The 72089-nt window shown below is 32.3% G+C and overlaps 1 protein-coding gene and 1 non-coding gene across 14 annotated transcripts; one reads left to right on the top strand and one right to left on the bottom strand.

The window, feature by feature from the left end:
• Positions 1-33473: 33473 nt before the first annotated feature.
• LOC107900942 (abscisic acid receptor PYL9) lies at positions 33474-35112 on the bottom strand. 2 transcript variants are annotated; one of them, XM_041098263.1, is made up of 4 exons: positions 34969-35109; positions 34682-34868; positions 34068-34283; positions 33474-33993 (listed from the first exon to the last, which is right to left on the bottom strand). In XM_041098263.1, exons 2-4 carry the CDS (start codon positions 34805-34807, stop codon positions 33775-33777), a joined length of 561 nt encoding a protein of 186 aa, XP_040954197.1. In that variant the 5' UTR covers positions 34808-34868; positions 34969-35109; the 3' UTR covers positions 33474-33774. The 2 variants fall into 2 exon arrangements, with proteins under 2 accessions (XP_040954197.1, XP_016682224.1); XM_016826735.2 differs by having other exon boundaries at positions 34682-35112.
• A 16930-nt stretch (positions 35113-52042) lies between these two features.
• On the top strand, positions 52043-56208 carry LOC107900943 (uncharacterized). Of its 12 annotated transcripts, XR_005916774.1 has the most exons (8): positions 52087-52581; positions 52659-52782; positions 53018-53093; positions 53316-53538; positions 53654-53733; positions 54806-54960; positions 55042-55108; positions 55954-56208. It is a non-coding gene; the product is annotated as an uncharacterized protein (transcript). The 12 variants fall into 12 exon arrangements; XR_005916770.1 differs by lacking the exon at positions 53018-53093 and having other exon boundaries at positions 52076-52581; positions 55951-56208; XR_005916768.1 differs by lacking the exon at positions 53018-53093 and having other exon boundaries at positions 52089-52581; positions 52670-52782; positions 54800-54960.
• Positions 56209-72089: the final 15881 nt, after the last annotated feature.

Below are 72089 nucleotides of genomic sequence, written 5' to 3'. Positions count from 1 at the left end.
AGAAAATCCGCTACCCAATCATGGTTGACAATGGGGTGAATGCAATATATGAAGAGGTGTTGGGAAGTGTTCACATCAATGACATATATGAAGACGCAAATGAAAAGGGACCTTGTTAGATATCCACCCTTATAAATCAGGGAGTGTTCTAAGCAATTGGATTGCGGAAGAAATCCCTGTAGTCTTTAGAGCTTATTCAAAGTAATGTTCAGAACATTCTTTTTGTTTTTAGCCTAAAAATGATAGGAGTTCCTTTGTGAAATAGGCTCATGCCTGAACGTCATTATTCTAATAAAATACATCTTTGCATTCATTTTTTAAGCCAATATTCTTTCATTCTTTGCGAATAATTATTCTTTCATTCTTTTGGATTTTCTTCCACATCATTCTTTCATTCATAATTATATTGTACAAATAATTATTCATAAATTCACGCATTCTTTTCTAAATTCTTTGGTATTTACTATGAGACCCCGTATATCAATGACATGAGTGACACTGCTACATATTTTAAACCTCTTTTTGAGCGAGACATGTGTTTAGAGGGATCTCATGACTTTGAAAATGACATAGATTATAGCCTATTCTCAGACTTGTTGAGGATGGTAGAACAAGAGGATAAACAGATCCTGCCTCATAAGGAATCATTAGAAATTGTGAGCTTGGTGAAGATTGGAATTGACATGACCTTAAAGACGAAGTGAGACCTCATTGGGTTACTCCAAGAATTCAAGGATGTCTTAACAAGGTCATACTAGGATATGCCCAGGTTAAGCACTGACATTGTGGTACATCGTCTTCCTGTAAAAAAGATTGTAAGTCAGTTCAGCAGAAGCTCAAGAGAATGAGACCCTATATCGTGCCAAGGATAAAAGAAAAAGTCAAAAAGCACTTTGATGCTGGGTTCTTACAAGCGATCAAATATTCAGAATGGGTAGCCAACATCGTACAAGTCCTTAAAAAAGATGTGAAAGTACGAATGTATATGGATTGCAGGGATTTGAACAAAGCCAGTCCCGAAAGTAAATTTCTCATTGCTTCTCATTGACACTTTAGTAGATAATACAGTAGGCTATTCATTGTTTTCCTTCATGAAAGACTTCTCTAGATGCAATCAGATAAAGAGGCATCCCGAAGATATGGGAAAGACCATATTCATCACCTTATAGGGAACGTTTTGCTATAAAGTGAGGATATTCGGGTTAATACAGGGAACGCCTTTCTCTTTGACTTATCATAGCTTTTTCCATTGAAGTCGATTGCTCCGCACTTTTCTTGGATTTCATCCTAATTGAAAAGGAATATCCAAATTTTTTCGTCATAGTTAAGTATCGCCTCAGAAGGCTTCATGAAAGAAATTTGATACCAGAAGATTTTTCGCATACAAGATGAAAGTTTAAGATCTTATGTGGAAGACTTTAATTCAAAAAAAATCGTCAAAATCAAAAACAAAATGTAAGTGATAAAAAAAGAAAAAGAAGAGGCCAAGGTGAAAACCCGCAAATGGCGCTTTGTGACCAAAGGTGGATTTAAGTTGAAAACCCGAGAAGGGCGACTCAAATTTTGAGCAAAATAGGGCAAGGACGTCATCATCATCGAAGGCTTCTAATGGGCATTGCATCATTTTCGAGATCATTAATTACTTCATCAAATGGGTAGAGGTTGCTTTATACGTCAATGTCATCATATGCCGATATAGAATTCCAGAAAATATGGTATCGAAAAACGCGTTGAACTTGAATGACAGCACAATATCTGAGGTCTGTAATCAATTCAAAATCAGACACCATGATTCATCATGTATCTTCCAGAAATGAATATTAAGAAGATTGCGAAAAAATGACTGAGACTTACAGGGGTTGGCATCAGAAAATTACTATTTTCCCTCATTGATTGTCGAACATCTATCAATATTTCCACTGGGGCAACACCTTTCTCTTTGGTTTATGGGATGGAGGTAGTTTTACCCATTGAAGTAGAAATCTCTTATCTCCGGGTATTGGTTGATCCAATCTGATCCAATCTGATCAGAAGGAAAAAGGCTAAAAGCTATTTAGCAGAGTCAAATGTACTAAAGGCGAATGATTCGGGCTTACAACCAAAAGGTTCATTCTAGAGAATTCCATGAAGGGGACCTAATGTTGAAAAAGACCCTTCCTATACAAAAGGATTTTAGAGGAAAATGGATGCTAAATTGGGAAGGTCCTTATGTCGTAAAGAAGGTCTTTTCCGGAAGAACTTTGATCTTGAGTGAGATGGATGGTAAAAACTTGCCAAATCCTATAAACTCGGATTCGGTTAAGAAATACTTCACCTGAAGAAGGAGAAGGGACCAAAGTGAAAACTCGCAAAGGGCGCTTTGACTCCTAAAAAAAAAGAGACCAAGGTGAAAACCCGTAAAGGGTGCTTTGGGTCCAAAAAAATAAAAATAAAAATAATAAAGAAGAAAAAAGAAAAGAAAATAGAGAGGCCAAGGTTAAAACCCACAAAGGCCGCCTTGAGACCAAAGGGGATTTAAGTTGAAAACCCGAAAAGGGCGGCTCAAATATCGATTAGAATGGGACACGAGGTGATTAGAGAAACTCGAATTTTGACTAGATTGGGGCATGTGGTGATCTTGTTATACCTGAATCAACAGGAAGGAAAGGGTAGGCAACATCTTGGGGCATCGACAGAGTACTATAGATCTCCTAAACACATGTCAAACTCAGAATGGTCTTCAGAAAGTTTGTACAGAGAAGTTCAAGTTGCGATATCTGGGGCACCTAATCGCCATACTATTTATACTGAATTTGTTATTCTGGGAACACTGCATTCTTTTCCAAGATATGCATTCTCAATCAAATTCTTTGTTATCCTTCTTTACTATCTTTGATAAATTATTCATTTCAAGATACGCTCTCAAATCAATTCTATTTTATCCATTGTTACGATCTTTTTTGCAAGCATGTTGCATTGGAATAATGATTAATGGACTAATAATACTTTCACAAAGGAAGTTTTGCATATTACTCTAGAAGTTTCTAAATTATACAGTAACCTGAAGCAGGATTATTGTTTAGAACGCACCAGGTTTAAAGGTTGGAAATCTAAGAGGGAAAAGTTTAAATTGAGACTATCCCTTCAGATTTTGTTGTCAAATCATTGATTGAACAAAATGACAAGATGTCGTGTTGGTGATAAGGCTTCAATGAGCAAGCAGCAATGATCACCAAGCAATAGGAAGAGGTTTCCTCGGAGAAGAAAACTCTTCATTTATGCATGAGCATTTGATATGACACCTTGGGAATGGTGTAAAAGACCAAAGAGCTTCATATTCTGTACCCTTGAATCGTGATAGGAGAGGATTAAGAAAAGGTCAGATTTTTCTATCTTTGGGTTACAGCGGGAGAAAAATAGTACAAATTTTGCGTCCCAGTAGATTGAACCTTGAGGTTACAGTGGAGGCAATTTGATTAAGTGAGTGTTTCTTTGGAAATATTAGCCGAACAAGAACACGTCAATGATTGAGCCTTGATAAACTTCAAGCAATGACAACCTATGTGATAAAGAAGGATCATTCTAAAAAATAATAATAACACTCTGCATTCATGCAAACATCATTCATACACGTCTAGTTAGGAGCATTTGATTCATTCTGATCATGACATCCTAATCTCTAGGCATAATTAGGTTCATAAAATGAATTATACAGGTCATGTTCCCTAGAGAACAGATCGGTGAAATCACTTGTCTTGCCTCCCTAGGTTATAGTGGAGCAGACTGAAGATAGCAGATCTTGCCTTCCTGTACTGACAGCGAAGCAGATCGAAGACACCAGTCTTGCCTCCCTAGGTTGTAGCGGAGCAGGTTGAAAATAGCAGATCTTGTCTTCTTGTACCAGCAGTGAAGCAGATCGAAGACACAAGCCTTGCCTCCCTGGGTTGTAGTGGAGCAGACTAAAGATAGCAGATCTTGTCATCCTATACCGACAATGAAGCAGATCGAAGACACCAGCCTTGCCTCCCTGACTGTAGTGGAGCAAACTGAAGATAACAGATCTTGCCTTCTTGTGTAGGCAGCGAAGCATTTCGAAGACACCAGCCTTGCCTCCCTAGGTTGCAGCGGAACAGGTTGAGAATAGCAGATCTTGTCTTCCTGTACCGACAGCGAAGCAGATCGAAGACACCAGCCTTGTCTCTCTGGGTTGCAGTGGAGTAGACTGAAGATAGAAGATCTTGTCTTCCAGTACAAACAGCGAAGCAGATCGAAGACACAAGCCTTGCCTCCCTGGGTTACAGTAGAGCAGCCTAAAGATAGCAGATTTTGCCTTCCTGTACCAGCAGTGAAGCAGATCGAAGACACCGGCCTTGCCTCCCTGGGTTGCGACGGAACAGGTTGAAAATAGCAGATCTTGTCTTCCTGTACTAGCAGCGAAGCAGATCGAAGACACCAGCCTTGCCTGGGTTGCAGCGGAGCAGGTTGAAAATAGCAGATCTTGCCTTCCTATACTGGCATCGAAGCAGATCAAAGACACCAGCCTTGCCTCCCTGGGTCGCAGTGGAGCAGACTGAAAATAGTAGATCTTTCCTTCCTGTACTAGCAGCGAAGCAAATCGAAGACACCAGCCTTGCCTCCCTGGGTTGCAGCGGAACAGGTTGAAAATAGCAGATCTTGCCTTCCTGTACTAGCAACGAAGCAAATCGAAGACACCAGCCTTGCCTCCCTAGGTTGCAGCGGAGCAGGTTGAAAATAGCAGATCTTGCCTTCTTGTACTGGCATCGAAGCAGATCGAAGACACCAGCCTTGCCTCCCTGGGTTGCAGTGGAGTAGACTGAAGATAGCAGATCTTGCCTTCCTGTACTGGCAGCGAAGCAGATCAAAGACACCAGCCTTGCCTCCCTGGGTTGCAGCAGAGCAGGTTGAAAATAGCAGATCTTGCCTTCTTGTACTGACAGCGAAGCAGGTCGAAGACACCAGCCTTGCCTCTCTAGGTTTGCAGCGAAGCAGACTAAAAACAGCAAATCTTGCCTTCCTGTACTGGCAGCGCAGCAGAATGAAATAACCAGTCTTACTTCCCTGGTAGTGTATTGGAATAGATTGAAGCTACAACAGCGAATCTCACTCCCACGACATTGCAGTTAAACAGATTGAAGCTACAACAGCAAATCCTATCTCCCCGACCTTGCAGTGGAATGGATCGAAACACCAATTCCTACGCCTCTGAAGATGCAGTAGGATGGAATGAGCTACTTGAAGAAGAAGAAGAGCACCAAGATCCAGCGTGACCGGGCAAAAATTAGCCATTTAAGTGTTTACTTCTATACTATCAGAATTAACTCAATTGAAAAACATATCTGTCTCATCATGATAATTTTCGCCATAAAACAATACTAATGAGGGGGTGGTGTTGAGGTCATAAAGCTTTTAACTTGCTCTCATAGATACATATATATATGACTTTGCATTCATCATCAACGTAATACCATCATAACCACGTAATTCATACCAAGCAAATTAACACATCTATTTATTATGTGTAATACCCAATTTTTGCTCGGCCCGAACCTAAATATTAAAACCCAAATATAAAATATATGATAAAAGTCCAACAATACAACAATAGTCTCGTATTACAAAATTCAATAAAATGGGGACCAGATTTTACTAAACCAAACTAACCCAGCCCAATTCCTAACATATCCTAACCTAACCTAACCCAATTACAGTAGCCCAATTTAACAATTAAACATAAGATTCTATCATATGAACATATTGATTTCACTTATTCAAACAAATGTACATAAACACACATTCATTCTATTAAAAAAAATTCGCATACCATATTCACTTAATCAAATATATTGAGCACATAGTATCATATGATCACCAACATATTTAAATAAGCTTATCACAAAGTAAACATGTTTCTCCATCTTATGATCATCTCTTTTCACACATGATTACATGCATATTACGAATTTCTATTCTTACCTTTTCAAATTCCAACATAACCTAAGCATATTTCATTTATCTCAATACCATTTCAGCATTATCAAAAATTACTTGATGGAAAATCATCTCTGTCTTAACAAAACAATTTCATTAGAACCCGGAGACATCACACTATCACGAGTACCAATATGGTATATATATAGCTAAACTCACATATGCTACATTCGGTCCGAGAACCGACTAAACCGTAGCTCTGATACCACTAAATGTAACACCCTTTACCCGTATTCGACGCCGAAATAGGGTACGAAGCATTACTAAAACACATACACTTTTAACAGTAGTAAACCGAGTTGTAAAATTTCATCTAAATTAAAACTTTCAAATTGTTATTCTTAAGTCGTAAATTAGGGTTTACTTGGCTAAACATACTCACAAATTTTCACTTCCTTGTTGAATTCGTCCTGAGTACTTGAATTGATCTGTATCATTACATATTCTCATATCGACAAATTTTCTTTTTTTTAACTATTGTAATATATCAAATATTCACTATCTAGTAAGCTAATTGTCACATATATACATTATCCATTCATCTCCCATACAGCTAACAAAATTAGCCACAAAGATAGTACAAATTTTCTCTAGTCGATATAAACCAAAACTTGTTATTTATTTTCCAACAAACCTTAATAAATATACACTTTATACTAACCCAAGTGTTTAACCATTCACCCATGACATAAATATATTTTATCTATTATTGCCGAATATAGATACGCTTCACAACTCATAATTTACCTTACATTGTAAGCGAATTAATTTTTTATCATTTGTCAAAGAAATTATAAAATAAGTTATATGAAAAAATATAGATACATTTTAAACCACACAAATACACAAATTTTCATGGCATTACATGATCATCACATATCAAAGACAAATGTTCTTGACATTTCCATCACATAAACCGAATTAATCAAGGCAACTCAATAATATAATCATCAATACATCATTATTATCACACATATAAATATATCATGACTAAATTTCTTAAACATTTGATCATTTGCTTTTCGATACCGCAATAGCTCCTTTAGTACCAATACGTATTTACCATTCAATTTAACATTTACCGATTATAATCGGGCATATGACCATTTATACACAATTCATTCATACATTTTATTGTCCTCCTCCTCCTCTCCATCCCACATCCTTTATGTATATAACATGCTTAAATAGCACTATACATAATTTCACTATCCACTTATATTTAAATTTAAAGCTATCTAGTCAAGTTATAGTCACAAAATTATTTTTATATGGAGCTACAGAGCTCCAAATTAAGTTTCGTTAATTTTCCCCGAAACTAAACTCACATATCTTCTTACCATAAAATTTTTAGAATTTTTGGTTTATCCAATTAGTACAGTTTATTCATTAAACTTTTCCCTGTTTCACTGCTCGACAACTCTGACCTCCTTCACTACAATTTACTTAACTCTTTATACAGAATCCAAACGATGTTCTTGTTTGTTCCTCTTGAAAATATACTCATTGATAAGTTCAATCATGTAAATTACAAGCCATAATTAGTTTTGTACAATTTTTGGTGATTTTACAAAGTTGGAACAGGGGATTTCGAAATCAATTCAACCCTGTCTCACTAAAATTGAAATATTTCAAAATATATAACTCTTTTTCTTGCTCTGTTTCTTTCATGTGAAAATAAACTCATTCAGCTTCAATTTCATATAATATTCAACCTCTAATTCAATTTCCTCCATTTATGGTTATTTTTCAAAGTTGCACAACTGTTGTTGTTCAAAACTGTTTTATTTCTAAATTTACTCTTTTATTGTTTTGATATTTCATACCATCTTACACATGGGTCAATTAACTATCAAACCCAATATTCCTCACATAATCTTGTCCATTTCATATGTACATTCACTTTTCCAATTTCCCTGTTGAACAGTCGAAATATTATCCGTTACTTGGTGGATTCAACACTTAGCAACCACCTTAAATTCAGTGATACGGGGAATCAGCACATAGCAACCCCTTTCACAATTAAAGATACGGTGGAATCAGCACCTAGCAACAACCTTTATGTTCAGTGATACGGGGAATCAGCACATAGCAACCCCTTTCACAATCAAAGAAACGGTGGAATCAACACTTAGCAACCACCTTTAGAGTTAATAATTCAAAGAATCAGCACTTAGCAACCCCTCGGGGAATCTGCACTTAGCAATCCCTTTTTATCCAACGTATTCCGGTCTATTCCAAGTGTTCAATCGAAAACCTTATTTTTTTAACATTTTACCACCTTTCTCAAACTTAACCACATTTTTATAATCTACATCAAATATTTTATATATATTCACACAAATCTCAACAATATATTGAATAAAATTAAAACAATGCATTAACTCACATACAAACTTACTTTGGTGCAACAATATAGAAATTTAGCAATTTAGTCTTTAATCTTTTCTTTTCTCCGATCAAGGTCGATTCCACTTCTTTCTTGAACTATAATAACACATTTGACTTATTTAACATGCACATTCATGAAAACAGTCCTTAACTCAAACTTTGGCAAAATTATAATTTTACCCCTAAACTTTTCAATATTTACACTTTTGCCTCAAAGCTTGGAAATTAAACTTCATCTCTTATTCTTATGTTTTATGACTTACTGAACATTTTTCTCTTCTTTGACAACACCAAATTCCCACTCTAACACTAACTTATGAACATTAGGTATTTTTACCGATTATGTCGTTTTACTCGTTTTAACTTAAAATCGATTAGCAAAAATCGTTTAACATAATTTTAAGCTTCATATTCTATTAGGAAACATCAAAATTCACATTTTTCATCTATGGGTAATTTTTCAAACATAAATTCTAGCTCAAATTAATAGTAGAATTAGATTAAGCAAGCTACTGGGATTTTAAAAATATAAAGAAAAAGAAAAACGGGGCTAGAACGGACTTACCATGAAGCTTGGAAGATGAACAAACCCTAGCCATGGTGTTCCCTTGCTACATTCGGCCATGGAGAAAAGAATTGAAGAAGATGATAACTTATTTCATGTTATTTTGTCTTTATTCATTAATTAAGGCATTTTACCAAAATGCCCTTAAATAGCTTACATACTAACCATGTCTATTTTTTTCCATAACATAACCAATGGTCTAATTACCATTTAAGGACCTCCAATTTCAAATTTCATAGCAATTTAACACCTCTAGCTTCTAGAACTCAACTTTTGCTCTTTTTACAATTTAATCTTTTTAACTAAATTGAGTTCTCAAACGTCGAAATTTTCGAACGAAATTTTCATGAAATATTTTCGTGAAATTGTAGACCATAAAAATATAATAAGAAATAAATTTTTCCTCATCGGATTTGTGGTCCCGAAACCACTGTTCCGACTAGATCTAAAATCGGGCTGTTACATAGCAAATCACTCGATTGGAATAATGAAATAAAACAAGTTCAAATAAGAATATAAATTCAATACTTTAATTAAATAAAAAAAGTCCTTGAATCAAAACTGATTCAAGAAGAAAAACAAGAAAGTATCTAAAAGTCGAAAAGAAAATAATCTAAAACTAATTCTAAACTACGAGGGTTTTTTGAAGGCGTCTAAGGTCACTTGATTACATTCAACATCTAATGGTTTATTTATAAAGGTGTTGTCAGCCCAAATAAGGTCTTCAGCACTTCTTAGGTCTTCGTATAAGTTTGATTGTGCAGACAAAAATAACCTTAGATTATATGGGAAGGACGTCGACATGTGTCACTTTACACCAAGGCTATGGCACGACAAGAAACAAAATTCCAACCTTAGTCAATTGTTTGGTTCTTTGACGGCTCAAGAAGCTTGTAGATCACTCATCCCTTGCTTCCACGTCAATTGGGTCTTTATATCTTCATCCTACATACTCAATTAAACTATATAAACACAACCTAAAACCCATGTCAGCCTATTGGGTTACAACACCTACAAAATGTGTTGAAAAATACTTATTTTATTAACTTTTAATTCTAAGGCCTAATTACCGAAAACGAAATATAAAATCCTAATTTCCATAGAAGACAAGCTCTTTAAATGCGAAATTGATCGTAATTAACTACTATACTTGATGACAAGTCAAATACCCCTTCACTTAAGTCTTTACTTGTCTTCAAGCAAACTACCCAAAATAAAAACTAAACTAAACTAAACTAAACTAAAACTGAAAAATAATAAATAAACATGCGAAGAAAAAACATGTACTTGAGCCGGCTTAATACACAAGATTGGATCGAAGCATTGACACTAGGAAGATTTGCTTAAATATATAACTCTAACTAGAAATTTAAACAATTCAAAGTTATTTACACCTAAACAGACTAGTGAAATAAATTACAAAGTAAACAAGTTAAAGAAAATTAAATATATTTCCCTATCAAAATGTATATACGAATATAGGATTTATTTTTGTAAAGTATAGTCAGTTCAAATATTCTTTTCTCCACTCGATTTATTTTTATCCATTCTTTGAACTCTAATGCAGTAATATTTCAATGATAACCCTTATTACATTTTTTTTACGTGCCAACATACTAGAGATTTTTCTCGGGCACTTCTTATAAGGGTTATACTAGTCATACCGCACTTTTTTAATAACCATTGATTTTACCGAGTATTTTCTATTTAATTTGAGCCTCCTGTATTTCTACAAATATAATTACCTATGCATATCTACCTTTATCACTTGGTACATTTAATCTCTTTTACCTATTTACAGTGTAATAAAATGAACTAATTAGTCTAAATAAAAATAACCTAAACTATTTAATTAGTCTAAATTTACAATTTAAACAAACTACCTAGGTATATTCTCCTAACCAATCACTTGTATTTCTACAAATTTCAAGCACAAACATGCAATTAAAAGGAAAATTAAAAAATAAAAACAAGGAAAAGAAAATAACTAAAAAGAAACTTTTTAAAATCTTCTTACGTCACCCCCTACACTTTATTTGGTGTGAAACTAAAATTGTAAGAGAAAGATGTTACCCGATTCGTGTGGTAAGTGCATCGTAATTTGTAGCATTATTCCTCTTTTTAGTTTTAGCTCACAATTGTAGTGTCGACAAAATTTGTGGGGTTCCTACAAAGAGAAATAAATGCACAGAAACATATATATTGAAAATTCTAAGTCAGACTTAGAAACTGACTCCTCCATCATCTAATAAAAATATACAAAAATCCAAATATATAAATTTTCAACATTAGTCAGACTTAGATACTGACTCCTCTATCATCTGGCCCTTGCCTCTATCGCGTCTCGCTGATGCTTTCGTTGCCCACCTTCTCGAAGTTTAGGCTGGGCTATGTTGGCTCGGGTGGTGGATCACCATGCCTCTCATCGATGAGCGATCTAGGTGACATACCTGCTCATAGTTTGATGGTACGATAAGGATGTCCTCCATTTCGTCCTCATCTTCCTTATCATCATCGTCACCCTCTTGGGCTGGTGGTGGGAACCTCTCGAACATGCAGGGAGTGGCACTGCTGTGGGCCATCCATTCTGTTTCACAATACGGATCAAAATGTCTCTCATGTCCAACATCTAATAGGTCTGCCACTCTGATATCGGTATATCCGTGAGGTTTGTCTCTGATATCACGATTCTGCTTGCACTAAAGCTCAATAAACTGGTCGTATAAGTTATCCCCAATCACGCTCCAGGCGGGTCTTGTAAATAGCTTGATTGGTGACATGGGGACGTCAGCATGGCGACATATGAAACTGATCAGATGTGGGAAGTACATACTCTATTTTTGATGTCGCATGCAATTGAACATCTCATCGTATATCCAGTGGCCTATGTAAATTTCATCTCTATGCAAAATTGAGTAAAGCATAACCGCTCGATAGGTGGTAACATCAGGCACGTTATAAGTCGGCATGAGACTAGTGCAAATAAACTGCATCCACACCTTGGCCATCCGAAACATAATGACCTTGTTAAACTTAACGGCACCTTGAAGTTGGCTTGGTGAGTCACTCATCCCTTGCTTCCACATCAATTGGGTCTTTATATCTTCATCCTACATACTCAATTAAACAATATTAACACAACCTAAGGCCCATGTCGGCCTATTGGGTCACAACACCTACAAAATGTGTTGAAAAATACTTATTTTATTAACTTTTAATCCTAAGGCCTAATTACCGAAAACGAAATATAAAATCATAATTTCCATAGAAGACAAGCTCTTTAAGTGCGAAATTGACTGTAATTAACTACTATACTTGACGACAAGTCAAATACCCCTACACTTAAGTCTTAACTTGTCTTCAAGCAAACTACCCAAAATAAAAACTAAACTAAAATTGAAAAACAAGAACTAAACATGCAAAGAAAGAACACGCACTTGAGCCGGCTTAAGACACGAGATTGGATCGATGCATTGACACTAGGAAGATTTGCCTAAATATATAACTCTAACTAGAAATTTAAACAATTCAAAGTTATTTACACCTAAACAGATTAGTGAAATAAATTACAAAGTAAACAAGTTAAAGAAAATTAAATATATTTCCCTATCAAAATGTATATACGAATATAGTATTTATTTTTGTAAAGTATAGTCAGTTCGAATATTCTTTTCTCAACTCGATTTATTTTTATCCATGCTTTGAACTCTAATGCAATAATATTTCCCCAATAACCCTTATTAAATTTTTTTATGTGCCAACATACTCGAGATTTTTCTCGGGCACTTCTTATAAGGGTTATACTAGTCATACCGCACTTTTTTAATAACCATGGATTTTACCGAGTATTTTCTATTTAATTTGAACCTCCTATATTTCTACAAATATAATTACCTATGCATATCTACCTTTATCACTTGGTACATTTAATCTCTTTTACCTATTTACAGTGTAATAAAATGAACTAATTAGTCTAAATAAAAATAACCTAAACTATTTAATTAGTCTAAATTTACAATTTAAACAAACTACCTAAGTATATTCTCCTAACCAATCACTTGTATTTCTACAAAGTTCAAGCAGAAACATGCAATTAAAAGGAAAATTAAAAAATAAAAGCAAGGAAAATAAAATAACTAAAAAGAAAATTTTTAAAATCTTCTTACGTCACCCCCTACACTTTATTTGGTGTGAAACTAAAAATGTAAGAGATAGATGTTACCCGATTGGTGTGGTAAGTGCATCGCAATTTGTAGCATTATTCCTCCTGTTAGTTTTGGCTCACAATACTCTCCGTTAAGTAGTCTATAATACCCTCCTCGTTGAAATCCTCATACATAAAAAAGACTAACGTATCAAAAAAATCGTGGGTATAATATGGGGCGTCATAGGATCGGCAAATATTACGAGGTGTAATTGGTACTTCTTTGCCTCGGATAGTCACGTGGGTGATCGTCTCACTTCTTTGCTTCTAATTCTCCTTATCTTTTAGGGAAGCATAAAATTCATGAACAATAGTGTCAACCGCCGATTCAATCGAGGCTGAACAAAAAATATTCCAACGGTGGCCTCGAACGAGATCCCAAATCTTGTCGCAAGCAGACATAGTGTGATCGAACCCACGTTCATGTATAAACGATTGTCCACTCATCTAAAAGAACAATCGTTCAACTTTCGTATTATGGAAGTGATTTGCCTCGGTGTTACTCAGTGCCTAAGTGGGACGTCATTATTTTCTTGGTGCCATTTTCAAATTAAAGTGTAATAGCAGCTAACCCAAGTAATAAAAATGATAAAGAATAAGTTTTGAACATAATACTTCAGGTGGTTGTCAACTAGCCTTGGTTCTTGATCAATGTAAAATGGAACAAAATGAAAAATCAAAAACTGAAATGAAGAAAAGGAGATGAACACTCACTTAGGTGAATCAGAAGTTAAAAATACGAAAGATTGAAGCTCGATGACGGGGAAGATGTGTGACGGCTCCGAAGGGATGTTTTCTCTCTTTTGGGTGTTTTAAATTGTGTTCTTATGCTTAAAATTGATGGTTATAAATAAAATTTTGACGGGCTTAATGCTATAAATGGCCTGATATTACCTGAAAACATAAGCGTTTCATGCCACAGCCTGTGCGTGGTGTGACACAACGCCCTAATATCACCCATTTTATATTCGAAGTCTTCGTGTCGCACCACAAATTGTATGTGGAGTGGCTCGCCCTTTTAAACATCGGATACCATTGCTTCAAAATGTTTGTGTCGCGCCATAGCCTATGCATGGTATGACACAACATTGTTTCTAGCCCTTTAGGGTGTGTTGATGTCCTTCGATCGTCTGTTTTCATCCCCGTTTAGATTTCTTTCATTTCATGATGTCTGAAAACTAGAAACTCACCATGAATATACTTGAAGGTTCATTTCGACTATATATGCTTAAACTTCTCTTCATTTCTTAAGCCTCCTATTTATTGGTTAATTAAGCTTAACAGCCATATCAGAAACGAAGAAGAAGGCATACTTATGTAAGAAAACTATGATTCATTCTCATGTAGAGGAACTTTAAAGATTATTATAACTTCAACTATCACAGTACAAATTCAATGAATTAAACTGAAATCCTCAATTTTTTTTCTCTTATCTTCGATTAAGGGATCCATAAGATTTAAAAAGATTTCTAGTTTACTGAATTTCCCAATTTCATAAGCTACTTCAGTAGTTTCTCCCCACAAGCAGACCATTCCATAATATCTCTCTTATCAAAACAAACCAGAGAAGAATATAGAAGAAAGAAAATGAATACAAAAATAAAAGAGTGTTCCTAGGACAATGACGTCTATCTCTTATATAACCCTTCCATACTTATACACTAAATTCACTTTATCAACAGCAACATGAATTTCCCCCATCATAATGTTTCACACTAAGGAAATACTTGGTTCTAAAGTAACGAAACTAATAATGGAAATCTAACCATTTTTTAAATTAGCTAGCAAGGTCTAATTAATTACACTAGGACCCTAAAAAACAAGAGGTTTTATACTTTGATACCCAAAATTACTGTGATACATATCCTTTAATATTTTCGGGTGTGACAGTATTTCGCATCAGTTCTTTATCTTGGAGACATAGCATGGTGATGAGTGATGGAAAATAAGCACAACCTGTCTTTCTTATTGCAGATTCCAGAATTTCTTGGAAAATTATTTTTCCCACATTAATTGATTTTTCAGTTCTTATACAATATAAAAGAAGCATTTGTTCCATCAAAATAGTGCTACTATATGTTATAGGCATAAAATCCAATCGAATAAAATAGAATCATACATTTGCCTCTCAGGTTAGAAATTCCCTCAGGCAAGAATGAATACCTTGCCTCCTAATTGTCCATCTAGTTCTAGGAACTGTAACTACTTTCAAAATATCATGAATCATCTCCTCACCAATATCATCACACATGGTCAAGTAGTCATCATTGTCAATATCTGACAAATCAAATCATTGATAACTGATGATGTTAAAGACAACTCCTTTTCTCATACTAGTAGTGTTGTTACTGTGGACAAATTAGGATGAGAATAGGATTCTCGAACAACGTTTTCATCTGGAGAAAGTCAGAAATCACACAAAAAAAACTTTCAACTCAGTTCTTTGATGGTTTTCCGAATGAATGTTGGCATAATAGCATTGTCATTGCTAGCAAACATGAAACCTTTATTCAAGAGCATTGGTTTTTTCTTAAAAATCATGATAAATTACGCTTTTGCACCTGAAGTTTAAACTAAGGCTAGAACTCATTAATCTAAATAACAAAACACTTCCTTTTTTGAGACATATCATTTAACAAAATAATTAACACTCGAGGCAGAACGAACCAATGGAATCCAGTGCACTGTCAATTAACCAAACAGGTAGCATGCAAAAGTTAAAAAAAAAACTACCCCAATTACCATGTTGATGTGGCATAGAATCTTGATGCGCGAAAATGGGCTACCTTGAATCACCGACGTGGATGAGTTACTTTTGTCGTGGATCGCTGAGGGTTGCTGCTTATGGTAGAATGAGCTGGTAGGAGTGGCAGCTTGGGATGAAAAAGGAAAGCGACAGTGATGGATGAGGAATAGAAAAGCGATGACAATGAGGAAAAAATGGTGGGCAGCAGCAAGCTATAAAAAAACACGAGGGAAAAAAGAAAAAGAAAAAAACGTAATAGAAATATAAGAGTAAGCTCTAATTCAACCTAAGTCAAATTTTAATCTCTTATTAAGCAGGGTTTCATCTTTTTCATACTATTATGATTTATTATTTCATTATTTTTTATTTATTTTTGACAGCTCATAAAATTCTCATCTTTTGAAAGATCGTAGTTGTCAATCATAAAATTTCTCACAAATCAAGTAAAGTGAGCAAAGTTTTATTTTGCTCAACTTCACCCCAATAGTGTTTCCATCGTTAACCATTTACCTCAAACATACCTCCCTTACCATATTGCATTTCGATCACTCCATATGGATATACCTTGTTGATAGTGAAACGTCCAGACCATAGAGATTTTAATTTTTCAGGAAACAACCTTAACCAAGAGTTGAACAACAATAGAACTTGCTAACCTGCTTCGAACTTACGCGATTGGATGTGAATATCATGCCACTTCTTTGTTTTTTCTATAAATATTTTGGCATTTTCATGGGAGAACATCTGAGTTCCTTTAATTCATCAAGTTACAACATTTGTTTCTCTCCAACTTGTTTCAGATCCAGATTAAGCTGCTTGAGAGCCTAATAAGCTCTATGCTCAAGCTTTACAAGTAAATGAAAAGTTTTTCTGAACACTAACTGATAAGGCAACATACTTAAAGGGGTCTTGAATGTTGTTCGATAAGCCCATATAGGATCATCAAGTCTCCTAGACCAATCTCTGTGGCTTCGATGCACCACTTTTCCAGTATCCCTTTTATTCCTTTGTTCGCCAGCCCAGCTTGCCTATTTGTTTGTAGGTGATAGGCCGTCGTGATCTTGTGTCTTACATCATATTTATTGAGTAATCATTTTAGCCACTTATTCACAAACTGAGATCCCTAATCACTAATTATAGCCCTTGGAGTCCCGAACCTAGTGAATATTTACTTAGGTAAGAACCGGTGACTACTTTGGCATCATTTGTTAGGTATGCCTCGACCTCTACCCACTTGGACACGTAATCAATCGCCACAAAAATGTAATTGTTACCATAAGAGAGGAAATGAACTCAAAAATTGAATATCCTAAACATCAAATAATTCTACCTCAAGGATATTGCTTAGAGGCATCTCGTTCCTTTTTGAGATATTTCCCACTAGTTGGCACCGATCGCAATTCTTTACATAGGCATACGCATCTTTAAATAAATTTTTCCAATAGAATGTAGCTTGCAAAACCTTGGCTGCTATTTGTGATCCTCTAAAATCTCCCCCACTTAGGGATGAATGACAATGGAAAAGATACCTTCCCTAACCATGAAATGACATTTCTCTCAGTTAATGACAATGTTCATCTCTTTCCACCTTTTTAGCACCTTAGCTAAATTATCTAGATAGTCATCATATGAATCTCCAAACACTGAAAAACCATCCATGATACTTCCAAGAAATTTCAACCATGTCAGTGAATATCACCATCATCCATTTTTGAAAAGTTGCAGGCACATTTCATAAACCAAAAGGCATTCGCCGAAAAGCAAACTTACCATATAGACAAGTGAAAGTAGTTTTATGTTGGTCCTTCAGGGCTAAAACTATCTGATTGCACCCCAAATATCTATATAAGAAACAATAGTAGTCCCTACCAACAAGTCTATCTTACATTTGATCAATGAACGGTAGCGAAAAATGGTCCTTTTGGGTTATTTTGTTTAGTTTTCTATAATCTATGCAAATTCGCCAACTCATAACTGTTCTTCTTTAAATCAGTTTGTAATTCTCATTCTCCACAATCATGATTTTCCCTTTCTTTGGAACACATTAGACTAGACTTACCCACGAGCTATCAAAAATGGGATATATGATCCCCATATCCAATTACTTAATGATTTCATTTCTGACTATCTCCTTCATGATTGGATTTAGACTCTTCTACCCATCAACCTATGCTTTCTCCCCACCTATTAGAATTTTATGCAAGCACAGAGATTGACTAATTCCTCAACGTGACCCGATTTGTTCCAGATCTCGGGTGTCATTAAACAATAAAAAACATTTAGCAAAAATAGTTTACAATTTTCATTTATTGTAAACCTGTTATTTGAAGTCTCAAAAGAAAGACTTAACATTTGGAAATTTAAAATGAGATATATATATGATCAGTAACTTATTACATCAGATTTGTTACTGACCACTACAAGATAGAAAATTATTTTAAGACAGACTCAAAAGGCGTATTCAAGATTGTGTCACATATCCTGAAAAGCAATAACAAACCTTATAAGTACAAGAGTACTTAGTGAACTCATGAACCATACCTTGATGGATTTTTTGTAATCTTATACGAATTTTCAATTAGTCAACTACTTCTCTATATCATTTACTATGGTTGGGACCATCACAATATTAACCTTCCTTTATACGTCAATTACCGTGTCCTTTTCATACTTAACCTTCCATATCTTGTTAATTGAGGAATCCTTTCAATCATTACATAAATCTCTTGTTCCATAAATCTTACTTAACATAACATACACTTAGAAACCACTTCTAATCAATCCATTCCTTAACCCATACTTTCATTTCAAACAATTGTTCACTAACATTGTCTTAGATAGATACATATATATGGCGAATACTTACACAGTGTTTCATACCAATAGTTCACATTCAAAGCTACCCTGATCCAGTTCTGTTCACACATCCATACTGATAATTCACTGTGTATAACATCCAATTGAACTCCTTATCATGCTATAACAAAATCTCATAATTCAAAACAGCATTGTCTTAGATTCAGAATAAATTTAGAAGAAGATGTGATACCCTTTACTTTTCATACTTATAAATCATCATAACAGATACCCTTCTTGACATACAGATATACATATCTTTTTCATGAAAAACTCTTAAGAATTTATTCAACTTAATCCATAGCATATCAATACCTTATCTGGGTTATACTTATTACAAAACTACTAAAACTGACTCATATCTTACCATAGTGGTAGACATTCAGATTCATAGCTTGTCAGATATTCCTGACAGTTCACACCACATAGACTTAGCAGAATGCACCATACAAGCAATCAAATAGAACATGCCACTAAGGGGATCCATTTAGAATTTTCCAGAAAGGCATCTCTTTCAGAGTTCACCACAAAGGTTATTCTATCAGAGTTCTCTACAAATGTTATCCTTAGTTATTGTGTTTACAATATAGATTTGACTAAACTCACATTACGTGAGGTTTGCCCATCATTGTCCTAGGACACACAGAGAACCCCATTAGGTAATCATCCTTCCTTAGTTCCTTTTAGAGGGTGCCATGGCCATGGACTTTTCCTTCAGATTTCATATCAGAGTTTGTATTTTCAGTCCTGACGAACTCTATCAAACACCACCGCGGTGAATAGACACTAACTCTCTTGACAGACTCTTTATGCATTGACACAATCTAAATTCGACCCATTTTTCTTCACTAACTTACACCCAGTCAAAACACGCATCTCATAGCATACATTGAAACATATATGTACTCAGCCACACTTCCTTGTTTCAATACTCATACACAAATCATCACATACTATACTATTCATGACTTCGGTTCCAGAGTTCAATCAATTTCTTATAGACATACTTCGATATGAACTGTATACATGCAAGAGATAAAATAAAGACTCATCGGCAGTAATTTCACGAACCAGCAGTAACCACTTCTTAGAAACATAATTTCACCATTAATGCTCTTGTACATACAAATTACTTATCATTTCAATCGTTGACCATCCAATGCAGAAACCTTATACTTACAGTCTCGCTGTTCATTTACCAAATATAGATTTGCTCATTCAGTCCTTAACATGCAAAGCTAAAATACTTACCTCATGCGAAATAACTATTGATCATAAAATAACCTTAGCCTCTAGATCATCGAGGCAGGATACATTCAGATTTAAGAAAATTTTTAGTATATACCACTTAAGAAAGAGGAAGAAGAAGAAGAACACATTCTCACCTATAAATATGACACATCTTACTTAGTGGAACTTAACAAGTGTCATGCGTATCAAAATTTGCCTTCTTATTGGCCTACAGCTTTCGAGAAAAATATAAATAAGTTTCCTTCATCAAACTTATCAGGCTTAACTATACAGTTGGTTTCTAACCATATTACTTAAAATCTAACCAGCACAGTATTCCATACATCCAAGCATACTATACCTTTGGCAAATACTGATACGTCTAAAATATATAGGTTTTTCAATCACCTTTTTAATTATAATATATACAAATTTTAAGTATATGGGCAAATAATTGAGTCATTTTAGTTCATATTTAGACATTGGGCATAATTTTAGTAAAGTGTGTAATTTTTTGAAATTTAGTATTAATTTTACATGATTTTACTATTCTATGCTACATGTTAATTTTTACTCAATTTGCTACAATTGGACCACTGGATTAATTAATATGGGATTCAATAAAAACACACATGCATCCAACTCATTTGAACGGCTAGATGATGAATTGGGCTAAAAATATTGCCTTGACCCAGCTTGAAGATGGTTGTTGAAGAGAATTATATTGTTTCTTAATTGGGTTTCCAAAATCATCCAACAAGGGGAAGAGAAGCCCAAATTTGGTAAGACACCAAGAGCAGCCCAAATGAGCTTCGGATTAATTGAATTGAAGGCTACTACATCCGTGAAAAAATCACAAATCAACCTCCAACTTAAAGCTTGATTATCATCCAACCCAAACCATGAATTAAGGGAGAATCGGTCGCCAAATCAAGTAACCAACAACCTCCCATCCCATATTTCATGGCTGGCCAAGTAAGGGAGCAAACCGAGGGATCTCCATATTATTTTTAGCAAACTCCCAAGTCATCCCTCTATTATAAATGCTACCCCTAATTTGCCATTTCATTCATCCTTCATCCTTCAATTCACATTTCTATCATCTTTCCCTCATCTTGGTTTCTTTTCTACCATGCATAAGCCATCCATTTCCCTCACTTCCCTTTAGTTAGCATTTCCCTTGAGAAAAACTCTCTTGGCCACCTTGGTCGGCCACCACGATCGATCTTTAGAGAATCGTCGAAATCATCAAGAGTTCCTTATTCATTATTCTTTATTCTTGTTCTTAGTTATTCAAATATGTTTGCAAATTGTTTAATTGTTTTTCCATTAACGATGATGACTTAATTTTTTTTTAGCTAGAATGATTGCAATAATTTGATAAACTTCATTTGATTCGTGTTTATGATGTTTTGTGCCTCAGTTCTTCATTCTTCCAATTAAAATCATTTATGTATTTCATGCATTAAAACATGTTTGGATACATTAGAATTAGTTGATCAATCCTAACCAGATGGCAAATACTCATCCTATAATTCTTTTTTATCCCTTAACACAAACATCTCCTTAATACATGGTAAAACATTAGAAAATCAAATTCTTACTTACTCTTGTGGCCGTCACGATATGCCAAAACAATCTTTTGCGTGGATAACGCTACACCAGACAAACTATTTACTGCTATAGTCCACCCGATTACCCTTTTGAACTTATTCAGAACTTTAATCAATTTCTCCTCTTGGCACTCAGTTAACTCAAATAAAATTATGACAAGAAAAATAAAAGAGTTACCCAAATAGACATATTTCAAATGGGATGGAAGTACCTTTAACTCCAATTTAGGTGGCTCTTCAATTGATGTCTTTGGTTGAATATGCTCATGGTTTGTCAACTCCAATGGTTCGAATCTGGATTGTGGAATGAATCCCTTAGAATTGGCTTCCAACAAAACTAGATCATCATCTTTCTCATCATCACTAGGTAGATCAAACACTAAAACATGTTCTAACGAGTCATCTACAAAATTGAGTTCCCATTTTGTAGCCAAAGATTCTAACTCGAACATCGTGAAATGCTCCTCAACCGTATCAGAAAATCTCATAACATTAAATACGTTAAAAGTTACATGATCATCTTGAACTTGCATAGTGAGTTTACCCTTCTGCATATTAACTAACATTCTATTGGTTACCAAGAAAGGCTTTCCCAAGATGATTGGTACTTCTTTATCTGCTTTAATATCCAAAATAATGAAGTTAGTAGGAAATTTAACCAAAACATCTTCGATTTTCCTCCAAGGTGTGTTAAGGATCTATTTGCCAGTTGAAGTGTAACCATTGTTGGTGTAACTTTACCAATTCCCAAACGCCTAAATATGGACATGGGCATTAATATGATGCTTGCTCCTAGATCGTAAAGACTAATAACATAGTAGCAATCTCCAATATTATAAGGTATGGTAAAATTCTCTTGATTTTTTATTTTTAGAGGCAGTTCGTTCTATAGGAACACGTTACACTATTTTGTCAATGCAATTGTCTCAAATTCCACGAATTTTTTCTTTTTGGAGAGGATATCCCTCATAATTTGACATAGTTTGGTATTTGCTCCAATAGCTTCCACCAATGGGATATTAATATAAAGTTGTTTAGGAACATCTAAGAACTTTTTACTGGAAGTGGTGGAATCTTAGCTTTTACTGGATAATCCTTTGTGGAAACTTTTTTGTATTTGACACGAGTGTTAAATTATTAGGAATAACTTGTTTAGGGTCTCCCTCATTATGGATCACAGAATCTGGCTTTTGAAAAGCAAGAGTTTCAACATTCGGTTAACCTTCCTATTTGTTCTGAGCTATAGCAGGCTCATCTATAACCACAACATTGGGCTCCAATGTCCTTCCACTTTGCAAAGTAACAGCTTTGCAATGTTCTCTACCCAAACTTCTCAAATTTTTAGTGGAACTCGGCAAAGCTCCTTGGGGTCGAATTTTGAGCTTATTGGCTAATTATTCTACTTGGTTTTCCAGACTCCTCAAGGTTGCATAGTTTTTTACCATATATGACTTTAACAAGTGCTCCAAACTATTGGAAAGTTTGACTTGTGGAGGTTTCTAAACTTGTTGTGTAAATCATAATCGATTATTCGATTGGGTTGGCATATAAGAGTCACTAGCACCTGAGCCTTGATTACTCAATGAAAAGTTAGGATGGCTACACCATGAAGTATTATAAAATTTTGAATGCATACCTTGGTCATTCCTATTTAGATATTGATTCCCCATGTAGTAGATAGACTCCAGACTTGACGGGCAATTTTCGAACACATGGCCAACTTTACAATAGACACATGAAATGTTCTCGAATTAGTTCAGTTGCTAACATGTCATGTTAGCATAAAAACCATTAGTAGTAATGTTCTTAAGCATGGAAGACATAGAAGAGACCTTAACTATAGGATGTAAGTGCATCCACTTCATGTATTCATGCCACTCTTCTTTTTGTGGTTGTTCGATTGGTTGGTCACTGATAATTGTTGCTAAATATTCTTTCAAGAATTTCGTAAGCCTCATTGTAAGATTTCAACGAGAATAGAAATAACTTCAATCACAATGCCTCTTCTGTTACACCGACCAATTTAAATGAGTTGCTCACCTCAATGAATAAACGGAGACGAAGATGTGGATCTTTAGTAGGCATCCCACTAAATTGACCCATTGTTTGAAGCATTTGGAACATCACTAGCTTCAATTCAAATTGTGGTGTCTCAATTTAGGGTCTTACAATTCTTGGATTGGTTTTATGAACAACATATTGATGGATAGCATGGTCTCTGCCATCAACAAGGGCTAGATTATGAGTATTACTAGCTTCTCCTCTTTGATTTTGATTCATTTCTTCAACTTGTCTCATAGTTTCTTGCTTTCTTCTACTCTATCTAAAAGTACGTTCAATTTTAGGGTCAACTGGAAGTAGATTGATAATAAGGTCTATGTTCACAAACACTTGAAAATCACCAAAATAAACCAAATTGCAAAATAATCAATTTCAAAAATAATGTCAGAAAACACAGTCCCCCGCAATAGAGCCAAAAACTTTTTGTGAAATTAATAAAATGGTCTACAAGTATACACAGTCGTTAGTAAGTAACAAAGTAGTGAGTAAAGAGTATTGTCTCCACAGGGACTGTATATGTAAGGCAAAAATTATGAAATTATTAAATAATAAGTCGATGAAGGAAACAAATAAAAGTGAATTTAATAACTATCCTAATTTAAAAACCTTAAATGTGCAAAGACAAATGAAAGTAAATAACACAGAATAAAAATCAGCAAAGCACAAGATTACATTAATATGACATGAAGAAGCTAGATTAATTATTTTCTTTCAATTTAAAATTATTAAAACAATGTTAATGATGTTACGCAATCTATTGGCAAATTGGTTACTTACTAACCCAGAATTAGAAGTTATGAAATCAAACTTTTCAACCTTGAAGTCTCTTTAACATATTTCTATGATCAATTAACCTCAAAATCTCACAAACAGATATCATGGTTATGCAATGTAACAATACCATTAAATACTAATTTGATTTCTAAGAAATCAAACATGCATCATTCAAATATAGTGTCCACTAATTATCATCTTGTTTGGATAAAATAATTCGTTCAAATGTTTCCCAACATTAATTATGCATGAATAAACATGAGCATGATTTTATTTGAATGAGCAAACAAACCAATGTACAGAACAATATTAACAAAGTATAAATAAAATGAAACAAGAAATTACAATAAACCTAGCTTCAACAAATTTAAGCCATAAACATTTAATTGAAAGTAAAAGAATAAATTGCAATCATGTTTACCAACTTGAACAAAAATAAAAGAGTAGAAGAAAGAAACTAGAAATCGATTTTGTTTACTTCTTTGACACTACTAGTGTTGCTCCTCCTTTGCTCCAATGTAGAAATATTCTCTCAATGTTGATTCTGGCAACTCCCAAAATCTTACTATTTTGTTTCTCTCAATTTAATGTTTCTTCTCTCAAGTGCAGTGCTCAAGAAGTGGAAAAAAAATAGGATGAATGAATTATGGAATGATGCCCTATTTATAGTGGAGAAACCCTAACGCCCAATGCTAAAAATAGCATGGGAATCCCTTGAAAATCTCCTTTGTATGGCCGGTCCTTGAGTAGTGGAAGAGGATTGGATGAATTTCTTATTTTTGGATGAGGAAGAAGTCCTCCCCTTGATTCCCTCCACTTGGTGGTTGTCGTCCCTTTTATTCTCTCTCGATGGTTCCTTGATTCAAGGAACAATGTTGAAGAAAAGGCCTTGTGGACTATTTTTCCCTTGGATGGATGATTTGGGCCTCCTTGTCGATGGGTTGGGCCTCTATCTCCCTTAGTAGGCTGTCCAAAGATATTAACTCCTTTTAGAGTTGGGCCAAGATGGATTCTAAAGCCCAATAATCATTTTTGGGACAATTAGAGATGTTAACAAATTAGCCCAAAACTTGAATTCCTACTTTCTTTACCTAATGAGTCATTTTATTTCCTCAAAAATATGGAAAACAAAGTATTTAGCATAAAATTAGTTAATATAACACATTTTCATAGTATTGAACAAAACAATAAATAAAAGCTACAAAAAAATGTCATCAACTACCTAGAATTTGCATAATTTATCTATTAAAAAGAGTTAAAAATAACTCTATATTTTAGAGTTATCAATTATGCCCTGAAACACGTATTGATTTTGCCAGTATTATTTGGACCTTCACCGTCGAAACCACCATCTTCTAGTTCAATTGGAACCGGCTCTGGTTTAAAAAATAATACAATTTTTAAACCATCCAGCCCGAACTTCTAGATTGGATTATTGTCAAATTCAGTGCCCTCTTCAATCTCAACCCCTTTTGATTGTCCAGGGTTGGATGTCTCTTCACTGGTGCAGGTTGTAATGAGTACATCATCCCTTCTTATATACATGTCGTTACAACCAAAATCATTTGCGGGTCGTCAACCAATGTAACTTGATGGCATACTCTTATAAGTGTTTTCGACGTAAAACACCATCCTTTGAAAGTTGAAAACAAAAGAACTAACAAAATGTTGTGTCAAGGTGTCAAAGTTCTAGTTACCTCCAAATCCAAACTGGTGGATGGATTGGGTGTCAAAGTTAAAATATTAGGATGAAATCAATGAATCTCGTCCCATTGATGATTCTGGGATTTCATAATAGAAGCTTTATAAAAAAGCTATGAATCCACCACACAACTGTATGGTTGGACTTTTAGCTTCCTACTCCATTCCAGCATTAACTGGAACAATTATCGACCTCCGACCACCTTCATCAACGTCGACAAACTTGGCGTATAACTCAAGTATAGGTGATCCAGTAGCATTATATGTTTTGACCATCACATCGGTCGTCATTGGACCTCTAACATTAAATATTTCATATTTCACGGGGTCTTCTAACGCTAAATACCTATACTTCAATGATGATACACTACTGACAGGATTGCTTACTTTCTACCTAATTCTTGCCCAAAGCTCTGATAATTGAATTTTTGGGTTGAAATTCAATTGCGTTGTGTAGGCTGATGAAAAAATGACCCCAATGTTGATGTCACGAATTTCATCATCGTAATAAACAACAACATTAACTCATCCACTCATTTTCAACCAAATAATCTGTTTCACATGTTTAAAACCAAAACATTATGCAGAAAACTATAGCATTGATTATCCATTAACAACAATAACAAAACTTGAAATAATTACGTGTTTTGGGTTGAATTGTGAAATTCAATTCTTTCATGCAAACAACCTTATCCTTACACAAATATCCTTCTAGCGACAATCTCCTCGAAATTTCATGTTGCAACATCTCTAGCAGAATTGTCACTAACTTTATAGCAAATACTACCCCGAATATCAAACATAACTTGACTTTGGTAGAACAATTTGGACATTACAATTCTAATAGATCTTTTAAAAAAATGCGTGTTCTTAAAAGCATTTTCAAAATAAAAACAACATATGTACATCGAGACGTCTAAAAATATCCCGAGAATCTCGAGATATTTTCATATTAATAAATGCACTTTTTTCCTCTTTCACTCATTGCCCATCTGCTTCCCTATATAAAGGGGTGTTTTCTCCCCCTACTCCATCAACTCTCTCAGTCACCTCCCCTCACCCTTAAAAACTTCTCTACACCATTATTTATATTTTACTTTCGAGAGTTTAACTTTTCCGATAGATTAATTTATTTTTGTTTGGGGGAGCCAGTGTGCTATTTTTAAGGTGTGTTTGAGTTCAAGATGATGCGATGGCGCTCCTAGACCCACATATTTTATTTTTCATGTCGAGACAGAACCATTGCATTACAAGCCTGTCGCATTGCAACTCAGGCTACAAGTTTGCGATGCTTATATGGTCATAGGTTGTAGTCTATTTACGAGTCCTAGTTGAAGGACGTTAATGTACGGTCACGGCTTGGAGTATGAGTCGAGAGGCCACTTGACAGTGGTTATGCGGTCATGGGTTCAAGTTTTGCCTCACCAGAAGAGGATGTTTTGTAAAACTGATACATAATTTTGAGATCATAATCGTAGGAAAAAACTCGGGGGATTTCCAATAAAATCCACTTATTCTTTTCTTCATCACCATCAAAGTCAATATCGTCAACCTTCCTATTGCTCAAAATTAGTGGCAAAGTTGGCAGCAAGTGCACTGTTAGGGGGCGAGCGATAGTCGCGTTGGGCAAAAGTTAGTGGTCGTTTCGAGTCGACATCGATTGTTGTGATCAAATCATTGATTAATAACTACAACTATTGTCGCCCTGGCTCAACCTGCAGTTACAATTGTCACCCCGACTCAACCTTCAACTTCTCTCCATAGCCATTATCGCTTCCCTATGACAGTGTTCTTATATCCAATGCTGTCACTGTTTTGGACAATAGAGAGGTTACAAATCCTGCTTTTGGTGGAAATGGAGAAAAAAATTAGTTGGCTATATTGGAAAGCCCCTAACTTTTTCCCTATGATTATCATCTCAAACTTTCGTATCAGGTTTATAAACCATTCGCTTCCGATGAGGTGAAACTTGAACCTATGCCTGCATAATCACTGTCAGGTGGACTCACAAGTTATACTCCAAATCGTGACCCCGTATTAACATCTGTCAACTAGGAGCCCTACTTATACTTCAACTAATGAATGTATATGCACTGTGATCTCGAAGCCTGAGTTGAACGTAATTGGCTTCCAAGGCAACGGTTCTATCTAGGGGTGAGCATTTGATCAAATCAAATGAAAAAATTTCGAGTTAATCGAGTTGACGAGTCCTATTTTATCATCCTAACTTGATTTAAAAAAATTTCGAATCGAGTCGAGTGAAATGAAATTCGAGTCAAGCCGAATCGATTTAAATTGTTCAAGTTAAATTAAAAATTAAACATGTCAAATTAAAATCTTGTTATAGTATAACATATATATTTGAATTTTTTCAAAAAAAAATAATAATAATAAAATAAGACACTTTAATATGGTAAATTTGAATCATTAATTAACTTATTTAGGTCCCAAAATTATTATTTTATAAAATTTTTAAAATTTTAACTTTTTTATATATTCTTTAGAAATTTTTAAAATTTTTATAATTTTAAAAAATATATAAATTTTGGAATTTTTATAAATATTTTGAATTTTTGAAAATTATTTTGAATTTTTTTTTAATTTTGTTGAAAGAGACCAATTTGCTTATTTTCAAAATTGACAGGGACCTGAAGGATATTTACACCAATCTGTTATTCAAATTATTCAAGCTATTCGAATTGTAAAATTCAATTTGACTCAAATTCGAAACTTGAATTACTTATTTGAGTTGACTTGAATAACTTGATTCGATTAACTTGAAATTATTTTTTTTCAATTTTTTTGAATCAAATCAAGTTTTGCTCACCCCTAGTTCTATCTCGACACGATAGATGAAATATATGAGTCTCCAAACACTATCGCATCACCTTCAACTGAAATATGCCTTTGAATTTTCACAATGTCTACTTATTCGACCTCCCATTATTTCCAATCCTAAACCCTACAACCCAAAAATAAACTCCAAAACCCTTAAAAGCCCTAAAATTTGTTTATTATCCTAAAATAAATCCTAACAAAACCCTAACTCAAACTTTAAAACCTTAAAAACCCTTAAAATTCCAACCGAGGAGAGAGAAAGGAAAGCGCGTACAATTGGACGTGTTTTCCTCTTTCTCTCCAAAACCGGTTTATTCCGGTAAATATGCTACAAATCAGACTAATCACTCAATTAATTTTTAAAATTGGCATTTTAGCTGGAGAAAAAAGGAAGAAAAATTTAAATAAAAAGTAAATAAAGAGAAAAATAAAATGAGAGTCATTGAACGAAAAGAAACAAAGGGAATAATTCATCTTAAGTCCATGTACTTTTTACATTTTTATCACTTAAGTCCTTGAAAGCTTTTTGGAAGAACTTCTTTTTTCTAATCCCTGATATTTTCAATGTCTTATTTGAAATAATTTTAGTATATTGTTTATTCTCATATGGTATTATTATTGTTATTTGTTATTTTTTTCTTGATTAAAAATGTAAAAGTATAGGTATCTAAATAATAGTTACTTTTTAAAATTTATACAACATGACTCATTTTTTATTTTTTTTATATACATTTCAATTTATTTAAATTTCTTATCATTAATTTTTTTTAGAAAACATCATTATAATTTAATTATTTATGAGACAATAGTTAAAATTAAATTCTAAATATTATTAAAAATATTATATTTGCGTCAAGTTAATTTTAACTTTAACTATTTTACTTTGTCATTAATCAATTTATTAATTTTAATATTTAGTTTAAATTAGAAATTTCATAGAAAATTTAATTTATACAGTACTTTTCATTTAACCTTAAAACAATATAGTTTAAAATTCAAAAGTAAAACATAATATAATATTTATCATAAGGATAAATAATATTATCATAAAAATAAATATTATTTAATTATCATAAAATTAAAAAATAAAATTTATTTTAAAATTTATTTTATAAAATTACCCATATCATATAAATATATATATTAAAATTTTGAATCATTAATTATATATACACATATTATAAAAATTTTATCTTTCAAATTTTTTCCTCACAATTAAAACATAAATTATATTCATAATATTACAAATATATTATCTTTCAAAAGCTTAAGTACAATTTAAAGTTGTTTATATTTTTCAAAATTTATTTTATTAATAGTTTTAATTAATATGTCGTAACGCAACTCATACGTCACGGATAGAAAACTAGTTATATGATATATATATATATATATTTATTTATTTATTTATATGATTCTATTTTTTGTTTTGGATTAATTTATTTAATAAAAAATCTTCAAGCGTTTCCTCCATGGAATTAAGAGACATAAAAGATTTTTCTATTTTGATTCTTTTACATTTTTTAAAGCTCCACTCGTGAAACAATACTTTATTCTCTTTTAAGTTTATCAATAAGCTTCAGTGGTATTTACCTTTAATGGTAGATGTATGCTTTATTCATATATATATATATATAAAAATAATACTTCATTTCATTTGGGTTGATTTGTCTTATATGTTACCAAGAATGTTGCTTGCTTTCATTACTATGATTACTTTAATGCATTGATCTTAGCAGTGATGTTTGGAGGAGAATCTTGGTGGGCAATATCCTGGTTTTGGGATTGGTCATATATTCCATTCAATATGGATATTTCCGAATTATTCTTGCGTGAATTTAACAAGGACAATGGACATCACTAAGATGCCAAAAACCACTTTATTCCTTGTTTAGATGAATGGAGTACTCCTCCTATGGCATTTCGGCTCCAATTCTGCCCTATAAAAGGGACCTCATGAGGCCACCCCTTACTCAAGTGAAATAGCTAAGAGATGTTTGGGGATGTACATGCAACCCTTTTTTACTCTCTTCCAAAGGCTTCAAGCTGCTATATGAAAACAATCATAGTTCGAAGTCTTGGAAGAGAGTAAAGAAAAGTTGACATGATTTTACGCGTCCATCACCTTATATACATGATGTTGTTTTACTGTATTTCAAGTTTTTATATTTTGAAGGCTCATTGAAGAAATGCAAGCTTGTGGAAGACACCAAATTTGCTGCAAATATAAAATATTAGATTAACCATGATAATATTTGTTTACTATTACTTCTATACTAACTACCATAATAACATCTTTTTTGGCCATGTTGACGATTGTTTGTTTGTTGTGCGGTTCAAGTCACATTTGTGCTTTTTCTTAGATATTGCTAATCGCAGCAAAGTTGTGTTTTCTTTCATACTTTTGTGGCTCTAAATATGTCTCACTTCCTTTACTTGTCTTTTTTTTTTCTTAATTTAGTCCTTCTGTATCTAATTTAAGGAATCTAGTTCTTTATTAGTGTAGTTTAAAAATCAAAATCCATTGATAAAATTGATAATCTACTTTTGCCGAAGTTTAACATGTGTTATTAATTAGATTTTAGTTTTTTTTTAATTAGGTGTTTAAATGTTTAAGTATCCCATATTTAAAATCAATTAACACAAAATTTACGAGAGTTTGGACAAAATATTGATCTTGAAAAATAGGCTTGACCCAAATAGTAGGTCAATTTAGATAGGGCCAGGCTTGGGCCCAAGCATTGAAGACCATAGTTTGACCTAAATCGAACTATTTTCATATTTTTGTAATATATTATATTATGTATAACACATAAAAATTAAATCTATAGTAACATATTACTATAATATAAACATATTAAAAAAAGTTAAGTTGTCTATATAAACAAATTTAATAAATGCAAAATATATAAATTTATTAAATATTAAATTAAAAATAATATAAATGTTTTTAAAATAATTTAAAAAATATTATGAACAAGTTAAAATGAGATTAAATTAGTCATTTATAAATATAGATGAGCTTGAATAATATTTAAAATTTATATTTTGAACTACACCAAATTTAAATAAATATAAAATATATTAATATCATATTTAATCACACGAAAGAAATGGAGTATTGACCATCTAAATTTGAAACAACAAACAATGCCTTGGGGGAGTTTTATTATGTTTGTAAAGATATTCCACAATTGGTTTGTATTTAATGCACCATCAGTTATTATATTTATTTTTAAAAACTTTTAACAAGGTCTGAGCTTGTATGGTGGACATTTATGTATTAATTGTGTGTTAAATGCAAACTTTATTTTATGTACCATTTGTTGGGAAGTTTTATTATATCAGTTAATCTGTTTTAATGTTTTAATTGAAAGGGGGAAAAAAGTTTGTTTGAAATATTTAGTCATATTTGTAAGAAGAAATTGCGAAATCTTACAAAATTTCAGGACTTTACTAGTAGAATTGTCTATTTTTTAAAATATTTCATAAACAGACCAAAACATTATAAAAACTGTTGTACCTATAATGAAAAATATATTATAATACGTCTACGATGTAAATGAAAATTATAATTTATAAAATTTGATATAAAAATAATAAAAATGTTTAAACACATAATGTTCATGTTCAAATCTTATTAGGTTTTTAATATAAGACCATTCTCAAAATAATATAATTTATTTTGTAAAACAATACTATTTTAGTGAAAGAGATTAAATTTGCAATATTTAAAATGCTATATAGAACAATGGCAGCATATATATTTGATTTTGAAAATGCTGGACAGCCGAACCTAGAGATTTCCCAAGTGGAATGCTTGTGGCAACAATGTCTTAGAGGCCTTATGTTAGTGTTTACATTCCGATCTTAAGTGAGTAAAAAGATCCGTCCCTTCGATCTTCTTCCTCCATTACAAATCCTCTTGGAAACAATTACATCATTAAATACACGGGTATGGAAAAGGGTACAACCCGGATTAAGACGAAACGTGAAGCTCGTTAGCCACTTATCTTCATTTATAGAAAGCACAAGAAAACATTTTAATGGAACCAACCAATGACATCGTTACAGCTTCAAAACTAGAAGCGTTACATCCTTACAAGTTTCCAGGATATGAAATGATAATTATTATGTTTTACCAACTTTCTATGACGTGCTCTCACTCTTCCAACTTCCATTCTCACGTGTTTGAAGTTGATTTGTTGCAGAAAATGCAAAAGTCTTTCCAGTTTCCACCAAGGTAGGTCTTTTACTTTAAACAAAGATCATCACAAGATGTTTTTGATCAGTTAACGTGCTGTGCAACATTATGACTCAGAAAAAGCTAATCTTGGTGCATTTCCATGGTGTACCCACACTTTTCTGCACTCAAATCAATAGGCTGAGAACTCTACTCAACAAATATCTACTTTTTAAGTTTCCAAAAATGAAAACTAGCAGCAATACCAAAAATGATCCCAACAAGAGACTACTAAAAATAGACACCATCATAAAACATATCTGTACTTCAAATGGTTTCTCCAAATTCATCCTGCTGGGCCTGGCTGCTGCTACAAATATGGGAAATGGAATTAAAATTCTCCCATCTCTTCTTAATCTTAAATATTTACAAATAAGACCGTAGTTTTGGAGGCTTGTAATGAATTCGGATGTCTCATAGATAAACTACTTACTCATGCATTTAAACTAAGAACCAAAAGGGTGTTAAAAGAGTGTTCCATAACAAAGTGAAAGATGATCATATATCACAAACTCCTAAAGATTAGTCTTTTTCTTTTGGTCATCACAATTCCACCTTTTTCAGTTAGTATCGGTTGATAGGCTCTGTCTGGTCCATCACAGCCATCCTCTCTGAAACATCGGCTAACGATTTCAGGTTACATCGGATCAAAGCTTCCACGAAGTAACAAGTTTCGTCCGTGGTGTTCCCTTCCGGCACATCCACGACGAACGATTCGATCACCATTGTACCTGGCCTTCCTTCAATAACCTCGGGATGCACCGTCATGATCGAAGAATAATTCTGCAGTCAACAAAATGAGTACCGTGACACAGAAAACAAGTGTTAAGGGAGAAAGAAACGTTAGTATTTTGTACCCTAAGACGGTGGTCGCCGCCGACGATTTTGATGCCTAAAATGTGTTCTTCGTCATCGAGAAGTTCCAACCGTTCGGTGCTGGTGGTTGCCGGAAGTCCGGACTTGACGTTGACCTCTCTAACACTGCCGATCCCGAGGTCCCCTTTCATTATACACCTGCTGACGAAGGGCTTGTACTTTTGCGGCTGGTCAAATCTCCTTACCAATGACCATACCTATCCATAGTTAAAGAAAACAGAAACAGAACAACAAACCCATCGTTAAAATCAGACATTTACGAACCATCGAGTTAACAGAAATTCATAATCTTGGCTAAAATAGTCTGGGTTCTTTTTTTTTTCTTTTTTTATCAGTGAAAAAATAGAAAAAAGCAGAGACAATACATACTCGTAGGTTTACTTTTCTTTTTTTTGGGGGGGGGTTAATTTTCGACCAAGAACACAGATTTGATTTGACTTTTGGGTAACAAAACAAAGAGAATAGATTTGGGTTTCAGCAGATCCATAGGAGAGTAGAAAGAAAAACGTGTCAACGGCCTAAACGGCGGCGAGAAAAACGAACAAATGGGGGAAAAGGGGGAAATTATAGAGGAGTCTCAAACTGAGGAACTTACGAGATGAACAGGAGCTTTGATGTGTTTAACAAGAGCAGAGGTGCACTGGTCGTCTCTGATGTTGTGCCTGTGATGTCTCTGTATGTACTGGGATTCCATCATACTCTGAGCATCATCACCGTTCATTTCTTCTACCTTTTTTCCCAAACTGATATATAAGGATAAAAACGAGTTGTGTTGTTTGCCTCTTTAAACAAATCAGAAGGTGAAAAATTAGAGGAGAGTAGCAAGAGAGAAGAAAAGCAAGAGATTTGGTGAGGATGTCAACAAAGGGAAGGGGGCCTTACTCTTTAGCCTTTTGCTTTTGGTTTAGGTTTCAGGCGTTTGGTTGGGACCAGGCTCAGCCTCTTACTTTCCGTAATTAAATCAAGGTTTTTCTCTGTTCTTTCACTTGTCTATACCCTGTTACCTCTCCATTTTTGTAAAATAGCAAATATTTTGAGATACTTTTCTTATTTTATATTTAAATAAATTTTTAAAATCATAAAATTCAAATCAACTCAAATGTAAACAGTAAAATGGAAATAAATAACATAAAAAAATTTTATATCAATTTTAGTAAATTTATTATATAATTAACTCACGTGAATGTTCCTTAATCTAGCATCATACACAACATTTAAGATCTTTTAACGTGACAGATATTTTCTATTTTTGTACTTGGATAGTTTCATCCATTGACATATCAAAATCTTTTAAATTAAATTAACGTGAAATCCATTTTGAGAAATATTATTCGTATTATAAAAAAATATTTCACAACCATAAAAAAATTAAAGTAATTAATTAAACTTTAAATATTTTACTATTTTACTATTATAATATTAATTCACTTTAAATATATAATATCAATAAAAATAACTTTACTTTAAAATATTTCAATTAATTTTAAAATATTTTATCTGTGAGATATTATATAGAAATTTCTTTACTATATTTTATAGAAAATTTATGCAAAAATTATAAAATAATTTAATATATTTTAATTAATAAATATAATTAATTCGTGCATCACTTGTTAAAGAAACTAGTATATATATGTGATGTATTGATTATGTATAATTTTATATAGGGTAAGTTATACCAACAATTACTCAACTTTGATCTCAATGACAAAACAGTCACTCAACTTTTAAAAAATAACAAATCAACCACAAACGTTATTGTAAAGTTAAAAATCAATCACCCATTGACATTTTTCATTACAGACCAAACGGGATAGGTGATGTGGCTCGTTAACTAGTTGATGTGGCCAGTTAACTAGCCACGATGGAAACCTAATTAACTCAATTAGCTGACGTGGCCACTAACATTTTGTCTCCAAATTCTGCCATTCTGAAACTAGACTTTTTCAAACCACAACTCCCAATCTATGCCCTCGTGGTTTGGATTTCAAATTACCAAAATCTAGTTAGGGTTTTGAATTACTAGAATCTAGTTTGGGTTTTGGCATGGGAAGATTTGACTAGCCATTGTTGTGTTGCCAAACCACAGTTGCAATCTTGTGTCGCCAAAACCAGAAACAAATATTGCAACCCAACCTCCCAACTGCGACGACCATCAGTTCGAACTCGATTGCAACAGCAACAATCACATCATTTTATCCTTAAACCATGGTAGATTCTATGTCCAAAGCATCTGGTATGAATCCTCTATGATCTGAGCCATTGACCGTGGCTAGTTAACAATAAGAAGAAGAAGAAAAAGAAGAAGAAGAAGAAGAAGAAGAAGAAGAAGAAGAGAAGAAATGGAGATGCCAAAAAAAAGCTATGGCATTTTTAAGTTCGCTAATCCTTGCCACTACCATAGACATTGTTGTTACTGTTGCCTCTACTCTGCGTGTCACCTTTGTTTTCTCTTATTCTTCTTCCTCATTTTCTTGCAATTCTTCTCATTTCCCCAACACAGAATAAGGCAATGTTATACGAGTTTTCAAACAGAGATTAGAGGTGCATTTAGCCAGATACAGAGAAGAAAAACTCTTGATCATTCTAGTCACCAGAATTGTTCTTTGTGAAGCTTGCTCTACCGCCGTCATTGAAATCCACAGCCTCATGCTGTTGTTGAACCACTCTAAAATTTTTCTCTTCTTCTGCTTTTTCTTTTACTGCCCAGCCTAGCTAGGGTTTTAAATTTGGGTCATTTACACATTGGGGTGACAAGTCAACTTTCCGTTACGTCTGTAACAAAAAATGGTTAGTATGACTTATTTGTTATTTTTTGAAAGTTGAGTGACTGTTTTGTCATTGAGTCCAAAGTTGAGTGATTGTCAGTATAATTTATCCTTTTATATATTATCAATGAATCAATTAATGATTTACAGTGAGCCTTCTCTATAACAGCCACACTCTATAATAATATTTCATTATCATAGTCAAGTTTGTTATAGATATGATTTTTTGTATTTTATTTTTACCCTTTATAACAACTTTTCATTTATAACAATAAACAACTAAAAAGTATGTACACTTCATATACTAATTTAGTTTTCTATAACAACCTTTTATCTCAAATTTTAGTGAAATTGTTTATATTTTTAAGTGAAATAAAAAAATAAATCTTAATTAAGATATAATTTGGATCTCCTTATTGATATTATTAATATATTATAATTTAAAATTTTTTAAAAAATTAATAAGATGTAAATTTCAAATATTGTTATAATTACATAATAAGTATTTCTCTATAAAATTTAAAATTTTGACAAACAATTTGCTTGTTATAAAAGGGTTGAATATAGCAAAGCTTTTAAAAATAAATTTATGTAACTTATGTTTTAACGAAGTGTACTCGGTATAAAATCTACCCTAAAAAACTAGTGCATAAAATCATTTATTAGAATATCAGATGAATACATATTATTATTATTATTATTATTATTATAGACAATGAAAGCAAAATAAATAAATAATAATAATTATTCATTTATTACACCTTATAAAAAATTAATCAAAATTTTTATTAAGTTTTGAACTTACTAATATATCTTTTGTTGTTCGTTGTAGGGTAAATTACATCTATGGTCACTTTTGTTTACCTCAAGTTACATTTTAGTCACTTAGGTTGAAATGTTACGTTTTAGTCACTTACGTTATCATGTTGTAACATTTTAGTCACTGAGTCATTAATTGCTATTAACAATTAACAATAACCTGACATGGTATGTTAAATTATCATTTCAAACAAAAAATTTAGGTTAAATTATATTTTTCGTTTTGAGCAATTTTTTTTCTTTCATGTTCTTTTAACTTTCTTTTTTTCTTTATTTTTCATTCTCTTCTGTTTCCCCCTCTATTTTCCTACATTCTTCATTTTTTTTAACATATCATTGGCAGTGAAAAAAGAATCATGGTATGGGTTTATGGGTTTTGATTATAGTCAATGATGATTTCGACTTCCTACTTATTTTTTCACTGACAATTTATCTTCTTGATATATTAAAAGAAATTGAGAAGATAAGAAAATAAAAGGAGAAACATAAGAGGATGAAAAATAAAGTCAGCACGTTCAAATTAATTATTATAGTCAATTTAATTATTAAGAAAAGAAAGTTTTAATTTATAATATATCATATTCTCAACATTCTACTAATGTTTTAATAATCATTAAAGAATTATTATTACATTAAGAAAAGAATAATTACTATCATAAAAGTTTAAATTTGAATTCAGTTCATATTTTAAACGAGATTAATTTTTTATTTAAATTTAATATTTTTATCTAAACTCTTTTAAATTTAGACCGAATGTTGGAGTTTGAAAAGATAATATCATCATTAGATCCACGGCTCAAAAAGAAATGTTTATTAACAAAACCCAAAAAGGTTAGGTGCAAAAATAAAGTAAGAACAAACATGACGTGAGCTTGGTTTGAAGATGACCTCTCCTAGTTTTACCCTTTTATAGTTAAACTTCATAACCCTCCAATACATATAACATAATCATTTCATACCTTTTTTTAGAGTTAAGAAATACGAAACTGTAACTTAAATCTGAGTCTATGTTAAAAAATACGTAAATTTTATTTTAACTAAAGCTCTCGTCTTTAAACCTGATCCTCCTCTCTCATGGTATCTTGTTATCTGCAATGGTTAAGTTAGTGCCCGTATTATGCTATCTCATACCTAAGCATAAGGCAAATGATTTAGGCCTTTAATTGATTATTAGCTCTACTTTTTCTTTCGAGCGGTGGAGGATTCTCCGCCAAAATGACAGGGCATTCATCCTTAGCCATTTGAAGGATTTTGTGGAGTTGAATAGGACCACGACAGCTTTGAAATTTTATCTCCACATTTTTTTTTATTTCTTATAAAACCAATTGAAATTTCCATCACCCATCTGATCCATTTGATTTGGGATTCATTCAATTTTAAAATTTGTTGTTTCTATTTAATACTCCTTTATCAGTTTTAATATATTTTTTAAAAAAATTTATATAAAAAAACTAGTAAGTTCATACGAAGGTTTTTGTTGACATGCTACAATGCTTTTTTTGGCAATGCTAAAGCAGGGGAAGAGGAAAGAAGAGATGGGGTTAGGTTAGGTCAAGTAGTGGGTAGCAGACAAGGAGCTGTTTGAGCAGAAATGGAAAGGCCCCACTGAAAAAAAAAAACACCCAGCAATGGTGATTGCATTACACAATACACTTTATGCTGCAACATTAATAGCTTAGCCAATTTAAAATTCGACATCTGTCGTTGAGCCTGCCAGTTGCCATGTTCTCATGTTCTCCTTCAGTTGGAGAAGCCAATTGTTTCCCTTCTGCCTCTCCACTTTGTTTTACCATCATTATTGGCTTGCTCCTCTACTTGTAAACCTTTTTTTATCCCCCAACTCAATTTATTGTTAAATTGATAATTTAATAAAATTTTAATAAAATAATGCTTTCATTAAAACTTTCAATCACAATCCATTATTATAAGCGATTAAAAGTGAATAATTAATTAATTAAAATAATTTTAAAGAGCATAATCTAAGATCTCTTACTATTAAACAAGGCTTTATTAATGGAGAGATGACAAATTCAACAATGCAATCTTTTCGAAAATACCCTTAATATAATCCACTTGAACTTATAATCTTCATCTCACAAATTGACTTGATTCGTAAAATTATGTTATAAGACACAAATCAAAATTGTTTTCTTTTGGTAAAACACAAATACCTCAAGATTTTGTCACCCCTAAATACACACAAATAAATTTGATGTTTTATTTTTAGATTATAATCTTTTTATAAAAAAAAAGTACCTGCCAACTCAGCTGGTGAGAGAGAAAATAAAAAAGAGCAGCTCCTCCAGACGAAGAAAACGTTGGAAATGTTGGTCAGGACAGAGGCAGAAAAAAGGTGGTCCAATAATAAGAAATCAACTTCTTATCCTTTATTTTTTACCAAAATAACTGCAATATTATTGGATGGCTAACAAATAAATCCATTGGATCCAATCCTAGAACGACACAATTCAAAGCAATTGAAAGAAAAAGTGTCAACCTTATTTAATTTTTCTGACCAAAGTTGTTATTTCATTTTCTTTTCTCGTACTCCTTTTTGTTTAGTGTAAGCCATGTGTTTGATCTTTTTCCCTCTTCCACGACAATCCAAAAGCAAAAATAAAGGAACTATAAAGCAAGCTTTTATCTCAAGAAAATAAAGGCTATGTTTAAAGGTCTTCAAACAGGTGTAAATTTGAAGCTATGTGTATTATCTAGCAGACTGGTACTGCCTCTTACGGTTTCTTTTTTTCTTCCCAGTAAATAAAAAAATTATGACGTTTGAATTATTTGCATGATGAAGGAAAAAGAACTCTAAATCGATGGGTTTCAACACACTCCGTTTTATAGGATTGGGTGTTTTAAATCGAGTTCTAAAAGTAGGGAAACAATTTTTTATTTAGGTAAAGTTCACCTCATCTTGATATATTTATTAACTTACACTTAACTTTACAAGAATTTATAAAATATATTTGATTTAATTTTATAAAAGTTAACATAATATATAATATTTTGTAAAAAAATTTTAGTGTGCCAAGCAAGTTAAGGAAATCATTTTAAGATTGGTGTTGGGGATCGACCGTATAAGCAATGAAATAAAAAAAGGTAGAGAAGATCAAATACAATTTTTTTGTGAAAAATTCCTCTAAAGAGAATGAAAAACACGGGTAAATGAAGTTTTGGTTTTTTTACTAAATGAGTAAACAAACGAGAGTAAAATATGAAGAAAATAAACTTAAATGTATTAAATGTAAAAACTCAAATTTCGAAAACAAAACTCTAACTCGGGAACAAAATTCTCTCCATAGTTACCACGAAAACTCTTACAAAAACTCGTTTGCAACGACATTTTGTCACCTTAAAAGAGAGACCTTAGAGTATGCCTCTTAATTGGCTTATCAAAACAGGGACACAAGACCCCTTTAAATAAATTAAGATTAGAGGTTTAATCATGCTAAGATATTCATGTAGTAATCAGAGTTTAACCAGTAAAATATAGCATAGTTAACTAGGAAAAAAAACTCGGTTTACATGAAAAACACGTAACCATGTCACAACGTCGAGAAATTTCTTATCGTAATATCACAGTCTATTTAATCGAAAATACGAGACACATCCCATAATTGGAATGATACTTGGAGGAGTCAAAGTATTTATAAGCGGATTTCCTCCACTTTCATTTTATTTACAAGCCGCAGGGCTTGAAAGATAATTTGATCATTAAGAGCCTTTCAAGAAGAGGAATTGGTTGAAAATAATAATTATGAATATTTTTAGATTATATGTTTCAATTTTTATGGTTTTGTTGTTTTTGCGAAAGAAGTGATGAGTTGTGATTATTAATATTGCATCAGACTAATAAGACAACAAATATAATCCTTAAAACAAATATTTATAACTACCTCCAAAAAGCATATTTATTTATTTATTTATAACGTGTTTTTTAGACAATTGAGTTTTAATTCTAGAATTATTATTATTGTAATAATTAAGAGAGTATATGTTTTTAGATTATGAATAAAAGTAAGTATTCCTATATTAAATATAATATCTTTTTAATATTTTTATATAGTAACCCATCTGAACTCTAAGAAAATTACGTGGTACTGTTCTAAGTTTTAACTGATAAATCAATTCCATTATCTGAAAATAAAATTATTTTTCCCCCAAAGCCTTCAAGCATTATTTATATATTAGATTTAACAATTGCAATATTATGCAAATATTATACAATTAATAAATTAAAATATTTAAGATAGATATATAAAATTCATTTTACTCTCTCTATTAAAATTTATTCCACATTTGTTCTTCTACATTAAAAATTTATTCAGATCATAAAATTGTTAAAAATTTCCGTTAAATTGTTGATAATTTGGACAAACATATCATGCCTAATTTATTTACTCATAACTCAACTCATAAAAATCCAATCATCCATAAAAATATCTGTGCATTTTTGAAGTATTGTGTGACTGAAAAATCTATTAAGTCTGTACTTTTTTCAGTCACACAATCGTTCAAAGATACATGAAAATTTTAAGGATAGTTGAGTTTTTTATGAGTCGGGTTGGATCATGGATAAATCAATTGGGTATGATATATTTTGTGTAACAGCCCGTTTTCAGTTAAATCGGAACAACGATTTTGGGACCACAAATCCGAGGTAGAAAGAAAATTTATTTTAATATTATTTTATGGTCTATGGTATGATAGGAATGTTGTATGAAAATCTCGTATAAATTTTACCGATTACATGTCTAATTTGTTGAAAAATAATAAATTAAAAAAAGGTACAAAACTTATTAATTATAATAGTTAAGTGATTAAATAGCTTAACCAATAAATAAGGGAGGACTTAAGGCATAAATATGCCTCAAGTAAATGGCTGAGGCGGCATAACATAGGAAATTAATAAAATAAAACCAATTAAAATGAAATAAAATTGGAATTAAAGATTTTCTAGACATTTCCTCATAAAATTCGGCCAAGAACAGCCATGGGAGAGAAGGTTTAAGCTGGTTCTTCAATTTTTGTTTAATGTGAGTCAAATCCATACCCGTTTCTTGAATTTTTTATATTTTTGAGATTCTTACAATTAGGTCCAAGTAACCTTTACCTTAGTTTTTATTTTTATTGAAAGTTTTGGAAGTTTCCATTGAGGAGTTTATATGATTTTAGTTATTAGATGATGAATTTGAGATGTTGTTGGGTAGTTAAAAGTATTTTGTTAAAGAATTTTGATGAAATCATGATTTAGGGATTAAATTGAAAAGATGTTGAATTCATAGAAAATTCTAAATTTTATGGAATTTATGGGCTGCTATTGATATATATAAATTTTCTAGGCTTGGAATAAGAATTAAATTGTATGAATTTCATTTTTCGAGCCTAGGGAGGAAATCATAATTAATTAAAAATATAAGGGCAAAATGGTAATTTTGCCAAAGATATGTATTGGATTCAATTGAGTATGAATTGTATTAAATTGATGTTAAATTCATTCATATAGATATGGATAGAACAGATATGGAGTTAGACCGAGGAAAAGAAAAAGTGTCAGATTAGTAAATTTTGCGTACACGAAAACTTGTCGAGGTAAGTTCGTATAATTAAATTGTATGTTTAAATGTTAAATTGAATTGTATGTATATGATTGTAATATTGCTCTGCATATAAAAGTAATCACATATCCGATGATGACCAACATGCATTAAGTCCCGTTTGAATAAATGAAATTCGATGGATACAGGGTTCCCGTATTGGCTGTGGTCCTGCATGTGTTGCGGACACACCACAGCTCAAAAGAGCGTCCCGTTATTAGCTCTCATGAACTTCCCATTAATTGGTTCTTGCAATATTCCAGTTAATAACTATTCGGAGCATCTCAATTGGTTGTGATCCAGCATGTGTTATGGACACACCGCAGCTCTTATGAGCGTCCTGATATATGGCTCTTCGGAGCTTCCCAATTAAAGGTTCTTCATGAGCTTTCCGATTAATTGGCTCTCCGGAGCTTCCCGATATTGGCTCGCTTGAACTTCCTGATTATGGCTCGGATGAGCTTCCCATTACATGGCTCGAAAGAGCTTCCCGTTATATGGCTTGAAAGAGCTTCTCGTTTACATGTTTGCATGAGCATTCATGTATATGAATTGACGGATTATAGTTTTGTACACCTTGTGTGTACAACCCATGTATCCATCGACATTTTAAATGATTGAACGGGCAAAATCCTGACATGAGAAAATATATGAATTCGAAATGAATCATTATCCGTATATACACGAAATCAATGGAAATTTGATATTTGATGAGCTCATACATGTTTCTTGATATTCATGTGAAATAAACGACTAACATGTTTGATGAGGTATGTGTTTAGGCTATTAGCCAAATTGTTTTGGATGTATTTTGTATGCTTACATTAGATGTAAAAGAATGGTAAATTAATTTCTCGTTATACGAACTTACTAAGCTTAAAAGCTTACTCTGTTTTATTTTTCCTGTTTTATAGTAATTCAGAGGCTCGAATTGGTTGGAAATTGGTCGGAGCATCATCACATTATCCTTCAGCTCATTTCGGTATAAATATTAAATTACTTTTGGTTATAATGGCATGTATAGGCTAAATTTAGCCAATGATGACATGTATATATGTATATGTTTGGTTGAAAACTAGCCATTGGTATGGCTTGTAAATGATATGTTTTGATATGTAAAAATGACCTTAATATGTTTGATGTGTATTTGAGATGAATGAATGTAGATAATCATATAGACATGTTAGTGATTGGTTTGTGATGGTATAAATGGTAAAATATGTCAATATGTATGTATGGTTATTTTAGTAAATTGGATAGTTAAACATATATATTGATATGTCGTGCATATGACCTAGTTTTGGCTTGATTTGAATGTTTTTGTATTGGCTTGTGAATGTGTTAAAGTGTGAATGTAGGTGGAAGACAAATTGGGTGAGAAATATGGCCTTGAAAAATGGCCTTATTTCGTCTACACGGTCAGAGACACGGGCGTGTGTCTCAACTGTGTGTGACACACAGTCTATCCCATGGGCGTGTGTCCCTTTCACCATGAAAAATTTTGAAATTTTTTGAAAAATTTTCTAAGTTTCCAGTTTGGTCCCGATTTAATTCTAATGTGTATTTTGGGCATTGAGGGCTCATTTAAGGGACGATATGAGTGATTATGATTGTTTTTTGATATGAATGTAAAATGATATGAAATGTCTGTATTTGAGTTTGTAAATTTCAGTAATGCTCTGTAACCCTTTTACTGCGACGGATATGGGCTATGAGTTTTACATTTATTGGTATCAGAGCTACAGTTTAGCCGATTCTCAAATCTATGTAGCTTATACGAGTCTAGCTATACATGCCATTATATAACCTGTGATAGTGTGATATCTCCTGACCATTTTAAAACATGTTTTTCTTATAGTAATTTCATCCAACCGAGCTGAATCTGAAAAAGCTGAGAGCAATTCTCAAGCTTTAGTTCAAATAGTAGCCTCAAGTAGTAGAAGGCCAAAATCTGAGGGCCGAGGAGGAGAGGCTAAAGAAGCCTTCTTCGAAATGATGAACGAATGATTTACAGAATTTGTAAGAACAAATCTCGCTGTACAACAACCTCCACCCCCTCCTGTCTCTCAACTGGTTCCAAAAATGCCTCAAGGTACAGAACTTGTTAGAACTGGTAAGCCTCTTGTAGATAAAATTTGTAAATATGGGGCAGAAGAATTCAGAGCTACTGTTGAAGATGATCCTGAAAGGTCTGAATTCTAGTTAGAAAACACCATCAGAGTTCTGGTTGAACTATCTTGTAGACCGGCCGAATAACTGAAATGTGTTGTATCACTGCTAAAAGACTCAACTTACTAATGGTGGAACACCTTAATTTCTGTTGAACCGAAGAAGAAGCTCATTTGGGAATTTCTCCAAACTGAATTAAAAAAGAAGTATATTAGTCAGATATTCTTTAATCAGAAATAGAATGAGTTTTTAAAGTTTAAACAGGGGCATATGACAGTATCTGAGTATGAACAAGAATTTGTCCGACTGAGTTTAAACGGTTTGAAGAAGGTTTAAATGAAGACATAAAGTTGTTGGTTGGGATTTTTGAATTAAAAGAATTTGTCGTACTGGTCAATCGAGCTTATAAAGCTGAGGAACTGAGTAAAGAAAAAAACAAGCTGAGATAGAAGCTTAGACTTTAAGTAAAAGATTTACGGAAAAGTCACAACAATCGGCCTCAAAGGAATCGAAAAGATATCATGATCATTTTACCATCTCTACGGGGTACTCTGGGTACTCTAGGAGAGATAGAAGTATTCAACGCTCTAGTCCAAGATCTCAGGCTACATCTGTAGCAAGTGCTGGTAGTGTTAGAAGCACCAAACCTAGATGCAAGCACTGTAATAAACTGCATTTTGGAGCGTGCCGCATAAAAAGTGGAGCATATTTTAGATGTGGTTCTTTTGACCACTATCTTAGAGACTACCCGAGAAAGCCTGAAAAAGATATCGTCCAAACTTCAAGGTAGAACAACCCGCTACAAGGTGTAGACCACCTCGAAATCCCGACAATGTGAGTGGTAGCCGGGGTATGACAAAAGATTCAACCGTCAGATCTGAAGTACGAGCACCAGCCAAAACATATGTTATTCGTGCACGCGAGGATGTTTCTGCACCTGATGTTATTACTGGTACTTTTTCTCTTCTTGATACTGATATAACTGATTTAATTGATCCCGGTTCAAATTATTCATACATCAGCATGAACTTAGTGTTTAATAAAAATTTACCTGTCGAGTCTATTGAATTCGTGGTTAAATTATCAAACCTCCTAAGCCAATATGTGCTGGTGGATAAAATTTTCAAGAATTGTTCGTTAATGGTACGGGGTTACTATTTCCTTGTTGATTTGATGTTATTACCATTTGATGAGTTTGATGTGATTCTGGGCATGGACTAGTTAACTCAACATAATGCCGTGGTAAATTGTAAACAAAAGCATATTGTATTGAAATGTTAGAATGGTGAAATGCTCTGTATTGAATCTGATAAATTAGATGGGTTGTCTAATGTGATATCAACCATGTCAGTATAGAAATATATCAGAAAATGGTATGATGCTTACCTTGCTTATGTGTTAGACACTAAAGTATCTGAGTCGAAGATTAAATCAGCGCCAGTAGTCTATGAGTATCCTGATGTGCTTCCAAAAGAGTTACCTGGATTACCGCCGGTCAGAGAAGTTGAATTTTCTATAGATCTTGTTCTAGGTACAACTCTAATATCTATAGCACCATACAGAATGACCCCTACAGAATTAAAAGAGTTAAAAGCATAGTTGCAAGAATTGACTGACAGGGGTTTTGCTAGACCTAGTTCTTCACCCTAGGATGCACCGGTTCTGTTTGTTAAGAAAAAGGATGGATCCCTGCGATTATGTATTGATTACCAACAGCTCAACAAAGTTCCAATTAAGAATAAGTATCCACTGCATTGTATTGATGATTTGTTTGACCAATTGAAAGGTGCTAGAATATTTTTAAAGATTGATCTTCGTTCTGGTTATTATCAGTTACGAGTGAAAGACTCAAATATACTGAAAACAACATTCAGAACCAGGTACGGACACTATGAATTTCTTGTGATGCTGTTTGGCTTGACAAATGCACCTGCAGTATTTATGGATTTAATAAATAGAATTTTTAGACTATATCTCGATAGATTTGTTGTGGTGTTTATTGGTGATATTCTGATATATTCCCGAGATGAAAATGAACATGCTGATTATTTGAGAATTGTTCTGCAAACTCTACGTGAGAAACAATTGTATGCTAAACTTAGCAAATGTGCTCTAACATCTGGTCTAGCTGTTGAGTCTCTGGACGTACCCCTGTTAATTGCTCCAATTCCCAGATTCCTCTATGGTCTGCCTTTAGTGGGAGCATTTCCTGATCTTGCACTCGGTATTACTTCTCTTTTAACTGTTTCGGGACAATCCCGAATAAAATGATCTAGTGCACCACATCTGAAATAAGCATTTTGATTTGCTCAGCACTCATCGAGATGACATCTACCAAATTGAGCACACTCTAGTCTAGGTGGTCGAGTACTACCCACACTTGCGACTGTAGTAGTCTGAGCTCTTAAACCTACAAATCTTCTACCTCTATTTCGGTTAGGATACCCAGCTGAAAATTCGATCTAATAGAGAATTCTTTAGGCCTCTTGGATGTAGACTGAAATGATATGCTCATTTGCCTTTTCTTCATGTCTTGAACCTCAATTTCAGCTTTGCCCTTTTCTTTTTCTTTTAACAACTCCTCTACCTTACAGTCTCTTTCAACTAGAACAACAAACTCTTTTATCTCTAGAACTCCAACTGACAGTTGGATATCATCATTGAGCCCACCCTCAAATCTTTTGCACATGATAGCCTCTGTAGACACACACTCTCGAGCATACTTGCTGAGTCTAACAAATTCACGTTCATACTCGGTTACAGTCATCTTACCCTGCTTTAACTCAAGGAACTCTTTTCTTTTCTAGTCAATAAATCTCTGACTGATATACTTTTTACGGAACTCCTCCTGAAAGAAATTCCAAGTAACTCTCTCGCTCGGTACAACTGACACAAGAGTCTTCCACCAATGATAGACCAAATCTCTAAGGAGTAAGACAACACACTTCATGCATTCCTTAGGTGTACAGGATAACTCATCAAAGACTCTGATAGTATTCTCGAGCCAAAATTCTGCTCTCTCTGCATCCCATTGTTTTCTGATCTTATCAACTGGTGGCCTTTCTCTTATAACTATATCTATGACTGGGGGACCTACATGGGGGATCAGAGAATCATGAGGGGATGGAGGTCTAACAGCCGGATTCGTATAAACAAACTCAACAAACCATTTATTCATAGCTTGGAAGAAGGTTTCTCGAGCCCCTCCTCCCTGACTAACTGTAACGGGCCTTTCACTATTATCTGGTGGCACCGTCCCTTCTACGGGAGCGGGCGTATTACTCTCTACATCATCTGCACCAGCTCATTCGGGATCCATAACTATAAAAGAAAAACATTTTAAAATCGTCAGAAGTTGTCACACTATCAAAATACAAGTATGGCATGTATAGCTAGACTCTTATTCATACTGAATATTCTGAGAACCGACTAAACTCTCACTTTGATACCAATAAATGTAACAACCCTTACCCGAGACCATTTTCAGAGTCGAGCACGAGGCGTTATTTGACTTAACTTACTAGATCGGAGCATTAAACAAATTTTCTAAATACTTAAACAAATTAAAATAATTTATTTTACTATTTAGAATAAAACTGTCCACTTGCGTAACAGTCACTAATTTAATTATAACTCGAGTTAGAAAACTCAAAATTTAGATCCGTAAATTTTCCCTAAAACTAGACTCATATATCTTCTTATCATAAAATTTCCAGAATTTTTAGATTAGCCAAATAGTACAGTTTATTCATTAAAGTGTCCCCTATTTCACTGTCTGACGGTTCTGACACTACACCAAAATAGGCTTTTAGCGGCGTTTGGACAAAAAATGCCACTAAAAAATAAGCACTAGCGGCGCTTCTATAAAAACACCGCTAAAGGTCGAGAACTAGCGGCGCTTTTGGAAACTGCCGCTAAAAATAAGCATTAGCGGCATTTTTTTAAAAGCGCCGCAAAAAGCCTAAGCCCAACGACACAATTTTCTGAGTTTTTGGGGCCTTTAGCGGCGTTTTTGAAAAAGCGCCGCTAATGCTATGGCCTTTAGCGGCATTTTTGAAAAAGCGCCGCTAATGCTCGGGCCTTTAGCGGCGTTTTTGAAAAAGCGCCGCTAATAATAATAAAATCTAAATCCATTTCAATTATCTCATTTTTTGATATATTCTCAAGTAATGTTTCAATTATATATATTTTTATAAGTTGAAAAATTGATATTTCGTTGTATTTATTATATATTGGTCAAATTTACATTTAAATGATAACAAATAATATTGCTTAATACAAAATGTTTTTATTAAAGAGAAGTCGTCCTAACTCCTAACTATTTATTATTATTTTTCAATCACAGTTTATTTAAACTACTTTACTAGAAAAATATATTAAATTATGATTAAAATAAAATATCATAAAACTTAAATTGTTGTGTTGTAAAGAATAAAAAATAGAATAAATTTTTATAAGAATAATAATTTTTGATAGTTCGATTAAATAAATCAAAAAAAGTAATATAAAACACTAAATATCGTGATAAATAATATTATATATTGATAATTTTATTACCAAAAATAATTTTATATTTAGTTAATAAAAAATGAACACAACAATGACCTAATAGTATCTACTCAAGAGTAAGAACTGAAAATGAATGAAAGGGGACAAATGAGGTTGTTACTTGGTCTAATACCCACTAGAAATTAATACTAGCTAGGTTTTTTAGGTTGAGAAAGGGTTATAGGAAAATATTATAAATATTGAAATTCGAATAAAATTTATTAAATATTGAATTTTAGAAAATAATTAAGTGAAGTTGGGATTCAATTTAGCTAGTAGAGTCGGTGGGGTTAGTTGGACGATTTGCTCCCGGAAAGAAAAAGCTGCTTGTTTTTCTTTGATAACAAAAAGTGTTAGATGGGTCTCGAGTCTAGAGCCGAATGTTTATGGGATTAGGGATTCTGATTTAAGGGTTGTGATTTAAGGTTTATGGGTTAGGGGTTAGGGGTTAAGATCAGTTAAAGATTTAGGGTTTATGGATTCGATGTCAGGTTATGGTTTAGATTAATTAGCGTGTTTTAATTTATATATTAAATAATGTTTAGGGGTTAGGAATTTGAGGTCGGGTTAGGGTTTAGGGTTTAAGGATTAGAGATTTAGGGTCGAGTTAGGGTTTAGGGTTTAAGATTTAGATTAATTAGTGTTTTTTAATTTATATATTAAATAAGGTTAAGGGTTAGGGGTTAGGGGTTAGGGGTTTGTGGTTAAGAGTTAGTGATTTAGGGTTTAGAGATTCAGGGTTGAGTTAGGGTTTAAGGTTTAGATTAATTAGTATTTTTTAATTTATATACTAATTAAGTTCTTATATAATTGTAAAAGAGATAATAATAAATTGTAAATATTATTAATTTAAAATTGATATGCAATATACAATAATTGAATATAAAAAATTATAAAATATGCGAGCTTTGGCGGCGTTTATAGCAAAAACGCTGCTAATATGTATTAGAATTTTTCAAAACGGTGTCGTTTCATTATAAGAATTTAATTTATTAGTGGCGTTTCTTCTGTAGACGCCGGAAAAGGTAACATTAGCGGTGTTTATGACTAAAAAATATTTAATCTAAACCATTTGATATATTTAAATATTAGATTTAAAAAAATTAATAAAAATATGTAACAAATAGATACAGATAGGTAACTATCTATTTTAGATATATAGGACCAAATTATAGCAAATAAAAATAAAATACAAAAACTAAAATCATTCCATATTGAACATCTAGCAAAATAATTATATTTTAGTTAGGAAGAAATATCTCTAATAAAATGGAGATTAGATCGGAAATGAACAATATAAAATCATGATTAATGTCTCAATCTTTAATAGAAACTTGATATGTGAGAGATTAATTGCTTACGTTGAATAATTCTAACTTAATAATTAATTACAGCCATTTAATCATTTTTTTCTTATTAAAATATACGATATTTATTTTGAGAGTACTTGATTTTTTTTATAAAAATTTAATTTATAAAAAAATAATAAATGTTTTATAAAATCACTTAACTAATAATTTTTAACATACAAAATAAAAGATTTTTAGCATAGCAAAACAGTGTCGTTTTATTCCAAATGAAATAATTTTTTGCGGCGTTTTTATGAAAAACGCCGCAAAAGGTAAGCAATAGCGGCGTTTTTTAAAAAACGCCACAAAAATAATTTTATTTTAAAAATAACGCCATTTTATATAGCAAAACAGTGTCGTTTTATTCCAAATAAAATAATTTTTTGCGGCGTTTATGGCGGTGTTTTTATAAAAAACTCCACAAAATAAAATTTACTTTTAAAAAAATAGCGTCATTTTTTTAAATTCCCTCGTTTTATTCCAAATAAAATAATTTTTTGCGGCATTTGTGTAAAAAACGTCGCAATAGATAAGCAATAGCGGCGTTTTTATAAAAAAACGCCACAAAATAAAATTTACTTTTAAAAAAATAGCGCCATTTTTTAAAATTCCCTCGTTTTATTCCAAATAGAATAATTTTTTACGGCGTTTTTTACACAAACGCCGCAATAGATAAGAAATAGCGGCGTTTTTATAAAAAAATGCCACAAAATAAAATTTACTTTTAAAAAATAGTGCAATTTTTTAAAATTCCCTACCCCCTCCCCCCGAAATCCCTAACTTTCCCCCTAAAATCCCTAATTTCCCACATCCAATAAAGAAACCCAGAAGGTTATTCAACTTTGTGTTTCTTCCCAAGTGAAGCCAAACCCATCTTTGATTCTGTTTGCAATAAGAGCCAGGCGTAGCGGAACACTAAATCTCCCAACCATTCTCAAATCCTTCCCTAAATCCTCTTCTAAGATTTGGAAGTCTGAATAATCTACTTCACTTTTCACTTTGGCTTTAAGTTGCTCCATAAAACTTTCTACGCACTCATCATCAGCCTGCAGTTTAAGTCATGGAGATGCACATCAATTCTAAAGTCTAAACCCACCAAGAAGAAGCATGAAAAGAGATTTGAACAAAACCTTTCCATGTTTTGAAGCAGAAGATATATTTGCATCTCCTTCTTCCATTATTATTGTATTCTTTGTGTTCGACTTGGCTGCCTTCATCTGTTTTTTGGGTTGTTCTGTCACTGTAAGCTTTTCATATTCTTCTCTCATTCTTCTTCTCTGTTTTGCTTCCAATTTTGCTTTCTTTTCTTTATGATTTAGATTTTCTTAAGAAAAATAAAGAGATAAAGGAAATCGGAGGAAGAGGAGTTGAAAGATAAAGGAAACGAAGAGGGGGAGTAAGGTTGTTCGCTGAAATAAAGAGATAAAAAAAAGGTTGAAGAAGGTGAAGAATCTCTGTTTCAGTTTCTTTTTCTGTCTTTGCTTAAAAAAAATCTTTTTTCTTCTTTTTTTTTGTTGTGTAAATACACGTATTACCATAAATCATGTTTGTTTGCAAATTTGTAATATGACTTTAGGGACTGTTAATGTTATGTAAATTCTTATCCAATAATTTTTCTTGGGTAATGTTTTAGGGTTTATTAAATTTGTAATACTTTTCAGACACAATGTATATGCAGTTTCGAAAAGTGAGATGATTCCCCTCCCAAATTCATCTGTTAACCCAAGCATTACGGACTTTAGGAAAGAGAACAGGTCTTCTTCTATTCTGTTAAAGAACTGCGTCTACAGCTAGAGAGTCATTGTTTTGCAGAAAGATGTTTTATTCTATTATGTTCTGTTGTGTGAAAAGTAGAAAATTGTTTGTATGTGATAGAGTCTCGTTTGTGTTTGTTTTTAACCCAGGTGCTTTTATTCTGCTATGCATTTTACACATATGGTTTGTAATTTGATATTTGTTGTTTCATTTTTGTTTAGGTACAAGAAGCTCCTAAGCTCAGTGGATCTTACAAAGGACTTCTTTTTCAGCTATTCATACAATGTTATGTGTAGTCTTCAAAAGAACTTGTATAATAATGAACCAGGTGAGGTTCTTTATGAGACGATGTTTGTTTGGAATGAGTTCCTGACCTGAGGAATCCTCAATCACCTCAAGAATACTCTATGGACAGTTGCCTTGGTGTATGGCTTCTTTAAGCAGGTTAAGGATGGATACTTGGCTAATTTTTTTTATTCATTTTTGTTGTGCTCAATGGATGGATGGTTATAATTTCTTTCTAAGCTTCATAGTTTGATATTAGGGTCTGTGAATGTAGGCATCCTTTTCTGTATCTGGAAGGAGTTTCAAACTTTTGCTCATTGCAAGACGATCCCGTCACTATGAACCTGCGAAGAGGTAATCACTTAGGAATAGTTAAAAAAGACGCAAGTATTGAACTAGTGACTGGAACACATAGTTATATATGAATGAATTAGATTTTAAATTTGTTGTTACAGGATATGCTTTGTAGTAATCTTTGAAATACTTTGCCTTGAAATTATATTTTTTCAACTTAATTTATCTAGGCATGAAAGTCTTCAAAATTATCATAGCTTTTCTTTTCTGTTGATTCAAACTGTTCATTTAAACTCTTTTTTTTTTATATATATATACTATTTTTAATGAAATTATCATAGCTTCTCCTCTGAAATCTCGCTCTAAGATTTCGTCGTTTATCTTTCTCCATCTGGATTTTGATTGAGCTCTCTCTTCTTTCGTCTTGTAAGTCAAAAAGTCTTCTCATTTTTCTTTTGTTTTTTTTCAGTGTGATTTGATGGAAGATCAAATGTGATCGATGATTCTGTGTATGCGTGTGTTTTGGGGGGAAATTTAGTGTTTTTTGATTGATTCAAGCCATTTTATGATCTGGGTGTTGCTTAATTTTCTTAGATCTATTCTAAAATGTGAGGAAATTTCATGTCTTGGTTTTGCTCTTTTAGCCATTACTTTGGCTATAGTTTTTTGCTTGTTAATTGGATCCGGATCTCTCTTTCTCCTAATATATGAACGAAATGGGATTTAATAATAGAAATAATAGAAACGTGATTTTGATGAAAATAATACCTTTTTGATATAGTACCTTTTTGATGAAGTTATATCTTAAAGCTTATTTTAAGTGAGTAATGCATTTAATATTTCTAGTTAAATGATAGGTTGAGTTCAATTTCTTTATCTGGCACTTATTTTCCCCAATTGGACACTATATTTCTTAATTATGAGTGCCATTTTTTTATATAATCTTTTATTTTGGTAATGTTAAAATAGAGAAACAAAATAGTGCAATGTTTCTTTTCAGAGATTGTATGTTTGTGAGGATAATTTTCGTTATCTTTATAGATTTTTTATCTTTTTGTTTATCCATCTAACTTAACGTTAATTATGTTCTTCTCATCCTGTGTAAATGGCCATCGTGTAATGCAAGGTGCAGGGCTTCTGATTTTCCGAGGGAATATGACAGTGAATGCCTTCAAATTAATGAGAATTTCATACAGTCCGACTGCACACCTCTTCCTATTCTTGGTGCAGTGGACTGACTTTCACCTTGCAGGTGCACTCGGGCTGTTAAGAATCTTAATTTAGAAGGTTATATTTTGTTACTTCATGTTTATCTCTTGATGTAATAGTGAAAATTAGCTGTTTCTTCATCGTTATCATATCATGCAGGTTTATGTCGATGGTACTACCACCATGTCTACACATGAAAGGAAAGCAAGCATAAGAGAGTTCTATGGTATCTTTTCTTAATTTGTATGTTTTGTTACACTTAAAAACTATAGTTCTTATTTCGAGCTATTCTTCCAGTTTAGTTTGATGAACCAAAGCTATACAAATAATAGAAAAATAATAATAACGTGATTTTGATTGCATTTGGATGGTTTAATAATACTACCACCACTGATTTCGCCGTCAGATCTGGTTTTAAGGTTGCCTGTTTCTTCTTCCCTTATTTTATTTATAATTCATCAGCAATTTGCTTTAAGATTTGCTTTAAAATTTGATCTGTCTTGCTGGGTTTTTGTGCTGTGTCTTTGTAGAGTATCTATCTTATTTTATGTATATGATTTTTAGTTGTTCTCATTTTTTTTATAGGATTTATAGCGAGTTTGTTGATGTATATGATGGCTTTGTGCTTTTTTTTAGAAATATAATCTCTTCTGTTGATGAATGGAATTTCAAAACTAGTACTGATTACTGTATGAACTGCAGATTGTTTTGACTCATGAACATGCTGATTCATGGGGTTATTGATCATAGCCTACAAATTGCTTGTTATGCTGATTCATTATCAAGACATCTGTTGTTGAATGTACTTGCTCTTTTAGGTTCATACTTTATTATTATGGTTATGTTTTTTATTCCGACTCTTTATGATTTAAGTACCAGTGTCCGGAACCCATGGATGTGGGAAAACTTGGAAAAAAATTGAACATACTCATCTCAGACATGCCTTCATACCCATATCTGACATGTCTTTATACTGACACCTAACACTCATACCTAAGTCCGAGTAACATGGTTCTTTTCTTTTTCAAGTTCTAAATTGTTTAACAATAGGTTCTTTGTTTTCTTAAGCAGGGATGATGAAGATGATTTTGTTGCCAAGATGAAGGCAGCTGAGGAAGCCTTAGAAGCAAAACAAAAAGTAACAAATAGCTTGTCTGCTACCTGTTCTTTTTTTTTCATGTTTTATAATTTTGTGACAAATTGTTCTTGGTACTCTGAAGATATTTATGCAAAATTACCCTATAATTCTATTGTATTTATATTGCATGGCTGCACCATGTATTTCTTAACTATTTATATTGCATGGCTGCACCATGTATTTCTTAACTAGTTTGATAAATTTTATGTGTGGTGTTTAATTTTTCGTTATTGTCTGTGTAACTTGTAGCAAAAACTTACATTTGAGCTATCTTTCCATTGTTTATTTTAGTTTTGATTCTAAATTTTTATTTTTACTTTAATATTTACGACAACTTGAGTTCTAACTTTTGGATTTTAATTGTCTTATTAATTTACGGCCCTAAATTCTAAAACTAAATTCATTAATTTTTATATTTAGTTTTAAAGTTAAAATTTTCATAGAAAATTTAATTTAAATAATATTTTTTATTTATCCTTAGAAAGTATATTTAAAGTTCAAATTTAAAAAATATAATATAATATAATATAATATTTATCATAAAAATAATATTATTTGATTAAAATAGTTTTTTTTAAAGATTATGTTTTTAGCGGCGTTTGTGATAAAAAGCGCCGCTAAAGGTTTTGGTCTTTAGCGGCGTTTGTGGTAAAAGTGCCGCTAAAGGTCTTAGTCTTTAGCGGCGTTTGTGGTATAAGCATCATCTAAAGGTCTTGGTCTTTAGCGGCGTTTTTGGGAAAAGCGCCGCTAAAGGTCTTAGTCTTTAGCGGCGTTTGTGGAAAAAGCGTCGCTAAAGGACTGGTCTTTAACAGCGTTTGTGAGAAAAGCGCCGCTAAAGGTCTTGGTCTTTAGCGGCGTTTGTGGTATAAGCACCGCTAAAGGTCTTGGTCTTTAGCGGCGTTTGTGGGAGAAGCGTCGCTAAAGGTCTTGGTCTTTAGCGGCATTTGTGGGAGAAGCGCCGCTAAAGTTAGCGACGCGTTCTTTAGCGGCATTTTTTCTGGCGCTTCTAAAAGCGCCGCTAAAAGTATTTGTGGCGCTAAAATGCGCCGCTAAAGGCTTAAAAAAGCGCCGCTAAAAGCCTGTTTTGGTGTAGTGTGACCTCTATTCACTAAGAATCAATTATCTCATTGTACCGGCTTCATATGATGCTTCTGCTTATTTCTATTAAAAATAGACTCACTAAGGAATCTATACATGTAAATTATGACTCATAATTATTTCTATAAAATTTTTAATGATTTTCTAAAGTTAGAACAGGGGACTTCAAGAACCATTCTAACCCTGTTTGACTAAAATTGAAATATTACAAAATATAAAATTCCTTTGCCTACATCGTTTCTTTCATGTGAAAATAGACTCAATAATCTTTAATTCTATATCTCATTAACTCTCTAATTCCATTTCTACTATCCTTGGTGATTTTTCATAATCACGTCAAAGCTGCTGTCCAAAAACTGTTCAATTGCAAATTTTTACTGTTTTAAAATTTCTTTGTATTAACTATCATTTAGGCATACATAACATCAAAACATGTTCTTAAATAGCCATTTCAATGGCTAATAATTATTGAGTATTTACATGCTATTCATTAGCCATATCATAAGGACACACACAAAATGACTAAGTCCCTATACATGCCATAACTTAAAACGTTTCGAATCACAAAATACCTGAATTTGCCATATCATAAGGATACACATCTGTTGATAGTGTGAAACAATCTCCGATGTCCTTACGATCCCTGAATTTGTTTGGCGATACTATAAAAAAAAGGAAAATAAAGGGAGTAAGCGTAAAGCTTAGTAAGTTTACAAGCAAATAAATAACAACATTTATCATAAATAATTATACTCATAAATTATCATCAAGTATCATGATCTTTACTTTCTTCTTTACTTACTCTCTTACTTGTTTACTTACTTGCTTACTTAAATAACTCATGATTATAACTTACTCCTCCCTTGCTGAAATTTCTTTCTCAACTAATAACTGAGATATTCTTAACCCTTATAACTCACCTGAATCTATTTATTATGCTTTTACCTGAACTTTTATGTAACATAGTCTATTTACTAGCCCGTTAAACCACTTGGAATACTAAGGATACTCGGGTCTCCTGTCTAATAATAACATGCCAAATTCATGTCCCAGACATAGTCTTACATGGGATGTTTCCTGTACTGCCAATGCCATATCCCAGATATGGTCTTACATGGGAGTTCTCATACCGATGCCTATGCCATGTCCCAAACATGGTCTTACGGGGGACCTCTCATCTCGGTGCCAACGCTATGTCCCAAACATGGGCTTACGTGGGACCTCTCATAACCTCAATAATGCCAATGCCATGTCCTAGACATGGTCTTACATGGGATCTCATCCCCTTAATGTCATGACATTTGTATTCGATACATTTCTAATGTTTCAACAGGACTTTTTAACACTAATTCTCTATCATCTTATACTTGAGTCAACATTAAATAATTTCATGAAATAAGTACATAATTGCTGGAAAATAAAAAAATTAATAATAATTATTGAAATATTGCATTTATTTACTGTAAACTTACCTCGGTACAAAATACGATCAAATCTAGCAACTTAGTCCTCAACCTTTTTCTTTCCCTGGTCTAACTTCAGATTTCGTTCCTCTTAATCTATAATAGCAAATTTAGCTTATTTAATACTCACATTCATCAAAACAGTCCTTGACTCGAACTTTGGCAAAATTACGATTTTGCCCCTAAACTTTTACATATTTACACTTTTTTCCCCAAAGCTCGAAAATTAAACTTCATCCCTTATTCTTATGTTTTTTGACATGCTGAACATCTTTCCCTTCTATATCAACATCAAATTCCCACTCTAACATTTACTTCTGAACATTAGGTATTTTTACCGATTATGTTGTTTTACTCGTTTTCACTTAAAATCGCCTAGAAAAAGTTATTTAACATAATTTCAAGCTTCATATTCTACCATAAAAAATAAAAATAAACACATTTCACCTATAAGTACTTCCCAAATATGAACCCTAACATGAATTAATGGTAGAATAAGCTAAACTGAGCTACGAGGACTCCAAAAACGTAAAAAAAACACATTAAAAACGGGGCTTGGATGCAATTACTATGAGCTTGAGAAAGTGAAGAAACCCTAGCTAGGAGTCCCTTGAAGTTTCGGCCCTATGGAAGAAGATGAGCACATTTTGCCATCTTTTTCTCTTTTAATTCTTTTTATTACCAAATAACTAAAATGCCCTTCATTAAAACTTTAGTTATTTTTATCTATGCATGCCCATTTTTGGCCATGAAAATCTAATGGTCTAATTACCATTTAAGGATCTCTACTTCAATTATGCACTTCAATTAAATCCTTTATCATCTAAAGCTCATATTTACCCATTTTTGTAATTAAACCCTAATATGCAATTCAGACATGCAATCGCTAAAATTTCTTATCGGTATTCTAACACATGCATCCAATCAATCGGTAAATGATAAAAATTAATCACAATAAACTTTTCTATCTCAGATTCGTGGTTTCACAACCACTATTCCATTTAGGCCTTATTTCAGAATGTTACAGATTCGTGTTTTACATCTCGATTCTGGAATAAGTTGCAAGAGGCTCTGGGTACGCAATTACATTTTAGTATTGCATTTCATCCACAGACTAATGGCCAATCCGTGCGTGTAATACAGGTTCTAGAAGATATGCCTCGTGTTGTATTTTAGAATTCGAAGGCAATTGGGAGAAATATTTGCCGTTAGTTGAATTCACATAAAATAATAGCTATGTAACGACCTAAAAAGTGCAGGCATTGGAAAGTGAATTATCGGGTCTCTGTTTTGGTAAAACGGACTCGTAAAATAATTATTAAAAATATTTATAGAATTAATTATATGACCAATTGGATTTTAGTTAAGTGAATTTAGTTGAATTAAAGTTAATTGAGTATTAGGACTAAATTGAATTAAGTTTGAAAGTTAATTATAGAATAGAGAAAGGTGAAAGGACTAAACTAATAATTAAACCATAAAAAGTGACAAGTGTGTGGTAATTATAAATACATGTGTAATAAATATATGTATACATTTTTAATTAATATATATACATACTTATTAATTAAGTAAAAGATACTTATATATTATATTATTATATTTTAAATAAACAAAAAAAAAGTTGATAAATGTATGGTGCATATGATGACATGTGAAAAAATGAAATACATATATTAGTAATTATTACATATTTACTTATAATTTAAGTAAATAATATTATTTTATTATTTTATTGTTATTGTATTAAACTAATTAAATAAAAGAAATAAAAGATAGATAGAAACAAAATAGGCAAATGAAACAGAGAAAGAAAGAAGGAAAGAAAGAAAAGGGAAAATTGAGGTTTTGAGGTTCCAAGCATAAATTGGTAAGTCAATTTAGTCCATTTTCTCTTAGTTTTGATGTTTTTGGAATCCTAGAACAAAGTATTATTAGATTTATGTTGAAATTTGGTAAGATATTAGATTTTTTTTGACATGGTTCATGTTGGGAAAGATGATGAATTAGGGGTTAAATTGATTTAATTTCAAGTTAGAAGTTAGTAAAGGATTTAATTGTAAAATAAAGTGTAAGTTTTGAATAGTAGGGACTAAATTGAAAGAATCTCGAAATTATGGATTTATGGTGAAATTGAAGAGTTAAAATGAGTTTATAGTAAGAATTGAGAAAGAATATGGAGTTAGATTGGGAAAGTAAAATTAGTATTGATAATGGATTAAATTAGAATTTAGGTAAAGTTTAGGTATAAATGGAAATATTTAGATGAAATTGTGTATTAATGATTTTTAATTGTTTAATTATGTAGCTAATGCCATGCAAGAGTCATTGACCAAGAAAGGAAATGAGAAGGTGGACAATGAGTGACTCGAGAGAAATTTTGGTTAGTATTACCATAATTCAAATTTAATTATTAATTGTTAAAATTTAAATTAATATACATTATAAGCAAATTGAGGTACGTATCACGATTGAATTGAATCATAAATGCATTAGTATTGAATTTATTAATAACAATTGTTGAATTTTGAATAATATTTTTAGTAAATAAAAATAAGGTGAATATCGAACCTGAATTAAATGATATTGAATTGTATGAAATTAAATTGAATTGTGATTATATGTTAATAATTGAAATGCATATTGAATTGAGAAAGTGTATTGAATTAGGAATATGTGAATTGAAAATTGATTGAAAAGTGGAAAATGATTCAATTGAAAATGTGAGAAACTGCGACTGAATTGTGATTTAATTGAGAATTGGAATACCCTATTAACTAGTCGGGCTAAGTCGAATATAGTTGGCATGCCATAGGATTTGGAAGAGTACGGGATTTATCGGCTCTGCTGATTAGGCACTTTATGTGTCATATATCAAGCACTTTATGTGTCGTATTTCAGGCACCTCGTGTGTCGTTTCAAGCACTTATGTGTCGTATACTAATTAGGTACTATGTACCATTTTAGGCACAATGTGTCGTACTGATGTGTTTGGTTGGATCCGTATATCTGCCAATGTCCGAGTCTTGTTAATAGGGGTAAATAATTGAAATGAGAAAATTTGAATAAGTGTGATTGATTGAGCTATGGAAAGAAATGAGAAAGTGAAATTGTGAATTGATATGTGAATTGGAAATCGAGATATGAGATTTGAAGACATGAACCCAAAGTTCATGATTTGATTTAGAGTAAATTTTTTTATATGATATTAATGAGTACAAATTGCAATAGAATTGATATTGAATATAGTGATAAATTGAATGAATTGTATATGAATTGAAATGAACTATTGGAATGAGATGTGGAAAATCCAATGAAATTGAGATAGTGAAATATTGCTTACTGATAGATAATGAAATATTGCCTATTGATATTAATGATCAAGTTGATTTAAAGTATGAGATAATTTATCGGTTAATTTATAAGTTAATTGTAGGCATAAATTGAATGTATATAATTTATCAGTTAATGTTATAAATTTGAATTATGGTAATAGCACTGAGTATACCCATACTCAGCGTACGGTTTTTTTTTGTGCGGAGGTTAATAGAAAGCCAATGTCTGGTCCAGCATCCAGAGCAATCCCGACCTAAGATAAATTTTAGTGATGTATCTTTGTTTTGATAATGTGGCATGTAACTAGGTGATGTATAGGTTAAGTATATGAGTTTTGTGATTATGGTTGTAGAATGATGTTTAAATTGGTCATAAGTTATCTGATATGTCTGATAATGCTCCGTAACCCTGTTCCAACGACGGTTTAGGGTTAGGGGGTGTCACAAGCTATCAGTCAAGCATAAAGATGACACTGTGTGAAGCTCTGTATGGTTGTAAATGTAGAACTCCATTGTATTGGACTGAGCTCTGTGAGAAAAAGATATATGGAGTTGATTTGATCTGTGAAACCGAAGAAAAAGTGAAAGTGATCCGAGACAGCTTGAACACGGCTTTTGATCGTCAAAACTCCTATACGAATCTTAAACGATAAGAAATAGAATTCCAAGTCGGTGACAAAGTATTCTTGAAAATATCACCTTGGAAAAAAGTTCTTTGGTTTGGTCGTAAAGGAAAACTGAGTCCACGATTTATCGGGTCATATGAGATCATTGAAAGAATCAGACCTGTTGTGTACCGATTGGCATTACCGCTAGAGCTCGACAGAATTCACAATTTTTTTCATGTGTCTATGTTACGATGGTATCGATCAGATCCTTCACATGTTATCTCTCTAACATATGTTGAGATTCAGCCTGACATGACATACAGTGAGGAACTGATCAGAATTCTGGCACGAGAGACAAAATAACTGAGAAATAAAAAGGTAACTCTAGTAAAATTTCTTTGGCAACGATACGAAATAGAAGAGGCTACTTGGGAACCTAAAGAAACTATGAGAAAACAATATCCGAACCTCTTAAGGGGGAGAGTTGTAACAATTCATTTTCAATGAAATCGAAACAGTGGTTTCGGGACCACAAATCTGAGGTCAAAATAAAATTCATTTTAATATTTTTGAATGGTCTATGGTAAGATAGGAGTGTCGTATGAAAATCTCGTTAAGAAATTTTACCAGTTACATGTCTAAATTGTTAAAAAGGACTAAATTGAAAAAGGTGCAAAACTTGTTAATTATAATAGTTAAGTGATTAAATAACTTAACCAATAAATAAGGGAGGACTTAAGGCATAAATATGCCTAAAGTAAACGGCTGAGGCGGCATAACATAGGAAATTAATAAAATAAACCAATTAATGGCAAAATTGTAAATTTTGCCAAATTAAAATGAAATAAAACTAGAATTAAAGATTTTCTAGATATTTCCTCATAAAATTCGGCCAAGAATAGCCATGGGAGAGAGGGTTTAAGTTGGTTCTTTAATTTTTACTTAATGTGAGTCAAATCCTTACTCGTTTCTTGAAATTTTTATGTTTTTGAGATTGTTACAATTAGGTCCAAGTAAACTTTACCTTAGTTTTTGATTTTATTGAAAGTTTTGGAAGTTACCATTGTTGAGTTTATATGATTTTAGTTATTATATGATGAATTTGAGATGTTGTTGGGTAGTTAAAAGTATTTTGTTAAAGAATTTTGATGAAATCATGATTTAGGGATTAAATTGAAAAGATGTTGAATTCATGGAAAATTATGAATTTTATGGAATTCAAGGGCTATTGATATATATATATATAAATTTTCTAAGCTTGGAATAAGGACTAAATTGCATGAATTTTATTTTTCGAGCCTAGGGATGAAATCGTAATTAATTAAAAGTATAAAGGTAAAATGGTAATTTTGCAAAAGATGTGTATTGGATTGAATTGAGTAAGAATTGTATTATATTGATGTTAAATTCATTCATATAGATCCGGATAGACCAAATACGGAGTTAGATCAGGAAAAGAAAAAGTGTCAGATTACTAGATTTTGCGTACACGAACACTTGTCGAGGTAAGTTCGTATAATCAAATTGTATATTTAAATGTTAAATTGAATTGTATGTATATGATTGAAATATTTCTCTTTATAGAAAAGTAATCACATATTCGATGATGACCAACATGCATTAATTCCCGTTTGAATAAATGAAATTCGATGGATACAGGGTTCTCGTATTGGTTGTGGTCCTACATGTGTTGTGGACACACCACAGACTGAAAGAGTGTCCCGTTATTAGCTCTCATGAGCTTTCCATTAAATGGTTCTTGCGAGCTTGCCGTTAATAACTTTTCGGAGCATTCTGATTGGTTGTGATCCTGCATGTGTTGTTGACACACTGCAGCTCTTATGAGCGTCCTGATATATGGCTCTTCGGAGCTTCCCGATTAAAGGCTCTTTCATGATCTTTTCGATTAATTGGCTCTCCGGAGCTTCCCGATATTGGCTCATTTTAACTTCCCGATTATGGCTCGGATGAGCTTCCCGTTACATGGCTCACATGAGCTTCCCATTATATGGCTCGAAAGAGCTTCCTGTTTACATGTTTGCATGAGCATTCATGTATATGAGTTGACGATTTATAGTTTTGTACACCTTGTGTGTACTACCCGTGTATCCATCGATATTTTAAATGATTTAACATGCAAAATCCTGACATGAGAAAATATATGAATTCGAAATGAATCATTATCCGTATATACACAAAATAAATGGAAATTTGATATTTGATGAGCTCATACATGTTTCTTGATATTCATGTGAAATAAACGACTAACATGTTTGATGAAGTATGTGTTTAGGCTATTAGCCAAATTGCTTTGGATGTATTTTGTATGCTTACATTAGATGTAAAAGAATGGTAAGTTAATTTCCTGTTATACAAACTTATTAAGCTTAAAAGCTTACTTTGTTTTGTTTTTCCTGTTTTATAGTAATTCAGAGGCTCGAATTGGTTGGAAGCTAGTCAGAGGATCATCACACTATCCTTCGGCTCATTTCGGTATAAATATTAAATTACTTTTGGTTATAATGGCATGTATACCCTAAATTTAGCTAATGATGGCATGTATATATGTATTTGTTTGGTTGCAAACTAGCCATTGGTATGGCTTGTGAATGTTATGTTTTGATATGTAAAAATGACCTTAGTATGTTTGATGTGTATTTGAGATGGATAAATGTAGAAAATCATATAGACATGTTAGTGATTGGCTTGTGATGGTATAAATGGTAAAATATGTCAATATGTATGTATGGTTATTTTAGTAAATTGGATAGTTAAACATATATATTGATATGTCATGCATATGACCTAGTTTTGACTTGATTTGAATGTTTTGTATTGGCTTGTGATTGTGTTAAAGTGTTAATTTAGGTGGAAGACAAATTGGGTAAGTAATGTGGCCTTAGAAATGACCTAATTTCGTCCACATGGGCAGAGACACGGGTGTGTGTCTTAGTTGTGTGCGGCACACGATCTATTACACGGGCGTGTGTCCTTTATACCTTGGAAAATTTTGAAATTTTTTGAAAATTTTTCTAAGTTTCCGATTTGGTCCCGATTTGATTCTAACGTGTATTTTGGGCCTTGAGGGCTCATTTAAGGGACGATATGAATGATTATGATTGTTTTCTGATATGAATGTAAAATGATATGAAATATCTGTATTTGAGTTTGTAAATTTTGGTAATGATCTGTAACCCTATTTCGACGACAAATATGAGTTATGGGTGTTACATTTTGTCTAAATTATCAGTGCCAATTTTATATTTAACCCTTATAGGTTTACAACAATTATCTTTTCATAACAACAAGTTGTTATGTTGTTATAGGTATATAATAGTCATTTCTCTATAACAAACAAAATCTTAACAAACAAATTGAGTAGTAATAGAAAGGGTTATGTTATCCACATTTATGAATGCAACACATTAAATTTCTTTTTTGATGAGAACACATTAAATAAATTTTATTATATTCGTGTTAACATAATTATATAGTGTATTTAATAGGCTTATATGTAAAAAAAATATTAAGAAAATGTAAAAATAATAATAATTAAGACCCTTTACTAAATTCACACCCAATTAAGTCCCCAACGTTAACTAAAATAATCAATTAAGCTCATTTGTTAACAGTTTCCATCATTGACAACATTAACCATTAAAATAAATTGACGGACCAATCAAATAGTGACACGTGATAGTTTATGGTTTAATCTAATATTTTTTCCATAAAAATTATAAAATATTAAATATTAAAAAAATAAAATACTAAAATTAATATAAACTTATTGAAATTATAAAAAACTTATAAATATTATAAAATATAATAAATTTATATATATAATTTATAAAAATTATTTAAAATTAAAAAAATTGCATTAACATTCTTAAAAATAATAAAAAATATTAAAATTGATATAAAAATATTAAAGTTGATATAAAATTATAAAATTTTAAAAAAATCATAAAAACTTGAAACTTGACCATTAGCTTGAAATTGGAAAGGGTACCAGTTCGGGGAAAGCCATTAGACTGGTTGACTTGGGAATCATATGGTTGAACCGATTTTTTTAAATATTTTTATCAAACCAAAATTTCATTATTCAACTATTATCATATGTCAAAATTAAATATTCTAACTAAGGTTTTTAAAATCAGGTTTTTAAAATCAGATTGATGGTCGAATTGATCAGGCCATCGGTCTGCAGTTCAACCAGTTTGTCTAGTTCAATTAAATAGAACATTTAAAATTAAAAAAATTTAAAAAATAAAAAAATGATTGAACCGTCCTGTTCCTAGGTCAATCGGTCTAATGATTTTCTTTAGACCGATACCCTTACCGATTTCAATCTAACCAGTCTAACCAACTGGTCAAGTCTAGTTCAAGATTTATGATTCTTTTTTATAATTTTATATTAATTTTAATACTTTTTATAATTTTTTATAATGCTTATGATTTTTTTTATAGAATTTTAATATTTTTTATAGAATTTTAAATATGTTTTTAATAATTTTATTGTTTTTTATTAATTTGTTATAATTTTTATAATATTAATAATTTTTTATAAGTTTATATCAATTTTTTATTTTTTTAATATTTTATAAAAATATTAAATTAAATAAGAAACTACCAGATGTCACGATTGATTTGTTCATTTTGAAAACGGCCAACAACAAAAATCATTAATTGGTTATTTTTATTAACGTTAAATTAATACGGATTTAGTACAAAAATTTACTTTCCTTTTAACATACAATCCTACAATCATATTCTGACTTGTCCGTACAGGTGAGTGGATTTCTTTATTTCCTATTATTATTATGAACTTTTCTTTGGGTTTTGACTGGTTAAAGTCAAAGTGTAATTAAATTAGATCAAATTATTCTATGTACGATGCACCGTCCAAAACGATGTTAAAGATTATGATGCTGTTGCCGTAATTAAAATATCTCTCCACAGTGTTGAAACAATAAACCAATGGGGTAATTTTTGTCTCTAAAAACATTCACTTCGGTCAGACGTTTCCGGTTGACGGGCTGACCTCATCGGGGAAAACCTCTTTTATTTTTATTTTTGTTATTTATAGGCTTAACATATTAGGTTTTTTTAAAAATTAAAATTAGATTTTATCTCATGAATTTTATATTAAAAATATATTTATAAAAATATTTCAACAAATGAGAGTGGCAAGATAATTTTATATTTAATTCTTAAATAATATTTTTTATTATTTTATTTAAAAGCTCTATAAAAATATCTTTATAATAATATTATTAACCCTTAATTAAACTTGTATTCAATTAACTTGTGATACTAATTCATAGTCAATTATTTTATATATAGTATAGTTAATATGAAAATAAAATTAATTTCTAAAATAACATGGGTTATAAATTATTTATCAAAAGCTATAATAATTTTGGGTGTCACACGAAATAATCATTATCAATAATTATTAAAATAATAAAAGAACCAGCGATACTCTGCAAACCTTCGAACTTGCGTGGGTGGGGAGAGAAGCAACTATTGTGTTTTGCGATATTTCTTATTTTGGTCCCTCAATTTTAAAATTTAATTTAATTCTAGCCTTAATTCGTAGTTCTAATTTTTTTATTTAATCCTTGCTTTTAATATTTTTGAATTTAGTTTACATTTTATATGTCTTCTTAACTATTAATGCGTCTATATTATATGCTTTTATTTATATTTTAGTTCTTTAATATTTTAGTTGCATGACAAGGATCATCATTGTTGTATTTGTTTTTTGAGATGGCTTACTTTTATTTGTAAAAGTGAATGCAGGCCAAATACGAATGGTTCATTATTTTCTACACGAATTTGGCTCCTCTTCATGTATGACCATTAATTTAGAGAAGTTGAAATTTTTCGTGTCACCTCGTTACAACAATGAATCTAAGTTCCGTATGTGGTATTCCTCTTATGGATGATTTAGGCAACTACTTAGGAGTTCTTATATTTCATAAAAGATTAACTAAAGAATCGTATACACATCTAATGGATCGAGTTATGAAGAAACTTGGAGATTGGAAAGGTAAAGTGCGATCTCACCGGTGGGGATGAAAGTATAAATTTAGTCTACCACTGGTGCCATTCCTCTTTATGTGATGCAATTTGCTCTTTTGCTAATTGCAACTTGTGATCAATTAGACTGCCTTAATTGAAACTTATTGGGTGGCTCTACCAATTCGACCCATAAGTATCTAGTGAAGTGGATCAAGTATGTCGTTCGAAGAGGGCTACGGAAGGCTAGACTTAATAATTTAGCCATGCTTGCCAAGGCTGGTTGGCGATTGCTTACGGATCATGATGCTCTTTGGTGCCAAGTTTTCAGGCAGAAATAGATGCATAACACATCTTTCAAGGAGGAAGAGTTGAAAGCAAATGCTTCATCCACTTGACGAGGCCTCTTAAGGACTCGGGTAATGTTATCGCAAGGTTGTAAATAGAAAGTGGGTAATAGACTCCGTATTAACTTTTAGAACATTGGTGGGTGGGTGACGAAAAAGGTTGTGGACTTCATATCTGTCAATGACCACTAGGGTTAAGAACCCATTTTAGGTGAGTTATCACGTAGGGCTGCTCTTGAAATCAATGTAGTCCCATTGCCAATAATGGATCGTTGTCATACTCCGGATAATGTTTGCTGGGGTTTGGAGAGTGATGGTAAATATTCGGTGGGATCAGCTTATAATGTGCTAACGGGACTTGAGGAACCATCAGTTACGGAGTTAAGACTTGACTGCATCTGCACTGTCCAGAACGGATTAGATTCTTTATTTGGTTGGCTTACTTCAATTGATTAAACACGATCCAAGTACGTTTCTAGATTGGATAATGCAGCTTGCATTGTATATGGTGCTGTCATGGAATCTCTTGATCACATATTTCGTTAGTGATTGGCTACTACTGAACTACGGTTAGCGCTTCGTGTAACGCAGCGGCAACAATAAATTTTCTCCCTGCCTTTCAATGATTGGCTGCAACAGAACTGTCGTGACTCTATGATGGCTAATTTTAATGTACCTTGGGGCGTCCTCTTTACTACTGCCTGGTGGAGCCTTTGGAAGTGCCGCAACAAGTATGTCTTTTAAGGCCAATACACGTCTAGGGTGCAAGTGTTAAATTATGCCCAAAAGCTTGCAGTTGGTACCATTAAAGCTTCGGGTCTTGCTACACCAAGAATCACTCAAGGGTTATGCTAATTCTAGTGGAACAAACCACCTGTTGGGACTTGTCTCTTGAATACGGATGGAGTGGTTAATTATGGCTCCCGATGGCTTCGACAGGTGGTCTCTTGTGAAACGAAAACAAAGATTAGATTGGGGGGATTTTATGTTGAATATAGGCGTGACTGATAGTGTTCATGCTGAATTTTGGGGTGTCTGTGCATGTCTATATCTTTCGAAGTCCTTAAGTGGAGTGCATTTAATATTCGAGCTCCATGTTTTGTTGGTGGTTGAATTCTTGAAGAGACTTTATAAGAATTATCATTCAATGGAGACATTAATTAAAAATTGCTTAGATTTTATCAAATAAAATGGGTCATGGAAATTCAACATATCTTAACGTGAAGATAATAAATGTGCTGATCACTTGACAAATTTGGCCCATGCTTCGCCTGTGAGGGTGATACATTTAAAGGAATCATCATTGAATCTTAGACCTTTGCTCCAAGATGATGCTTGTGGGAAGGAGAAGTTTAATATCAGTTTTTGTAATTATCCCTTTTACAAAAAAATAAGATAATTTTTTAAAGGGTAAACTCTCAAAATAGTTACTTTTGTTTACCTCACTTTACATTTTAGTCATTTATATTTGAAATGTTACGTTTTAGTCACTTACGTTAACGTGTTGTAACATTTTAGTCACCAAGCCGTTAATTATTGTTAACGAGGTAAAGGTAAGCTGACGTGGCACATTAAATCATCATTTTAGACAAAAATTTTAGGTTAAATTATACAATTGGTCCCTATATTTTTTCGTTTTGAGCAATTTAATTATTTTTCTTTTATGTTCTTTTAACTTTTCTTTTTTTTTCCTTTATTTTCCTTTCTCTTATGCTTCTCCCTCTATTTTCCTCCATTCTCCATCTCTTTTAACGTAGTTTTTCTATGTTTTCCATTTGTTAAAATTTTTTTATGTTTATGAAAAAATAAAAGGTGAAAGCTAAAACCAAAATAAAACTTGCTTCGCATATTCTCACCTCACAATTACAAACCCTTATCATCCATCATCGCTTTAACGAACTAATTTGGATCTCTCAATAACCTAGCCTACAAGCTTGCCTCACTTGAAGACCTCGCCAGTCGTTACTTATGGCAATCCACCCTCAACAAAGCTTCCCGAGTCTATTCCCTTAACCTCCTAAACAACCCGCATGACCACATTATCTATCTTACCTACCACATTCTCGCCCTCTCAAAAATACATTATTTTACGGATTCTTCAAACGAGCTCTAAACTCTCAAAGACTAAAACGATCACTATACTAAACTTACCCTCAACTTTACCCAAACCAGTTTGGTTCCATGCTCCCTTTCTCTCTTCGGTTCATTCATACTCGAGTTCCAATCAAGCTTTCTTAAGAATATCCAAGAAGATTTAGATCAATTTTATCATTTGCTTAATTTTATTCGATAGAAAATAAAATAAAAGGAAATGAATAATCTACACAATTTTGTAAAAGTTTGGAAACAAAAAAAATGTTTTGAATATAAAAAAAATTCAATTTATGTTTAGATTTGATTAATTATATGATTTTTTATATTGATTAGTTAGATTTAATTTTAGTTTCAAAATTATGTTATATTCAAATTGAGATTTGATTAAGAATCATTGATATTCGGTTTTGAGTGAAATTCAATTTAGGAATCATGTGAAAGAAACAAGGGCTTGATTTATTTAGTGGGCAAATATTATGTTTCTGTAGTGAAAAATATGAGGAGAGAGAAAAATAAAGGGGGAGAAGAAAAGGAAAATAAAGAAATAAAAAGAAAAAAAATTAAATTGTTCAAAAAATAAAAGTATAGAGACTTATTTTAACAAAGGGAAAACATAGAAAAACTACGTTAAAAGAAATGGAGAAGGGAAGTAAACAGAGGGAGGAGAAGAGAATGGAAAAAAAAAATGAAAGTTGAAAGAACATGAAAGAAAAAAAATTCAATTGCGCAAAACGAAAAAATTATAGGGACCAATTATATTATTTAACTTAAAATTTTCGTTTGAAATGATGATTTAACGTGCCACATTAGCTTACCATTACACTGTTAACGAAAATTAACGCTCAGTGACTAAAATGTTACAACATGATAACGTAAGTGTCTAGAACGTAACATTTCAAACATAAGTGACTAAAATGTAACCTAAAACAAACAAATTCATTGTCAGAGCAACTAAAGTCAAATTACATTCAATTGCAACAAAATCCAATGGTTGTCATTTCTCTATCTGTTATGTGCCTTTCTTGACTAAGGAACTTTGGATGTGTATGCATGAGAAATGATCCACAAAAAAATGGTTCATCTTTCGATATTCAGTCTCCTAC

Source organism: Gossypium hirsutum, chromosome D08 (genome assembly GCF_007990345.1).
Source record: "Gossypium hirsutum isolate 1008001.06 chromosome D08, Gossypium_hirsutum_v2.1, whole genome shotgun sequence".
NCBI lineage: Eukaryota > Viridiplantae > Streptophyta > Magnoliopsida > Malvales > Malvaceae > Gossypium > Gossypium hirsutum.
Note: the sequence above shows the minus strand (reverse complement) of the source record. Positions and strands in the feature narration are given on the sequence as shown.

Bases quoted from the DNA above. Each gene is read 5' to 3' on its own strand.
- LOC107900942 (XM_016826735.2), bottom strand. From the start codon at position 34,807: ATGAACGGTGATGATGCTCAGAGTATGATGGAATCCCAGTACATACAG. The intron at 34,284-34,681 runs GTAAGTTCCTCA...AACTATGGATAG, and splicing joins TCAAAGCTCCTGTTCATCTC to GTATGGTCATTGGTAAGGAG. The intron at 33,994-34,067 runs GTACAAAATACT...TGTTGACTGCAG, and splicing joins GCGGCGACCACCGTCTTAGG to AATTATTCTTCGATCATGAC.